Here is a 72,089-nt window from a genome sequence, read left to right as displayed (position 1 = left end):
GAAACCATCCATCATATATCATTACCTTGCCCGAGTCCAAGCCCTAAATCACAACTCAAAGCAATCATACATTCTCAAAGTTTGGACAGCATTTCCCCATAAATGCTTCATTTCCAACCTACAATATATTACCAATCACACATACGGTTAATAAGCAATAAAATATATCCAATTAGGCCACAATATCCCTCAATTAATCCCAAAGTCACACACAATATCATCTCATTCAATAGCCATTCCATAGGCTCAAAGCCATATAAGTACAAAAATCAAGCTAACAACATGTGCGGAAATGAAGTTTAACAAAAGACAGATTTGACGGGTTTTGCGTAACGGACACATCCGAAGCTACGCTTATTGGATTGGAATGTAATTTATACCGTTTCGAAACTAAGACAAAGGGCTACAATTGTGATGAAGACCACTTAGTCCAAATTCCAGTGTAACCTAGTCAAATTCCCAATTCCCAGAACCAAGTTCCAACTAATTGGCTAATTAACCGTACTACCTTTAAATGGCCATATCTCAGGATACCAAAGTCCGTTTAAGGTGTTCTTGGAGGTGTTGAAAATCTAAGACAAAGACCTACAACTTTCATGAAAACCACTCAGTCCAGTTCTCACCCTAACTATGTCAAATTTACCAAAACAACTCCAGATTTTCCAGTTCAAAATTCACTACAGAAATCAACTAGCAGTCCTACTTTATTCACTCATATCTCAGCACACACAACTCCAATTCAGATAATTCCAAAGCCATTTGAAAGCTAAGATACAAGGCTATAATTCTTAAGAAGACATCATCAACTAATTCGGTAATATTCCTGGTAAACTAACCACTTACAGAGGCTGATTTTCATTTTCGGACAGAAACAGGGCAGCAGGGGTATTTCGATCTTTTCACAGGCTACGTTGCTCCAATTGAGCTGAAATTTTGCAGGCAACTATAAAACATCATTCTCTATAACTTTTATGTTTTGTGCTAAGGCTAGTTTGACCTCTAACAAGGTGAAATAGAATTGGGCAGAAGCAGGGCAGGTTATCATCCAAGCTAGAATTTATGCATTCAAGTGCTAATCTTCCACAAAACAACATCTAAAGCAACTAAAAATCACTAATAAGCAATTAATTGAAGTAAAGAAGAGGTTCTTGGCAAAATACCTTATCTCCCTATGAAAGATGGTAGCTTAGGCTTTGTCCTCCAAAAATAACTCCACAAACACCTTGGAAACTACTTGGAAAGTAAGTTTTATGGAGTAGTTTGCAAATTAATCGGTTGAAACTCAAGATTTGGGCAAGAAATTGAAGTGGAAGATGAAGAACTCTCTTGGTTTCTCTCTCACTAATTTCAGCCAAAGGAGACAAGAAAATGAATGAATTTTGGTCAAAAATCTGATTTTAGTAAAGTTACCAATCTTGGTCAAAAGTCCAACTTCTAATAGCATAGTGACACTTGACTCCTTTTAGGGTTTTAAGCTTATCTCTTTGTCTCTCTAATACTAATCCATATAGGTAATTTCTAATTATTTCTTAGCACCTTGTAAAATAATATCACTTAATACAAAACTCCAACAAGTTGCCAAAATATATCGCATTTACCGCACTAGCAGGTCTCACGTCCAAAATACATTTCAAACTCGACGTACACTAACTCATACTAGGAAGATGATTTTAAAACTATACTTACTTGTAAAAATGCATAGAAAATTTAATATTTTCAAGGAAAGTATAAAATATAGTCAAAAAAATAAAATAATGTTGAGAAAATGTGAAAATTTTTGGGTCCTCACAAATTACATTTATATATTTTGGATTACTTGAACAATTACAATCTTTTTCACTTTCTGAACTACTTACATCATTGTAATAATCATCTTCTGAACTACTTACATTTATGTTTTGAATCAATTTTTTAATTGTCCTGTAAATCCTGATACTAATAATGTTGCAATATTTCTTTCTTGAATATTTTTAATCTTATAAGCTAATCTAACCATTCCCATTTCTTGTAAAGTATTTAATACTTCATATTCTGCTTCCATCTATATTCCATTCATAAATTGAATCTCCATCATATTTAGTAGTATAAAATTTTGATTTTTCTTCATATTGAATATCTGGGGGACTAGGTCTTAGATAATAATTTCCAGTGCTTACCATTTGCCAATCTTTTTAAGAAATGTATAAAGAATACCAGATTGTAATGTTTCATTTTGGAAAGAGAGATTTATTACGGGATTACCAAGTTTATTTTCGCAAAGAATAATGGATAATTTATAAAAGGAAATGGGAACAGATGTTATTTCATTTGAAAATATTACTTTTGGACAATTATTTGCTTTTGTGAAAAAAGAAGGTTTAATATTATGTTCAGAATTAAAACTTCAAATTAAGTATGGTTCCAAAACAAAAGAAGTAGAATCATTTTGTGAAGCATTCGGTATAAAAAGAATTAAATCACCATCAGCACATAAAAAGAAAAGTAAAAAAGATAAAAAATACATAAGATATAAAAAATCCAATAAAAATGGAAATTATGAGAAAAACAAAAACAAAAAATTTTATAATAAGAAAATTGTTTGCTATAAATGTGGGAAAGTAGGACATAAAACAAATAAATGTAAATTAAAAGAAAAAATAAATGAAATCTGTGCAGAAGACGAAGAAATAATGAATAAATTAATAAATTATTAATAAATGAAAAAGAACAAAGTACAGAAGATGATTATTACAATGATGCAAGTAGTTCATAAAGAAAGTTTGTTCTCCTAATGAATGGACTTCTCTTTATTCAAAAAAGTCCTTTTCAGTTAGATTCATTCCAGATGAATTTACTTATCAGGATTACAAAATGGCATGGTATCGTACTTATTTTAGTTTGGAATAATTTCATTTTAGATGCTGATACTGCTAATCCATTTTTCTTAACTACTTTTAAAAATGTATTTAGATGTTTAAAATGTTGTTCTAATGATTCTGAAAATATTAACGCATCATCAATATAGACTATACTAAATGAACTATAAGGGTTGTATATATCATTCATTATATTTTAAAATTCTGAAGGTGCATTTTTTAATCGTTTTTTGGGTTAAAGTGGTACATGGTCAAATCGGGATATTGATTGGGTCTTTAACATTCCAAGTTTTACCATCAACTCAGACCGGAGGTTCGGCCAATTCGTAGTTCAACCGATCTATTTAATCAGTTCGGTTTGAGTTTAAGAATATATGGTAACACCCGACCAATTAATATCCCTAGTTTTTACTTAATCTCATTAGTACATCCTCCTTTGTCGCTACGTGAACATAATTAATATTTGTGCTTTTGGTTTTTTATATTATTTTTCCTTTTTTGGTAAGAATTATTCTCTTTCCTTTTTGACTCCCTTGTTTTCGTTACATTTAATCAATATTTTCCTACTCTTTATTCATAAGTAGTTGGATATGAATGAAGCATTTCTTTATTTTTTTTGAATTATTCAACCATTCAAGCCACAATTTTTCTTTTTTACGTACTCGCGAATCACATAATATCTTATAATTCCTTTATCTATTTGTGATTAGAAATTATTTTATACATTTTATACAATTTCTACCATTTTATACATTTTTCTTTCTCTACTCCTATTGTTTGGCTCAATTTAACTATTACTTCTAAATCTTCAACTATTTTTATTAGTTGTTAAATTAGTCATTTGTTTCTTAATGATTTTTTTTGTATTTGATTCCATTCTTTTGCAATTTGACTCCATTCTTTTTGCACCTCATTAGAGACCAAAGCACACCTATATATGCACTTGTTTGGACAATTTCTTTAATAATTTTCCTTTTGAAATTGTTAAAATCATATAAGTCACTTATAAAATTATTTTGCTTTTCCAATTTCTTTTATTGTTTTACCAAATAAAAAATTTCTCTATACATTGTTCTGCTTTTGTTTAAGCTTTTATTCTTCAAGCAAATCAACTACAAGTGTATTTAGGTTCTATTATTGTTTCCTTTGAAGTACAGATTCAAATATCTTTTACTTTTAATTTTTTTCAATATTACATGCGTTCCAAAAAATTTAGAATATCCACCTTCTGAATTAAAATAATTAAATAAAGTATGTAAAAAATAAAAGAAGATAGAAGACTTTATTTTATAATTAGTCAATGACAAATCCATTACATTCTAATGAATAATCCAATCTCCAATTTAGGAAACTAAGGGAAAATATGTTTTCTTTCCTCAATGGGTCTATTTTTATTCACATTACATAGTGTTGATTTGGGCAGCTTTTTTGTTCTTTTTTCTTTTATATTCTTTTCCTTATTAAATTCATCTTTGTAATATTTTTAATTAAACAGTAATTACATACTTATAGATTTCATAATATGCCTCCTCTCATACCCCTAATATACCTCCTCGTCTTATCTTTTTTTATTTGAAACTTTTTACTTACACTAGTTTAAGTGTAAATGAGAGAGTTTAAATTCGAAACTTTTTACTTACACTAATTTCCTCCGAATCACCCAATCCATCCCTTCCATCTTCTCATCTTATCTTATATTTTAACTTGCCACCATAGGTCAATGTTTTTCTTATATTTGGTATCCCAATTTTTACAAAAAAATTGCTATTTTAATTCGTTTGTGTTCAACATTTATTTGAATGTTTACTTTTTGCAATAAAGAAATAGCCATGCAAATGGAATTGTCAATAATTAGTTTTTTTTTAATTTTGTAACCTACCAAAAAAAAAACTTTTCCCTTATCCTCTACTTTTCCAGCAAAAATTTACTTAGAAAATTGTAGAACAAAATTTGTCATTGAGCAATCGATAGACTAATTTGGACGGTCTTCCCTACAATATACATCGTATAGTCATGTAGTTTGTTCGGATTTTGTTTAAACTCATTTTTAACACATAGATTCTATTTGTCTTTCTCTTGTCATTTTTAACATATGGACTTTAAACCAACACGACCACATATCATGGCATTGTAACTAGTTTTTAATTAAATAAAAGGGTAATATCTAAGGATACTATGGTTCAATTAACTTTGTTAAACTAGTATATTTCTAATTTTCTTGCTAAAGAAGTGATATATTTATAGGTAACAATCATTCAAGAGATTAACAAAAATAAATGTTAATCCAAATTATCGAAAATACAGACACGTTGTGACAGCCCCACTTTCCCCTAAGGCGAACCAAAGGGGTTAGCGGACTGCCTGCCCAGCTCTCGCCAGGACTAACGGTGCAGTATAAAGTGATCTATCACGTTTTGAAACTTATAATGCGCGCAAACAAGGCAAAAGGGCAAAATAACCCAAAATAAAAGAAATGAAATCCAGAGTCGGCCATGAATAGTAACCGACCCGTCCGAAACCCAATCATACATTGAAATACATATACAACATAACATTAACCATTTACAAGCCACAATGGCATTTAAAAGTGATACAAAAGTCACTACATATGTGGGTTGCCAAAACAAAAGTGAAAACGGCCCTAATGATACATTTAGGGTCCCATTTTATATACAACACAAAAGAAGCATTCATCTAGTTCATTCGGCAACCATTTAACAAAATTCATTCCAAAAGGGGCACATTCCTGTAAGGAAAACAAAAGAAACGGGGTGAGCTATATGCCCAGTGAGAATACAACCACCATAGCAGCTAAGATCACATAAGCATAACCGTTCAGTTCAAGTATGCAAATAAGAAGTAAATCAAACCAGTGAAAGGATACGGACGGCTCTCAAGAGCCCATTTCCACGTTTACATTCTTGATCCAATCTCATTGACCCTCCGTCAATGTTTAAGAATACCCGACCGTAGACCTCACTTCACTCCATTCCTTCCACCAAACATACCCCAACCGGGCCCGCACTCCAATTCAGTAGCTTTTGGTAATACTCGAGTATACCGGAACCGAGAGTCTCATTACTACAAGGTTCCTCAGTACAGTCCCCGTGGTATGTCACGTATCACGACCAAGCCCTTGCCGGCTCGATCCAAATGACCATCAAACGAGGTTGAGCTCAGTAATACAGTGAGGTCGTTGGACATTGTCCAAACAACACCAAATCAGTTTTCCAGGATTGCAATTCAATAACTCATATAGCCAGTGCAGTATTTCAGTATAACAGTAGACAGTCATGAATGAAATCACAAGGGGGTGAGGGCGATCAAGTACACCCTCACCTCTATCAATTCCAATAGCCAAGTAAGCCTTCAAGGCTTCAAATTCATATATAACAAAGCCACATTGTAACAATTAAGTGAGTAGTATACTCACCAAGCAAGAAAGTGGTGTTTCATACACCGTGGTCACCAAGACGTCGTGAGCTACCGTCACGCCCTAAAACATGTAACACATACAATAAGACTCGAGAACGAGTCACCAAACAATGCTAAACACAACCCCGATAGGGTTTTATATGCATAAATGAACATGATAGCAAATCAGAAATTTAAAAGAGCATTAGTCTTGGCCCCGACTTGAAAAACTGTTTTGCACTCATTATGCGGTAATGGCGTCAATTTCACTACGGTTATCGGATGGGGGTGTAAGACCCACCGTTTCGAAGCTATGAATCAGGGCTACAACAATGTAGAAGGTCACTCAGTCCAGTTCCTAGCTTAACTAGGTCAAAAAATGCCAAATACTATACCAGAATTACCAAAACAGGTTTGCAAAACACAGAAAACTGTAATCGGTATATCTCAGTCCATACAAGTCCAAATGCCGAAATTCCAAAGGCATAAGTTAGATAAGACATCCAGCTACATTTCATCAGAAGACACCAACTCCAAAATCCAAACCAATTCCAGTCAAAATGGCCAATTACTATCGCAGTTTTCGCATTCTGATCAAAGCAGAACAGCTACAGTAATTTCGTCATATCTCACTCTACACTAATCCAAATGACCTGAAATTTTACAGGCACCTCAAACACATCAATACCTACAACTTTCATGTTTTGAGCAAAGTCAAATTCGGCCTCGAACCCTATGATCCAAAACCGGACAGAATTGGGGATTTAAGAACCCTAGCTTTTCAATTTTCACACCAAATCCAAAATTGGTTGCATTTATCCACATTTCACATCCACTAGAGCCATTATAATCCATTGCCAATCATCACAAACAACCACACCATCATAATCCAATTAAACCAGAAAAATCATCATAAAATGGAAAACTTCACCAAATCAATTCAAACCAAGATAAAAACCAGAAATTTCAGCACTCTTATCACTAATAAGCACAACATAAGCATCATTAGGTGTAGTAGGATGTTTCAAGCTTCACTTACCAAAAACCAAGAGAGAGGAAGATGTTGTGCACCTTAGTCCTTCAAACAAAGTTCACCAAACAACTTACTAGCACTAGAAGGAAGAATTTTATGGAGTGAAAACTAAGTTAAGCAAGTGGTTTAGTTGATTTGAGCTAGAAGTTTGCTAGAATGTTGAAGAGTTTTGTCTTTCTTCTTGCTTAGAGAGGGCCGGCCATAAGGAGGAGAAAAATGATGAATTTTGTGCAATTTTTGATATTTAATCCTTTGGTCAAAAAAGTCAAGAAAGTGAATAGTGTTTCTTAAAGTCCAACCAATGAGAAGATGACACTTGTCACCTCATTAAATGCATTCTTATCTTTCTTTTCTCTCTCACATCAATCACTTCACACACCCTACTTATCTCTTAACACCCGATAAATTTTACACAGTATCCGGAATTTAACCTAATTGGCCGAATTTTTCCGAACTTTTCGCACTAGTGGGTCCCACGTCCACTATTTACTCTTAACTTCCTAAAATTTCTCCAATGCTAGAAAAATCATCTTAAAACTATAATTGCTCATAAAATTCACCAGGAAATTATTTCTAAGCCAGAAAATGCAAAAAACATGCAATTAAGGGGACATAAACCCTAGGAAAAATATTAGGGTTTTACGGGTTCTCACACACGTTCTCATGTAAGTCCTTTTCTTTTATTAATTGATTAGAGATTGTAATCTAAATCTAAGTCTAAATCGTTTTCGTGACCAAAAACTCTTGCTTATTTGGCAAAACAAAAACATTCCTGCATGACTAACCTTGAACGCAATGTTTATAGATCATTAGACACAAAGCATTACCACATCAAATAAATATAATTACTTAACAATTCATTGTAATTTTGGGACCACTCCCATTTAAGATGATACATAGTAATAGAAATTAGAATTCTCCACAATGTAATGCAAATTCTAGCGGGAGACGACACGGCCCAACTACTTATCACATTTTTATTTCAATTAGATACTATAATAAACTTACACAATCAATTGAAATTCTCATTACAAATAAAAAACTAAAAGAAAAGACAAATTACAGAGAGTGTAAATGACCTACTGAAAATGAAATGTTTGTTTATGATGGTGGACCTGTTAATCAAATAGAGATCCCCCTAAGTACTAGCAACATGCAATCCCCAATTTTAAGCGGCAAAAAATACATAGGTGGAGGGATGGCTTAGAACCACCCGTCTTTGACTTGGTGGCCACCACCAAAGTATTAAAACTTGGTGGGGTGGGAGGCAAGGTTTGACAAGGGTTCAAACCTTACTTCCCAACTCTTGTCTCCCACCAATTGCCACATTAAGTGGCTTTGTTTAAAAATTTTAGGCGGGTGTGTAGTGCGCTCGTCTAATCCAGTGGTGGTTCAGTCTTTTTCGAGTTACACTTAGACCTCTTTAACTCCGCCTCTTTTTCCTAGTGTAGGATAGAATAGATTTATCATATCTGTAAAAACAAAAAAAAAAAAAAAGAGGGATGACTTAGATCATCTCTCCTTTTATATTTCATTTTTCTTAGAGTTAATTTTCAAGTTGCACCTTGTAACTATATCCCAAATTTTTCTTTGGTTTCTAAATTTTAAAATGAGACATCTTAATTGCTAAAATAAAAAATTCGTCTTATTTTAATATCTAAAATATAAAATTTATCCAACTTTATTCCCTATAGTATAATTTTTGTCCAATTCAAGTATAACTTCTGGTATAGGTGTTTTATATTTAAAATTTGAGGTATTTTTTATTATATAAATCATCTTGAAATTTTGATATACATAAAACTATTGATAAAATTTGATGCCTTGTAAGACCGTTGGTAAGTCCAGGGTAGGATGTTCCAGGCCTAGTGCTCGGTTGTTCCCGGTTAAGTAAAATTTAATTAAATATTAGACATGGCTGCATTCCTTAGACAATTAAAAATAGGATCTAATTCAAATCAAGATAATGTAGTACAAAGTCATGAATATCATATGCCCATAAATAATTCAGATTGGACTATTCCAGAAGAAAAAATAGAACACATTTACAGAATTGGCCCTTTAGATTTTAAAACTGCTCTATCAGTCAAAACACATGAAGAAACAATTTCCATCCAAGAAGAATATCAATCTATTCAACTATTAAATCATAGTACAATTCAAAAATATCTAAGTAAAGGATATCGATATATTCATATAGGTTTGATACAAATTGCAGTAAAATCTTTGTTTCATTTAGGAGTAGATGCTCCAATATATTTAGCATTAAGGGATACTAGACTCAAACGATATAAAACTTCTTTATTATCTATGATTCAAACAAATGTTTGTAATGGACCAATATATTTTAATTGTGCTCCAAATTTTTCAATAGACTTAACAGACCCACACATTCTGAATTCAGTTATATTAGATATTCATCTACAAGGAAATGAATTTGAAAAACATACGAAGAATTTTGCAATAATATATAGATTATATTATAGACCTTTATCTTCACATTTAAATCCAAAGTTTATAATGACTCCAACTCTTAAAGAAAAAATAACTTTATTACAAGTAGATGCAGATAAACCTACAACTTATACTCCAAAAAGACTAAAGTGGAATGAAATAACTATACCTAGTGAATTTGAAATTAAAAATCCACAAATAGCAAGAAATATAGAACAGACTACTGCAGAAGAAATTATAGAAAAATCATATGGAAGTACTTTAATAAGATTTTCATCCTTAAGAGAAATACCAGAATCATCACATTCATGGTTACCAGCTAGACGTTCAAATTATGAGTCAACTGAAGTTAATTTTCCTATGGAAAGTACCTCAAATTTTAAATATAAAACACCTATACCAGAAGTTATAAATCAAAATCAATCAGATTATTCCCCAACTCATTCACAAATGAAAGGAGAAATAAATGTTATAAGTAAACCATACAAAATAAATCATAAATATTTACAAGAAGATTTTGAAGATGAAAAAAACACAGAAAAAAGAATTTGATTTTTTCAATTAGATTCAGAGTATAAAGAAAAATTAATTCTAGAATGGAAAAATGAATTAGAAAAACAAAAGTTTGATTTTCTTTTTTTTACTTGGTTATCATTCTATACTTTAAAATTAGGAATAAATGATATATATAGTACACCCCAAATAAATGTTCAAACTAATTTATATAAAAAATGGAAATTAAAAGATGAACAAATTATAACCTCAATACACCCCCCATTACAAGAAGTAAAAATTAATATAGGACAGGGAGAAATTATAGCCTCACCTTTTAAGAAGGGAAGAGAAGCCGAATCAGCACAAGTAATTCAATAAATTTAGAGGATTTTAAAAAAGTTTATCAACAAAATAACTATACAAATCAAATCCTTCATACAATATCTCAACATATGGAAATATTAAATACTAAGATTGATAAAATAAAGAATCCAGAATTAAAATTCCCAAATGACATTTCAGCACCCCATTTTCAACCTAGAAGCCTGACAAGAGAAAAAGAACAAGATTTAGTACAAAATATTAATAATCAAAAAATAAACAATACAGATAATTTATTAAATAAAATATCTCAAGCGCTACAAAACTTAACCACAGAATCCAAACCTTCAACTCCAAGAATAAATACATTAGACCAAATAATAGAAGAAAACTCAACTGAAGAAATAGAAGATTTATCTGAAAAATCAATAGAATCAGATACAGAAGGAGAAGACATAATTGTACCAATAGAAAACCAATTTGAAGAAGAAATGAAATTCAAATGACAAGTCCCGAGCCTCTATAAATTGAATCAAGATTTCAGAATGAACGCATCGGCGAAAATTATCAGACTAGATATTGAAAAACCCTTGTAAACTCTCAACAACTCTCTCTTATTTTCAACCTACTCCCAACTACTCTCAACCACTCTTGTACTCAAATTATTGTATAATAAGAAGATTCAAGGATTATACATTCATCAAAGCTTCCGTGTGCAACTCAAAGTTTTATTGTAAGTCCAAATCTTTATGCTTATTACAAGTTATTATTGCCTGGGTAGAAGTGGTATCAGAGCCACACCCTCTGGTTGCCAAAAATACTTTTGAGGAAAGATTCTTTGGGTAATTTGATTAAATGTAGAATATAGAGGTACTTCTTGAAATCTGGTTAGAGTAATGTGTTGGGTAAATGGTTTTGTAAAATAAGTATTTTCTGTGGATTTTTCTGGGGTTTCAAAATTCATCAAGAACTCGAGAAGCGACTTCCAATGTCATTAGTTAGAGAATTCAAAGTTAAATGGTGGACAGGATTCAACCAAAAATTCGGAGATCAAGTAAATGTTATCAGATTCCTAACTACCGGAGATAAATTCAAATGGACCAAACCAACATCTACTCCAACAACTTTCATACCCACTACAACAAAGTCTTCACCAACTCCAACCACTACGGTACCAACTCCAACCACTACTCCAATAAAGAAAGAAAAAGAAAAAGACACCGAGATGGTATCCGAGGCAACTTCAAATGACTTTTTGATGGAAAAGATGATGCAAGACCCAAGGCTACTCAAAGAATATTTGGACTATTTGCAAAAGCAGGATAAGAAAGATGAAACCGATAAAATTGACGAGTCGGCAGAATCATCCGAATCAACTTTTGATCCATTCGGAGGACCATGCGGACAAGATCCAAACGACTTTTGAAAAAAGAGGACGATCACTATGTCGGCCATAAATAAAAAGAAGATGAAACTCAAATGAAGAAGAAATGAAATTCAAATGCAAAGTCCCGAGCCTCTATAAATTGAAGGAAGATTGCAGAATGAAGGCATCGGCAGAAAAACTATCAGAGCAAAAATCCCTTTGTATCAAAACCTCTCAACTACTCTTACCTACTCTTACCTACTCCTAACTACTCTCAATCACTCTTGTATTCAAGTTATTGTACAACATTCTCCAAGCAGAATTTTAATAAGAAAGTTCAAAGATTTCTGCATTCAACAAAGCTTCCGTACGCAACTCAAAGTTTGATTGTAAGTCCAAATTTTTATGCTTATTACGAGTTTATATTGCCTGGGTAGAAGTGGTATCAGAGCCACACCCTTCTGTTGGCATATGCACCTTTAAACTTTGTTTTACATTTTCTTTATTGAATTAAGTTTCTATTTAAGTTGGCTAGTTCATGCATTTATGTTTATATATTTCATTAAACTTTACTGAAAGCGTTGGTAAGACTTGATGCCTTGTAAGACCGTTGGTAAGTCCAGGATAGGATGTTCCAGGCCTAGTGCTCGGTTATTCCCGGTTAAGTAAAATTTAATTAAATATTAAACATGGCTGCATTCATTAGACAACTGAAAATAGGATCTAATTCAAGACAAGATAATGTAGTACAAAGTCATGAATATCATATGCCCATAAATAATTCAGATTGGACTATTCCAGCAGAAAAAATAGAACACATTTACAGAATCGGTCCTTTAGATTTTAAAACTGCTCTGTCAGTCAAAACACATGAAGAAACAATTTCTATTCAAGAAGAATATCAATCCATTCAATTATTAAATCACAATACAATTCAAAAATATTTAAGTAAAGGATACCGATATATTCATATAGGTTTGATACAAATTGTAGTAAAACCTTTATTCCATTTAGGAGTCGATGCTCCAATATATCTAGCATTAAGAGATACTAGACTCAAAAGATATAAAACTTCTTTACTATCTATGATTCAAACAAATGTTTGTAATGGACCAATATATTTTAACTGTACTCCAAATTTTTCTACAGACTTAACAGACCCACATATCTTGAATTCTGTCATATTAGATATTCATATGCAAGGAAATGAATTTGAAAAGCATACAAAGAATTTTACAATAATATATAGAATATATTACAGACCTTTATCTTCACATTTAAATCCTAAATTTATAATGACTCCAACTCTAAAAGAAGAAACAACTTTATTACAAGTAGATGCAGATAAACGTACAACTTATACTCCAAAAAGACTAAAGTGAAATGAAATAACTATACCTAGTGAATTTGAAATTAAAAATCCACAAATAGCAAGAAATATAGAACAAACTACGGCAGAAGATATTATAGAAAAATCAGATGGAAGTACTTTAATAAGATTTTCATCATTAAGAGAAAGACCAGAATCATCATATTCATGGTTACCAGCTAGACGTTCAAATTATGAGTCAACTGAAATTAATTTTCCTATGGAAAGCACCTCAAATTTTAAATATAAAACGCCTATACCAGAAGTTATAAATGAAAATCAATCAGATTATTCCCCAACTCATTCACAAATGAAAGGAGAAATAAACGTTATAAGTAAACCATATAAAATAAATCATAAATATTTAAAAGAAGATTTTGAAAATAAAAAAAACACAGAAAAGAGAATTTGGTTTTTCCAATTAGAATCAGAATATAAAGAAAAATTAATATTAGAATGGAAAGAAGAATTAGAAAAGAGAAAATTTGATTTTCCTTTCTTTACCTGGCTATCATTTTATATTTCAAAAATAGGAATAAATGATATTTATAATACTCCACAAATAAATGTTCAAACTAATTTATATAAAAAATGGAAATTAAAAGATGATCAAATATTAACATCAATACACCCCCCATTACAAGAAGTAAAAATTAATATAGGACAGGGAGAAATTATAGCCTCACCTTTTAAAAAGGGAAGAGAAGCAGAATCAAGTATGAATAATTCAATAAATTTAGAGGATCTTAAAAAGGTTTATCAACAAAATAATTATACAAATCAAATCCTACATACAATATCTCAACATATGGAAGTATTAAATACTAAGATAGATACAATAAAGAAACCAGAATTAAAATTCCCAAATGATATCTCAGCACCTCATTTTAAGCCAAGAAGCCTAACAAGAGAAAAAGAACAAGAATTAGTACAAAATATTAATAATCAAAAAATAAATAATACAGATAATTTATTAAATAAAATATCCCAAGCTCTGCAAAACTTAACCACAGAATCCAAACCTTCAACTCCAAAAATAAATACATTAGATACAATAATCGAAGAAAACTCAACTGACGAAATAGAAGAATCTGAAAAATCAGCAGAATCAGGAACAGAATAAGAAGATATGATTTTACCCATAGAAAATCAATTTGAAGAAACAGAAGGAAATCAGATAAATAGAATAAAAAGAAAAAACTATAATAACAACAGAAATAATTGGAAAATGGTAAGTTCAAAAAATTATTATCCTAAACCAAGTCCTTCAGATATTCAATATGAAGAAAGATCAAAATTTAGAACCACTAAATATGATGGAGATTCAATTTATGAATGGAACATAAATGGCAAAACTGAATATGAAGTATTAAATAATCTGCAAGAAATGGGAATGGCTAGATTAGCTTATAAAATTAAAAATATTCAAGAAAGAAATATTGCAACATTATTAGTTTCAGGATTTACTGGACAATTAAAAAATTGGTGGGATAATACTTTAACATTACAAGATAAACTATCAATATTAGATCATACACAAGAAATTGAAGATGATCAAGGAAACATCCAAATACAGTCAGATGCTGCAGAATTTCTAATAGTAACAATAGTCATGTATTTTATAGGAAATTCAAAAGAAGAATTGAATTCTAATAAAACTTTCTTAACAAATTTAAGATGTCCAACATTATCAGACTTTAGATGGTATAAAGATATGTTTTTAACCAATGTATTAAGAAGACCAGATTGTAATGCTTCATTCTGAAAAGAAAGATTTATAACTGGATTACCAAGTTTATTTTCACAAAGAATAATGGATAATTTACAAAAAGAAATGGGAACAGATGTAATTTCATTTGAAAATATTACTTTCGGACAATTATTTGCTTTTGTGAAAAAAGAAGGATTAATGTTATGTTCAGAATTAAGAATACAAATAAAATATGGATCAAAAAGAAAAGAAGTAGGATCATTCTGTGATGCATTTGGAATTAAAAGAATTAAATCACCATCAGCATACAAAAACAAAGTTAAAAAATATTCTAAGAAAATAAGATATAAAAAACCTAAGGAAAATGAACCAACTAAAAAGAGAAAATTTATTAAAAAGAAAATTGTTTGTTATAAATGTGGAAAAATAGGTCATAAAGCAAACAAATGTAAATTAAAAGAAAAAATTACAGAAATCTGTGCAAACGAAGAAGAAATTAAAAACAAAATAACAAATTTATTAATAAACGAAAAAGATCAAAGTTCTGAAGACAATTATTATGATGATATATCTAGTTCAGAAAGTAAAGAAAATTGTAATTGTTCAAATACTCCAAAATATATAAATGTTATAACTAAAAAAGAAGATAAAGAATTTTTATTAGATATAATAGAAAAAATAGAAGATCCAATAGCTAAAAAGGAATATTTAGAAAGATTAAAAAGTCTAATCATTCAAGAAGATAAAATGCCAAAAATAATAGAACCTTTTAGTATTTCGAAATTAATAGATAAATATCCAAATATAAATATAATGAAGAAAGAAACTACTAAAGATCTTCAATCAGAAATTAATAATCTAAAGATACAAGTGAAACAATTACAACAAGAAATTATAGAATTAAAAACAAAAGATTTAGAAATAGAAGCAAAAATAACATTAATAAATAATCAATCCTCAACCTCTAATTCTAAAACAGAAGAAATATCAATATCTAAAAAATCAGTAGAAGAAGATCAATATTTAAATACTATCGAAAGAATGACATTTCAAAAATGGTTTGCTTTAGTAACCATCACAGTAGAAGATTTCAAAGAAACATTTGTAGCTCTAATAGATAGTGGAGCTGATACAAGTTGTATTAAAGAAGGAATAATTCCCACTAAATATTGTGAAATAACAAATGAAAAACTAATGGCAGCAAATGGAGAAGATTTAAAAGTAAAATATAAATTTACAAAAGGATCAATATGTAATAATGAATATTGTATTAGACATAATTTTATAATTGTAAATAATATAAATCATGATGTAATATTAGGAACACCCTTTTTAATTCAAATATCCATTCTCAGTAAGTAATCAAGGAATTTCAGTAAATATCATGGAAAAAATTGTTATCTTTAAGTTCTTAACTCCAATAAGACAAAGGGAATTACAAACATTACAAACATTTTCAATATATAAAACAATAAATACTATTACTAAAGTACAACAACAAATAAGCTATATTAAAGAAGAAAAATCTTATTTAAAAATTGAAGAACAATTAAATGATATTAAAATACAAAAAAGAATAGCAGAAATAGAGGAATTATTACATAAGGAAATTTGTGCAGATATTCCTAATGTTTTTTGGGATAGAAAGCAACATATTATAGAATTACCTTATGAAAAAGATTTTAATGAAAAAAATATTCCAACAAAAGCTAGACCAATACAAATGAATTCTGAGTTACTAGAATTTTGTAAGAAGGAAATAAAAATATTAATAGAAAAAGGATTAATAACGCCTTCGAAATCACCTTGGAGTTGTGCTGCATTTTATGTTATGAATCAAGCTGAAAAAGAAAGAGGAGTTCCAAGATTAGTAATAAATTATAAACCTTTAAATAAAGTTTTACAATGGATTAGATATCATATTCCTAATAAAAAAGATTTGCTTGATAGATTGTTTAATGCAAAAATATTTTCAAAATTTGATTTAAAATCAGGATATTGGCAAATAATAATACACCCAAAAGACAGATATAAAACAGCATTTACAACACCTTTTGGACATTATGAATGGAAAGTTATGTCATTTGGATTAAAAAATGCACCATCAGAATTCCAAAATATAATGAATGATATTTTTAATCCTTATAGTTCATTCAGTATAGTCTATATAGATGATGTATTAATATTTTCAGAATCAATAGAACAACATTTTAAACATTTAAGCATATTTTTAAGAATAATTAAGAAAAATGGATTGGTGGTTTCTGCTCCAAAATGAAATTATTTCAAACAAAAATAAGATTTTTAGGACATAATATATATCAAGGAACAATAAAACCAATTAATAGAGCTTTAGAATTTGCTACTAAATTTCCAGATGAGATAAAAGATAAAAACCAATTACAAAGATTTTTAGGATGTTTAAATTACATAGCAGATTTCTTTCCTAAATTAAGACAAGAATGTTCCATATTATTTAATAGATTAAAGAAAAATCCAAAATCTTGGACAGATGAACATACACAAAAAATAAAATATTTAAAGGAAAAAATAGAATCATTACCATGTTTATGTCTACCTCATCCTAAAGCATTCATGATAGTTGAAACAGATGCATCAGAATTAGGATATGGTGGAATATTAAAACAAAGAATAGATAATAAAAATGAAGAGTTGGTTAGATTTCATTCAGGAACATGGTCTGACCCTCAGAAAAATTATTCAACAATCAAAAAAGAAATTTTATCCATAGTTTTGTGCATATCAAAATTTCAAGATGATTTATATAATAAAAAAATTTTTATTAGAATAGATTGTAAATCTGCAAAAAAAAATTTTACAAAAAGATGTTCAAAATATAATTTCAAAACAAATATTTGCAAGATGGCAAGCTATTTTATCTGTATTTGATTTTGAAATAGAATTTATCAAAGGAGAAAATAATTCTTTACCAGATTTTCTTACTAGAGAATTTCTACAAGGGCATGGATCGTGAATTGATGGCTCAACGAGAAGAACGAGAATATACCAATTATTTAAGAACTCAAAGGGATTCTCCCAAACTTCAAAACAAAGAAAAAGATATCCAATCCAGAGGATATCAATACTTTGCCCAAACCAGCTATGGCAGACAAAGTATTCCAGCCCATCAAATTCCCAAATATGACACCATATACATTCGAAAAAGCCCTTACGCTACTATCACTCCTCAAGAAAGAGCCTTTCTTATTCAAAGAGAGATTCAGAGAAATACCATTCGAATCAAAGTTATGAAAAGAATTGAGAGAAGTGAAGAATTTATTTAATATCACAGAAGACAAAATAAGCAATTATCTGACCAGTTTAAAGATATTGTTTATTAATATTGCAGGATTATGGATTCAAAAGCAGGAAATTCCAGGCCAAAGACTCCTCAAGATTATGAGATGAGTCTTACTCCTGTTACTCAAAACAGATTCCAACTTTTATCAGACTTTCCGGCACTGACTTATAGTCAAGCTGCTTGTACTCCAACTTCCTCTCAAATTAGACCAATTCAACAACTACCAAAATTCCCAGAAAAATTGGCAGAAAAACTATCATAGCAAAAATCCCTTTGTATCAAAACCTCTCAACTACTCTCACCTACTCTTACCTACTCCCAACTACTCTCAACCACTCTTGTATTCAAGTTATTGTACAACATTCTCCAAGCAGAATTTTAATAAGAAAGTTCAAAGATTTCTGCATTCAACAAAGCTTCCGTACGCAACTCAAAGTTTGATTGTAAGTCCAAATCTTTATGCTTATTACGAGTTTATATTGCCTGGGTATCTAAGTAAAGGATATCGATATATTCATATAGATTTGATACAAATTGCAGTAAAATCTTTGTTTCATTTAGGAGTAGATGCTCCAATATATTTAGCATTAAGAGATACTAGACTCAAACGATATAAAACTTCTTTATTATCTATGATTCAAACAAATGTTTGTAATGGACCAATATATTTTAATTGTGCTCCAAATTTTTCAATAGACTTAACAGACCCACACATTCTGAATCCAGTTATATTAGATATTCATCTACAAGGAAATGAATTTGAAAGACATACGAAGAATTTTGCAATAATATATAGATTATATTATAGACCTTTATCTTCACATTTAAATCCAAAGTTTATAATGACTCCAACTCTTAAAGAAAAAACAACTTTATTACAAGTAGATGCAGATAAACCTACAACTTATACTCCAAAAAGACTAAAGTGAATGAAATAACTATACCTAGTGAATTTGAAATTAAAAATCCACAAATAGCAAGAAATATAGAACAGACTACTGCAGAAGATATTATAGAAAAATCAGATGGAAGTACTTTAATAAGATTTTCATCCTTAAGAGAAAGACCAGAATCATCATATTCATGATTACCAACTAGACGTTCAAATTATAAGTCAACTGAAGTTAATTTTCCTATGGAAAGTACCTCAAATTTTAAATATAAAACACCTATACCAGAAGTTATAAATCAAAATCAATCAGATTATTCCCCAACTCATTCACAAATGAAAGGAGAAATAAATGTTATAAGTAAATCATACAAAATAAATCATAAATATTTACAAGAAGATTTTGAAGATGAAGAAAACACAGAAAAAAGAATTTGATTTTTTCAATTAGATTCAGAGTATAAAGAAAAATTAATTCTAGAATGGAAAAATGAATTAGAAAAACAAAAGTTTGATTTTCTTTTTTTTACTTGGTTATCATTCTATACTTTAAAATTAGGAATAAATGATATATATAGTACACCCCAAATAAATGTTCAAACTAATTTATATAAAAAATGGAAGTTAAAAGATGAACAAATTATAACCTCAATACACCCCCCATTACAAGAAGTAAAAATTAATATAGGACAGGGAGAAATTATAGCCTCACCTTTTAAGAAGGGAAGAGAAGCAGAATCAAGCACAAATAATTCAATAAATTTAGAGGATCTTAAAAAAGTTTATCAACAAAATAACTATACAAATTAAATCCTTCATACAATATCTCAACATATAGAAATATTAAATACTAAGATTGATAAAATAAAGATTCCAGAATTAAAATTCCCAAATGACATTTCAGCACCCCATTTTCAACCTAGAAGCCTGACAAGAGAAAAAGAACAAGATTTAGTACAAAATATTAATAGTCAAAAAATAAACAATACAGATAATTTATTAAATAAAATATCTCAAGCGCTACAAAACTTAACCACAGAATCCAAACCTTCAACTCCAAGAATAAATACATTAGACCAAATAATAGAAGAAAACTCAACTGAAGAAATAGAAGATTTATCTGAAAAATCAATAGAATCAGATACAGAAGAAGAAGACATAATTGTACCAATAGAAAACCAATTTGAAGAAGAAATGAAATTCAAATGACAAGTCCCGAGCCTCTATAAATTGAATCAAGATTTCAGAATGAAGGCATCGGCGAAAATTATCAGATTAGATATTGAAAAACCCTTGTAAACTCTCAACAACTCTCTCTTATTTTCAACCTACTCCCAACTACTCTCAACCACTCTTGTACTCAATGTGACAGCCCCACCTCACCCTAAGGCGAACCAAAGGGTTCGGCGGACCGCCTGCCCAACTCTCGCCAGGACTAACGATGCAGACTAGAGCTATCTATTGCGATCCGGAACTTACAAACGAGTGGAAACAAGTTAAAATGGTAAAATAACCCAAAATAAAAAAATGAAATCCGGAGTCGGCCATGAATAGTAACTGACCCGTCAGAACCCAATCGAAAGAGCACGCAAACATTCACATCTGAACTTTAGCGATTACAATCCAAAATGACATACAAAAGTTTTCAAAAGTTGATACATATACACGGTTTGCCAAATCAAAAGAGAAAACGCCCCAAAAGTACACTTAGAGTTTTAATACATGAGCTATACAAAAGATATGTTCCACTAGCTCAATTTGGCAGGCATTTGTCAAATCCAGACCAAAAGTGTTTATTTTCCTGTAAGGAAAACAAAAGGGACAGAAAGGGGTGAGCTTGCGCTCAATGAGGTACCAAACATATAGCAGAAAAATCATGGCATTTCACATTTTACAAATCAGATACACATGCCAGATGTAAAGCAAAGGAACCAATGATTCAAATCAGAAGGATACGGGTGGCTCTCAGGAGCCAAATTTCCAGCGCAGTACTTGATCCAAACTGGTTGACTCTCCGTCAACGTATATAGAACCAAAACGTCCGTAGACCCCTCTTCACACCGAATTCCGTCCACCAAACACCCCCTTTACCGGGCCCGCTCACCGTAACCGAACAGAAATGGTAATACTCGAGTATACCGGAATCAAGGGTCTCAATACCCAAAAATCCCCGAACAGACTACCGTGATTTGTTATCTAATCGTCCAGGCCCTTGCCGGCCCGACTCGAATAACTTAGCCACAGGATTGAGCTCATAGGTCATAGAAATCCGAACAGATGCAGACACAGATACAGATACAGAATAGCATATTCAGATAGCAGATTCAGACGGCAGATTCAGATAGGCACTCAAAATTGGCATATGAACAGACAAGAGAACAAGTGTGATAAAGTACACCCTCGTCTCAAACAAATTAAACAGATTGCAGAGCAGAAATCAAGTTAAACAGCAATGGAGGGGAGTGGTACACTCACCGGTTCAACTTTAAAAGTTTTCACTTCAGATTGGCCTTAATCGCCAAAAACCCTAAAATAATCAAAATAAACCAATTGAAGGTTTCACATCCAAAATCAAGTAAACGGAATGCGCAAGTGAGGCTCGACTACACGTCGTACGCCTTGCCAAATAAATACTAGTGCGAGGGTGGAAAACATGATTTTCTTGGAACAAAAAGATAACATGAAGACCTAGGCGCCAAACAACCCAAAAGCCTTTTATTTCTATCAAGAGGCAAATCCAACTTAAAGAACCAAACGGCCTAGAAAATTGGGCAGCACTTCCCCTGGATTCCTTACTTTTCCAGCCATTAAGACTTCATTATTTCCTCAAATCAGTCCCAACATCTCACACAAAAGTCATCTCATTTCCCAAAAGTCATTCACTAGGCTCAAAGTAAAAGTTAACTAGGAAATGATCGGAATAAAAGTAAGTCTTAAAACATACAAACAAGTACAATAAGACTCGATATCTGATCATAAATCAATGCCAAATATGACCCCAATAGGGTTCCATGAACATATACAAACAGTAGAGAAAACCAGAAAATTCGGAAATGCAATTAGCTTTGGCCTTGAAAAACAGTTTTTGACCTCTTTTTGCGGTAATGGCACCAAATGCCCTATGATTATCGGATGAAGGTGTAAGACCCACCATTTCGAAGCTAAAAGATGGGGCTACAACATCACAGAAGGTCACTCAGTCCAGTTTTGAGTGTAAACAGGTCAAAAATGCAAAATACTACATCAAAAACGTAAAACAGATTCACCAAAACACATTCTAGCGGAAATATCATAACTCAGGCTCTACAAGTCCAAATCCAGAAATTCCAAAACCAGATGAAAGCTAAGAAACAGGGCTAAATTTTTTAAGAAGGCCTCAACAACTAATTCGGAAGCAATCTAGACCAAAACAACCAATAACAGTCACAAATCCCAATTTCGGGTAAAACCAGAACAGCAATAGTAATTTCGACTTATCTCATTCTACACTACTCCGATTGATCTGAAATTTTGTAGGCACCTATAAAATATCATTCTCCACAACTTTCATGTTTTGAGCTAAGGCCAATTTGGCCTCTAACTATGAGATATAAATTCGGGCAGAATGAAGAATCAAGAACCCTAATTTTCCAATTTTTGGTTTTATTTAGTAATTGGTAAAAGGTTGAATAGTAAGTCAATTGTAGGATTTAATCTTCAAGTGACACATGTCAAGACACTTGTCCCTTTCATTAATGTCATGCCTAACCTTTTTGTCTTTCTCACACCTATGCACTTGGCACCTCTAAATATCTAATAACACCCGATAAATTAAACCCAGTATCCAAAACTTAACCGAACAGGCCGAATTTTTCCGAACTTTTCGCACTAGTGGGTCCCACGTCCGATATACACTCTTAATTTCTCAAAAACTAACCGATACTAGAAAAATCATTTTAAAAATTATATTTACTCATAAAATTTATCTAGAAAATTTTCCGGATACAAAAAGTGCAGAAAACAAACCATTGAAAATAAGAAAACCTGGAAATATAATAAAACCTAGAAAATGGAAAAATTACGGGTTCTCACACTCAAATTATTGTATAATAAGAAGATTCAAGGATTATACATTCATCAAAGTTTCCGTGTGCAACTCAAAGTTTTATTGTAAGTCCAAATTTTTATGCTTATTACAAGTTATTATTGCCTGGGTAGAAGTGGTATCAGAGCCACACCCTTTTATTTGCATACGCATATTTAAAACTTTGTTTTTACATTTTCTTTACTGAATTAAGTTTCTATTTAAATTGGCTAGTTCATGCATTTATGTTTAAATATTTCATTACACTTTTACTGAAATCGTTGGTAAGACTTGATGCCTTGTATGACCGTTGGTAAGTCCAGGGTAGGATGTTCCTAATATTACATCACAATTTATATTTTTTACAATTATAAAATTATGTCTAATACAATATTCATTGTTGCATATTGATCCTTTTGTAAATTTATATTTTACTTGTAAATTTTCTCCATTTGCTGCCATTAATGTTTCTTTTGTTTTTTCACAATATTTAGTAGGAATTATTCCTTCTTTAATACAGCTCGTATCAGCTCCACTGTCTATTAGAGCTACATATGTTTCTTTGAAATCTTCTACTGTTATGGTTATTGAAGCATACCATTTTTGAAATGTCATTCTTTCTATAGTATTTAAGTATTGAACTTCATCTGTTGGTCTTTCTGATATATTTATTTCTTTTGTTTTAGAATTGGAAGTTGAAGCTTGATTTTCTGTTAATGTTAATTTTGCTTCTATTTCTAAATCTTTTGTTTTTAATTCTATTATTTCTTGTTGTAATTGTTTTACTTGTATTTTTAAACTATTAATTTCTGTTTGAAGATCTTTAGTAGTTTCTTACTTCATTATATTTATATTTGGATATTTATCTATTAATTTCGAAATACTAAAAGGTTCTATTATTTTTGGCATTTTGTCTTCTTGAATAATTAAGCTTTTTAGTCTTTCCAAATAAAACTATAATTAAAAACTTCAAACTAAAGTCATCAAAAGATGAAATAAGTTCAATTCCATTGGAAATTGACAATGGCGGAGACATGAAAAAGAAACAAAGAAAATTGACAATTTAAGTTATTTCGAAAATCCTAAGCAACAACTAAACAAGAGCTGGGAAATTTGAGCATATAACATCTCGAGTGATAACCAATGCAATCTTGATTTTGAGCTCCAAGACTCCAAATGATCAAGTAGTATAGTATAGCATAAACTGAAAAGCATGAAACTTTTGCACTAAAAACCAAAGCCAACAGATGAGATAACTTATTTATGGCTTGGTTCCTAAGCTTAAATGACACCACAAATACAGCAATAATAAAAAATCAACTTTAATGTGCTCAAACTTCAAAGCTTGTGACGTCTGTGCAATCACTTAGTTGAAATTTTAGCTCAAAACACTATACAACGGAAAAGGAATAAGCAAAAGCACAAAAACACATAAAATCCGACATTTTAAAAGCAAAAAAAAAATAATCCATGGAATTAATGTTTGGAACCTTTTTTACGGCATGCAGTGCAGCTCCATGACCACTAACGCCAGCGCCAATAATGATGAGATCGTAATCAAAGGATTTGGGAGGGCTTCCATTATCATCCGAAGATGCAGAAACCTTCGTTGGACTCGCCTACGCTTTTCTCGGAAAAATTAGCCTCTTTGCTCGAATAAACTGGCCGCGCTTCAGCTGCGAGGGAACTGAAAACCCAGAGATTTCTAATATTTCACCTGCAAGATCTAAGCAGAAGAAAATAAAAAACATACTACGGGTAGGAAAGCAGATTTCTAATATTTCACCTACAAACTCAAAAGCATACTCAACAAGAAAATAAAAAACAGCAGATCTCTGGGTTTATAAATACTTCTGACTTTCGCTGCTTTTGGATGAAGATTTTACTACAGCTTTCTTTGTTTGCTCAAAGAAGGAGATGAAAAAATAGTATTTCAGACCTCTGGGTTATTAATCGAAAGATTAACAAATCTTAGCAGGAAAAATGTCTTTCTTTCTTGAATAAAGGAAACTGTAAAACTTTGAGGAAATATTGGAGCTTACCAGTTAAGATGATTTCTGTGTCTCATGCGTTTAGTAGCTTCATATCCAGACCAATTCTAACAAGGGAAAAAAATCAATTAGAATCATATAATTGAAAAAAGAGGAAAGAGAAGAAAGGAAAAAGGGGGGAGGGGGGAAACGGGAAGGAAAAACAGAGAAAAAAGGACCAAATAAAAACAACAAAAAGGAACAAAGAAAAGAAAAGAAAAGAAAAATGGAAGGGGAGAGGAGAGGAGCTCTGGAGAGCAACGAAGCGGCGGACATGAATGAGGGGAAAGAAAACAAGGGAAGCCCTAAAACAAAATTTTTGGCACGCGAGTCCCACGTGATTGACAACCAAATTCCAGCCAATAAAACCCAGCCACGTCAGCAAAACAACAACCACCCTTAACAATCCTATTCGCGCTTTTACTATATAGGTTGATTAGATACTATAATAAACTTACACAATCAATTGAAATTCTCATTACAAATAAAAAACTAAAAGAAAAGACAAATTACAGAGAGTGTAAATGACCTACTGAAAATGAAATGTTTGTTTATGATGGTGGACCTGCTAATCAAATAGAGATCCCCCTAAGTACTAGCAACATGCAATCCCCAATTTTAAGCGGCAAAAAATACATAGGTGGAGGGATGGCTTAGAACCACCCGTCTTTGACTTGGTGGCCATCACCAAAGTATTAAAACTTGGTGGGGTGGGAGGCAAGGTTTGACAAGGGTTCAAACCTTACTTCCCAACTCTTGTCTCCCACCAATTGCCACATTAAGTGGTTTTGTTTAAAAATTTTAGGCGGGTGTGTAGTGCGCTCGTCTAATCCGGTGGTGGTTCAGTCTTTTTTGAGTTACACTTAGACCTCTTCAACTCCGCCTCCTTTTCCTAGTGTAGGATAGAATAGATTTATCATCTTTGTGAAAAAAAAAAAGAGGGATGACTTAGATCATCTCTCCTTTTATATTTCATTTTTCTTAGAGTTAATTTTCAAGTTGCACCTTGTAACTATATCCCAAATTTTTCTTTGGTTTCTAAATTTTAAAATGAGACATCTTAATTGCTAAAATAAAAAATTCGTCTTATTTTAATATCTAAAATATAAAATTTATCCAACTTTATTCCATATAGTATAATTTTTGTCCAATTCAAGTATAACATGTCTCAGGGTGCGTTTGATAAAATTAAATTTTAAAAATTAAAATCTAAAATCTGAGGTGTGAAATCATTAAATTACTAAATGGTTAAATATTAAGGCCTTGTTTGATAACCCAATTCAGCATTTAAATTTAATAGATTCAGATCTTAATATATTCAGACGTATTTGATAACCAAAAATTGAATGTCTAAATTAATTAAATGGTACTGAATTTTCTGGGCAAAATTTGTTCGCAAAAATAAGTGATCAGTTGTTCATTTATCACTGAATGTGAAATACACTCAAATGTATTTGATTTAATACTTAACAATTTAATAATTTAATGGATTTAGATTTCATATTGAGTGAAGAGTGAAATCTGAAATCTAAATAATTTAATGATTTAATGGATTTAAATTTCATATTGAGTGAAGTGTGAAATCTGAAATTTAAATCTATTAAATTATTAAATTGGTCAATATGAAATTTAAATCCATTAAATTGTTAAGTATTAAATCAAATACATTTGAATGTATATCACATTAAGTGATAAGTGAATAACTTATCACTTATTTTTGGAGCAAGTTTTGCTTTGTTTAGGAGAATCAGTAGCACTTAATTAATTCATATGTTTTATTTTTTGTTTTCGAACGTATTTGAATATGTTAAAATTTGAACCCATTAAATTTAAATACTTTTTAAGTGTTGAATTGAATTATTAAATAGAACTTCACTTTCGTCAAACTATATTCCCTAAATTATATTTGATTTAAGTATAAGACGTGCCTTAGATTTGTCAATAAATTTATTTAAGTAAAATAAATTTTATATTTTAATAACTAAATTATAATATTTTAATGTTTAAAATTTGTTTTGGCTGACAACTATCTAGGGGGAGTCAGGGAGTTTAAAAGACACTTGTACAGAGGTGAACCAAACAAATGGAGAAGCACACTAATGTTTCTTATTGAGATGCATTAGATAGGATTTGATATCGACCGATCCCAAGAGAGAGACAAAGTTTTGAAGGGTTCTTCTTGACCATTTAACCAAGACCCAATTGTCATTTGAAAGTTTAAATTCTGAGAAAAAAAGAGAAAATTGGATTGTAGTTGATGGACGCGAAGTGAAACAAACCTTTTTTCTTTCCACTACATCTGCCTAAACACCTCAATGCCACCTCACGCTTATGCCATCTGTACTACTCTCTATGACTTCTCTTTTTACACCCTATGCGCTACAAGAATATCGGATTCTTTGAGGCCTAATTCAGTCATTTCACTTCTAGTTCGGCCTGTCCACACCCTGTACGAATCTAGTAAAGGAAAAAAGAAAAAAAAGGGGGAAAAAAGTTTCTAGTATCCAATCACTTTCATTGCATGCCCCGTAACGGAAGGAAAACAAATAAATAAATAAATAAAGGGAAGAAAAAAGAAAAGGAAAAAGTGATCAGAGTCTTTTACAAAACAACAAAAACCCCATTAATTGCTTCATTCAGTAGACTCTACAGTACAGACTACAGTACAACACACTAAACAACTCTCCCTGAAAAACTTCTCAAATTGCTCTCAACACTTCTGCTCTTCCTCTCCTTCCTCTCTACATTGTTAGGGTAATCTTTTCCTCCATTTTGGACTATTTTTTCGTGATTTAATTTGGTAATTATTTCTGGGTTCTCTTCTCAAGCGGTCAATACTAGCCTGACGTTACAATTTAGACATGTGTACGCCTTTTTCGTGTGCATTTGTGTGTGTTTCTGTGTTTTTTTTTAATATTTTTTCCTGTTATTGTGTTGCATTTTTGGCTTGTTAGTCTAAATGGGTTGTTAGGGTTGTTTGGGGAGGAGAGGTGTTTTGTTTGTTCATCTGTTTTTTTTTTCCTTATTTTATTTTCCATGCAGTAATTTGTTCGGGGGGTTAGGGGGCTTTCAACAACTGTTTATGGGTTTTTCATTTTCATGTTAAAACTGGGGTTTTGGTGTTTGTTTTTTAATTTTGGCTGGGTTTTGGGATTTTGCTTGTAGGATTTGTTTACATTTCTTTGGCCAACATTGGGCTGTGTTTGGTTGGTTGGATACTGGAAAAAATTTAGAATTTCTGTTGATGCATTTCGTATTAGCATGCGGTTTTTGCTGGAAACTTAGGCCTGTGTTTTTAGAAGAGAGAACGTGCGGAAACTTAGTCCCGTGTTGTTCGTATTTCAAAGGCTTGTTTTAATTATTTTGTAATTGTATGTACTTCAGTCTCGGTCATTGCTACTCCTTCCTTATTTTCCCCTATGGAGATTTTTTTTAATTATTTTATTTTATTGTTATTTTTTTTTGAGAAAGATAAGGGGGCTTTTGACTGCTTTCTGTGTTGCTTGGGAGTTCCTGATTCTAATTGAATGGTGTGAAGACATACTTTGGCATTTGCTTTACCAAGGTAAATTGATCCTAACCTGTGTCCCCATTTTATTGCACAAATTTTTTTTGATGTTTGGTTATGTTTTTAATTTGACAAATAAATTGATATTCTTTGAGTGGAAAGAACAATTATGATGGATTTTCCTTCCCTGCCACCTTTAAATATGTTTTGCATAGTCTAATTATCTCTGTCGAACCATTTTTTGCATGTTCTGGTGTTGATCTTCACATGATTTTTCTTGTGCCATTGGTACGAGTCTCACTTGCTGTTTCTTTTGCTAATTTTTCTATATATTGATTATAGTTGATAAATTAATAGGTTTCTATGTAATGTTTAATCGGTGAAGGACTATCTACATGCATTTTGATTTTGAGCATTTTGAAGAAGGTATCTTTGACTGATAGGACTTTAGTCAACTTTCTCAGTGATCTTTTGTTTGGTTGCTCCACAGACAGTAGATATGGCCACTGAGAATACTGAATAGGAAAGAACTGAAGATTTTCATTACAAAATTCCCATTACTCTGAACAAGAAAAAATTGGAATTCTCCTTCTGTTGAGCCTAATCTTGTAATAGCCACTGTATGCTTTTTCTTAAATTTGGTGATTTTTCACAGACATGAGCCATATCAATGAGAGAAATGTTGAAACATTCCAGCAAATGAGCTGAATCTGTATAGATATGAAAGTCTTCCGCGATGGTTTTCTTTTATTTGGTTGTATTGCTGTAGATGGAATTGTAGATTTAAAACAAAATTATATTTGCCTTTTCAATTCTACTGGAATTGGAGGCTCTGAAAATCAGCAGTATGCCTTTCAAATAGTTTCCAGACTAAGTTTTTCTTTGTATGATGCTTTTCTGGGAAATTAGAAGTGGCTTTTTTTGGTGTTTGATGTTATCAAAAAATCGAGTAAAGCTGCAATGATGCAAATTTTGGATTTGTTCTGGTTTATTTGGCAGTTATACGCGTCAAATCATTGTTGAGGTTCATTGACCGATACATCATTTCTTCATTGTTCAAAATGTTTGTCTTTAGCAGGTGTTTATTTCGGTCTCTCATTTTCTCAGGTGTGCTTTAAAATAGATGGAAGAAAGCCCAACCTCGACTTCATTTGGTGGGAAAATAACCAGAATTTCATTTAGTTTAGCAACTCAGCAAGAAATTGTAAGTCATGAAGGCTGTGTTTTTTGTTTTGGATGGAATATTTTTCTCCATGTACTCCACTTGCTGAAAGAAGATTGCTACAATGAGTCTGCTTTCTTAAGTTTGTGACTATCCTGTTGAACTTGAACAGAGGATCTTGATGGCCAAATATGATTGTAGCATGTTGGACTAGATATCTTCCCCTATCTAACACTCCCCCCCACCCCCCTGGCACGTGTGCAGAGAAAAGAAGAATAATATTTCATTTCTTCATCTTTTTTGCTAGTGCAAATCATCTATCAGTGACTGTGCCATAACGCATGCTAGCCAGCTTTCAAATCCTTTTCTTGGGTTGCCACTTGAAGCTGGAAAATGTGAATCCTGTGGTGCTTCTGAGCCTGGGCAGTGTGAAGGCATGCACTATTTTACCTTCTGGGCTGTTAATTGTCATATTGTATAATTTTGAAAGACCCTCCATTTCTTATTCATTTTCAATTGTTTGCTTTCAGGTCATTTTGGCTACATTGAGCTACCAATTCCTATATATCATCCTGATCATGTTCGTGAGTTGAAGAGATTGTTGAGCTTGCTGTGCTTGAAGTGCTTGAAGATTAGAAACAGGAAGGTATCACATCATTGTTCAAATTTGAAGAACTATATTATTAATTGCTTTAAGGTCAACATAAAGCATTCATTTTGAAAGGAAGGACTTGCTTTATATAGTGTGGCATAACATCCATATGCACCTCCATGTCAAGAGATTGACTATTATATAATTCTAATACCTGTTAATAACACCCTAAGAATCTAGTTTCAATACTAAGTCCCCCAAAATTAGTACCTTCTCATTGTTGCATTGCATCCTAATGTCTGCTGTTTGTTTTAGTTTCCTTACTTCCTTTTGTTTCTCTTTTTAATGTCAGTAAAAAGAGTAAATGATGTTGCAACTTAATCACAGCTTAAGAGGCTTCTATGTTTTTCTTTTATTGGTATACTTATGCGATGAATATTTGCATCTGATTTGATGGGAGTTTCCTTTGATGTGTTTTATCTTACTTGGTTAGTACATACAGTTTCAGGTCAAGAATGTTGGTGTCCTGGAAAGGATGTTATCCTCATGTTGTGAGGTAAGCATCCATTGCTATTTTGCGATTTCCTTTTCTTTACCTCCTGCAAAAACAGTTATATCCATGCCCTGCTGTTAATACAGTTTGTCACATTTGTTTGTCTAGTTATCTCCATGTATCAATGTATTTTCTTTGAAGTTGGACTAACAGGAAGCTTTGTTGAATTGATAATCTCAATTAAGAAAAAGTAATTTGATTTGAAATTAGGATGAAACTGAATATTGAGAGGTCCATTGCTGACCCTTAGTGCAGTATATATTTGGTTATACCAGGAGCTTTTAGTTGTCCTTAATTGAAACTGACACCTTTAGATTTTTTTACTTCAAAAGATGTGTGTATTATTTGATATGTGTGATTTGTTCTCTTCTTTTCCGTCCTGTAGGAGGCTTCGCAAGTGGCAATAAATGAGGCTAGAAATCCAGATGGTGCATTATACCTGGAACTGAAAGTACCATCGAAAATAAGACTGCAAGGAAATGTTTGGAGTTTCTTGGAAAAGTATGGATATCGTTATGATAAGAACCCTCGACCATTGCTTGCTTCTGAGGTTTGGCTTCTGTAAAGCTTCATGTTTAGCTTGTCATTGTTATGCTGCCTTGCTTGTCCTGCCTTAATCTGTCAAATACAGGGTGTGCATAGTTGCACTATTTATTTGGAGTATGAGCAACTACTTATAAAGAGAGTTAATCTTCTATTTTGGTGATTCATTCTTTTATTAATCGATTCATTCCGTGCATATCTAGTTTTTAGTAATTACCGTCAACTATATCTTTTGTCTCCTATGCAAAAAATTTTTCGAATTTTACCAAACGCATGATTTTGATACTATGAGACTATAATCAGTCATTACCTATGCCAACTATAATGCTTCTTACATAAAGTATGGTTGCACTGCAGCATTTAGGAGGTCAAAGTTAGCTTGTTTGGACTTCATTGTGATTGTTTTCTTGGAAGAAAATAATTTCCTTGGACCTTTTCCCATATAAGGTTTAGAATTTATGTGCATAAAAATAGAGTAAGTCATGTACAAATGTGAATTATTTGGAGAGACAAGTGCATGATTGTGTTGTGGAATGCGTCACAAAAATGATGGTGACTGGATCAACATCTGGATGCATAGGACCATGCTTATCAGAAGCCCAAATATGGCCTTTCTGGTATCCATGGGTAGAGATGGAGAAATTGGACAGATGGAAACATTTGGCGCAACCACAGGGTTTTAATAGGGCAAATGATTCTATTTTTCCCTTGTATTTATGTTATCTGTGGCAGCTTGTCTACTAGCCGGAAGCCCGTTCATGAAGATCTATCCCTCGAATGACAGTTTTTCCACTGTGTTTGAGCTGAGTTGATCTTGTTTTGTGGACTCCCAGAACATGTTTTGGGTGTGTTGGAGAGATTTTTCAAAATAGGAGAATGAGAATAGCAACCTGAATTTGTTGATCTACTCTATGCTTCAGCAAATGCCTCAGAGTTAGGCCAAATTCAAAAACACCTTACATCTTATCTCGATATTTATAGTGTTGAAGATCTAAAGGCAGTTTTTCTGCTTTAGTTGGCCTAGAAATGGTAATTGATCATTTGAAACCAAATGTTTCAGTCGTAGTTACTGGTCAAGGATTTGTGCATCCCTTGCCTGTGTTGCGGAGGCTGCTAGTGCAGGCTGAGTCTATTGCAGAGGTTTAGGGAATTCATGAATTATTTTTTGGAAACTTTAGATATGATTGCTGTAAAAAGCGACAGCTGATGCACAGTATTCCTGGAAGAGCCTAAAAGGAATATATTGATAAAGCAATGAGAGGCATAAAGTGAAATGCAAGTTAACCAAGACATGCAAAAAGACTGAAATAAATTGAAAAACTGCCTTTCACTGTTAAAGTCTTAAGAAGTTTACTAGCCACATACAGGGAATTAGTATAACAACAAGTCATGGAGGTCAACTGGAGCAGGCTACATTGGTAGTTGATGCTGTTATGAGGCTGAGGCTGACCTGATGAACCATGTTATTTGCTTCCCAAATTATATGACAGAACCACCTTTTTAAATGCAAGTTAACCAAGACATGCAAAAAGACTGAAATAATTTGAAAAACTGCCTTTCGCTGATAAAGTCTCAAGAAGTTTACGAGCCACATACAGGGAAGTAGTATAACAATAAGTCATGGAGGTCAACTGGAGTAGGCTACATTGGTAGTTGATGCTGTATGCTGCAGAGGCTGACCTGATGAACAATGTTATTTGCATCCCAAATTTTATAATGGAGCCACCTTTTGAACTTAGAGGAGGATGTTTAACTTCTAGCACAATATGAAACCTAACTTACTTCGTCTTGACTTTCACCTCAATCCATATGATGCATAACAGTCCATGGAGGCCTTGGAGATTACCTTGATACTAAACAGATTTCTTTTACTTTTTGCCTGGTATAGATCTGTAGTTCATGCTTTGATTGCTCAACACAAATGTCTGTCAGTCTTTTCCCACATTTTGCCTTTATTCTTTTTGGTTTTCAATCTTCTTTGCTTTGTAGCCTAACTTTGTAACCAGTGAAACTCAGTTAGCCAAATGGTTTAAAGTTCTGATGGTATAGCAGTATCTGAGGCTTCAGAAAAGAAATGCTTGAACACCTTTGCATGTTGTATATTGTACCTTAGTAATAGCATCGTGCAATGTTGAACATGAAAATTTTACCATGCTTCTGCCTTATTTTTGCTAAGTTAAACTTTGTGTTCTTATTGTTGTCATTGTATTTATTTTTGCTTTTTTTGTCTTGAGCAAACTGTTCTGCTATTTTCTTATTTGCAACAAGGTTATGGCTATGCTTAGAAGATTATCTTCAGACACAAAAAAGAAGCTTTCAGCTAAAGGATACTTTCCACAAGATGGATACATTCTTCAGTACTTGCCCGTTCCTCCAAACTGTTTGTCTGTGCCTGACATTTCTGATGGAACTAACGTTATGTCTAAGGTTAGCAATTCATGTTTCATCACTATTTGAATATTCATTATTGATAATTTTGTGTTGAGTAAATGAATTAAGTTTGCTATTGCAGGATCATTCATTGTCTTTGCTGAAAAGAGCGCTGAAACAAATAGAGGTCATAAAAAATTCAAGGTCTGGGATGCCCAATTTTGAGTCTCATCAGATTGAAGCTAATGATTTACAGATTTCTGTTGCGCAATATTTTGAGTTCCGTGGCACTGGAAAGGTATAATTTAGCTTTTTGGGAATAAGAGTAGAAAGGGTATTGGGGCCGGGAAGGCTGTTTGGCAGTTCAATCTATTTTACTTGTTACGTGCACCATCTACTTTCCTTTTATCTGGACATGTTTTGGTTTATTTGAACAATATAGGTTTTTCGCTTTAGTGGGTATCTTTAGATGGGAACGTAAAACTTGGCAAGAAACTTTGATGTTGTTTTTTATTTTTTTCCAAAAATATTTTGTTTGTGATTTTGATGTGTTTTTAGCTGTTTGGCAATTTTTGTTCATATCTGGGTTCTTTATTCTATTTTAATTTATTGTTTGTTAGGCTTCTCGTGATGTTGACCCTCGTTTTGGAGTCAGCAAAGAGTCCAATACTTCATCTACTAAAGCATGGTTAGAGAAAATGAAAACCTTATTCATCAGGAAGGGTTCAGGGTTTTCATCCCGTAGTGTTATAACTGGGGACCCATATAAAGGGGTGAATGAAATTGGTTTACCATTCGAAATAGCTCAGAGAATCACCTTTGAAGAGAGAGTCAGTCAGCACAACATGAACTACCTACAGAAATTGGTTGATGAAAAGTTGTGCTTAACATATAGGGATGGGATGTCTACCTATTCCCTAAGAGAAGGTTCGAAGGGTCATACTTTTTTAAGACCAGGTCAAGTTGTACACAGAAGGATTATGGATGGGGATATGGTTTTCATAAATAGGCCACCAACAACCCACAAGCATTCCTTGCAAGCGCTGTCAGTATATATTCATGATGACCACACCGTGAAAATCAATCCCCTTATATGTGGTCCCCTTAGTGCTGATTTTGATGGTGACTGTATCCATCTATTTTATCCCCAGTCCCTTGCAGCAAGATCTGAGGTCTTAGAGTTATTTTCTGTTGAAAAACAGTTGCTTAGCTCTCACACTGGAAACTTCAACTTGCAGTTGGCAACTGATTCCTTGTTATCTCTGAAGTTAATGTTCAAAAAGTATTTCTTTGATAGAGTAGCTGCTGAGCAATTAGCAATGTTTGTTCCAGCTGCATTGCCTATGCCTGCTGTAGTCAAGTATCGTAGTTCTGGTCCTTTTTGGACAGTTTTGCAGTTGTTACAGACTGCATTACCTGCTTCCTTTGAGTGTAGTGGAGAAAGATACTTGACTTACAGTAGCGAATTGGTCAAACTTGATTTTAATAGGGATCTATTGCAGTCTACTTTTATTGATGTTATTACATCTATTTTCTTCTCAAAAGGTCCTAAGGAGGTGTTAAGATTCTTCAATTTTTTGACACCCTTGTTGATGGAAAATCTGTATTCCGAGGGGTTTAGTGTGTGTTTGGAGGATTTTTATATCCCAAAGGCTATTATTGAGGGTGTCCAGCAAAGTCTTCAAGATGTTTCACCCTTGCTATATCATATGCGCTCAACTCAAAGTGAATCAATAAAATTACAGCTTGAAAATTTCTTGCGTGGTGTAAAATCTCCTGTTTCAAATTTTGTTCTTAAATCATCTGCAATGGGGTATCTGATTGACTCTAAAAGTGAGTCAGCTCTGAATAAGGTAGTCCAGCAAATTGGATTTTTGGGGATACAGATATCAGACAAGGGGAAATTTTATTCCAGCACATTGGTAAATGACCTGGCACAGCTCTTTAAGAAAAAGTATCCTTCTAGTGGTCACTATCCTTCTGAAGAATACGGTCTAGTTCGGAGCTGTCTCTTTTATGGACTGGACCCATATCAAGAGATGGTTCATTCAATCTCTAGTAGGGAAGTTATTGTTCGTTCAACCAGAGGATTAACAGAACCAGGAACACTTTTCAAGAACCTTATGGCAATCCTTCGTGATGTCATCATTTGTTATGATGGCACGGTCAGAAATATGTGCAGCAATTCAATCATCCAGTTTGAGTATGGAATGAACCACGGGATTTCCTTCCAAAGTGAGTTTGGTGCTGGTGAACCTGTTGGAGTATTGGCTGCAACTGCCATGTCCAATCCTGCATACAAAGCAGTCTTAGATTCTTCTCCAAGTAGTAACTCTGCTTGGGAGATGATGAAGGTGATTTTTATTTCTCAAATGCCGTTTCCATGCTCATTGGCTTTGAATTTCAGCTTTGTTTGTTTCAGATTCCTTGACGATATACTTGTCTGCTTTTCTGTACTTAGGAGATATTGCTCTGTGGAGTCAACTTCAAAAATGAGGTTTCTGACCGCCGCGTGATACTTTATCTGAATGATTGTGGTTGTGGGAGAAAATATTGCAGAGAAAATGCTGCATATGTTGTCAAAAATCAGTTGAGGAAAGTCAGTCTCAAGGATGTTGCATTTGAACTCTTGATAGAGTAAGCCTCCATTATTGCCTTTTTTTTCCTTTGTCACCATTATTTATTTTCCCTGTGGGGACATTAAGTTGCCAGTGGAATATAATTTTGATTTTTTTAGCAATGAATCATTGATAGAATGCACAACTTTTCTATATACACACACACACACACACACATGCATCTCAAACCATGTGCTTTGAAGTTCATGAGTTAGGTGGTCTGTAGTTGATTTTTGGACACTAGTATCATTTCTTTTCTTGGCATCTCATCTGTGTATTTCAGTATTCTATAAAAGGAAAATGTGAGCATTATGTAGCGTATAATTAAGTTACACAGGCATCCTGGTCCTGACCACAAATTAATTGTGAATATTTTGATGGGAAAGGACAACCAGTTTCCTATTAAATGTAGCAAAAAAAAAAAAAACATCATATTGTCTTTTCTCCTCTGGCTCTCTCCAAACTGGTTTGTCCACCATCTTCTTCTTGTTTCTCCTCTTTCTACCCAATAGTACCCCCCATTCTTATCTTTTTATGGCTAATCTGACGTGTTTCCAATAAAAAGTCTTTCATTTCTTCTTCTTCTTCTTTTCTTTTGTGGCGAAATATAGATTTACAGCAAAAAAGAGGCAGAAAGACTAACTAACTGAAGATGTGGAAGAAGAGCTTCAATATAATATTTCAAGTGTAAAAAATCTTTGGTAGTTTGGAGGAAACAATGGGGGTAATTGCAACCAAGAATGAAAATAAAAAATTGCTTGAAGAAGCAGATATGGAAGGGGGAGGCAGTAGATGGGGGCAGGTGAGGGATGAAAGAAATGGGAAAAAGAGTAAAAGAGTGGGGGTTCTGGGAGTGGGAAATCTGAATCATGAGTATTTATCTCCCAGGAATGAGAGGGTGAGTTTTAGGAGAGTGGCCAGCTAGTGGTGGAGTTAGTGGGGTAGTGAGGGTGGGGTTATAGGGGAAGAGGGAAGGTGGGAGAGAGGTGGTGAAGGCACAGAGTCATTGAAATAGAGGTGGGATGGAGATTGGAGATGGGGCTTTTTTGTAAGTTTGGATTAACTAAAGGAGTTTTCCAGAAATTAGTAATATTAGTAATTTAGCGAGTAAATCAGTTGCCACAGACATCTGTACTGTCTATGACCTTACCGCTGCTCGGTGTATAGTGAATATCTTTTGGGAATTTTATTGGTTATGATTCTCAATCCTTGTCCAAACACATAGGTCAAGTATTATTTTAGTTAAGTTTGTCCATCAAACTTGTCTTGTCCTGCTGCATAGATAAAGTGAATCAGGACATGTTAGCTGTTCAAGATTTTAGGCTGCTAAATCTAGAAAACTGATTCTTTAGAGGTGATTTCAGGCTATTGATGTCATTTACTAGTTTCATAAATGTTTTCCTGATTGGGCTAAAGTAGTTTACTTCTTTGAAAGGCTGAATAGGGGCTGGTGCTTCCTTTTCTATATTTTGAAGCCAATTGAACTGTAGGCATAAGTTGTTTGTGTATGCAGTTTGTTGCACTTACATTATCACCTCTTTTATGTTGATTTCATTAGTAAAAGATTGTTTCCATAAATTCTGTACCATTGACTTTTATTGCACTGTTTCCAAATGGTAGTATCCTGGATACGTTCTTGGTAATTTTTTTTTTTTTTGGTTGAAAAAGCAGCATTAGTCTCCGAGGAGTTTATGGAAATTTTTCATGTGTTAGTTTTCATTGACGCCATCTTTTGTTATTTACAGGTATAGACAACAATATTCAGTGTATGAGAGCTCTGAAACTGATACTGGCCTTGTAGGTCATATTCATCTCAATGAGGTCTGTGTATCTCTTTTGAGGATGTTTCAACTTTTGTTTTCTTTAGGTTTTGGGTTATTTTGTTTGTGCTTCTGTTCTTTGCTGATTGTAGTGATCTAATGCCCTGATAGGCAATGATGAAAAGTTCAAATATTACCATGAATGAGATTCTATCTAAATGTGAAGAAAGAATCATTTCCTACCAGAAGAGGAAAAAAGTTGGTTTTAAGTTCAAGGGAGTTCTTTTAGGAGTCAGGTTAGTCTATACATTGGGCATGGTACTGCAGTTAGTCAATTTCTCAATATTGTGATTGCTTTCTATCTGAATTTTGTGTCCGGATTCTTCTGCTTACACTTTCCAGGTTTCTCCTACCTTGCCTGACTTGTTTATCTAATAACATTTGATGTCATGGCAGTACACTTTTAGAACTTGGAAAGGAAAGATTCTCTACGTGTAATAACATGTCTTACTTGTTTGCAGTGATGATTGTTCTTTTCGGCAGTCTTCTGCAAGAAAGTTGGCAGAGACTCCATGCTTGAAGTTTATCTCTCGAGATGCAAGTGACTATCAATTAGAGCAAAGATCTCATGTTCTTGCTGAAACAATTTGCCCAGCTTTGTTAGAAACTGTAATTAAAGGTAGTTATTATTACTTTTTCAGATCCTTACGATGCAATTCGTCTGTTTGGTTAGTTCCAACTTTGGTTAAATTAGTCATTCTTGAGAAGATGTTTGAAACTTGACTTGTGTCTAGAAAGTTGAATCACATCAATATGGTGGACTCCGGGATTCCCTAAACTTACTGAAATGTTGGAGCAGAGGCATAAAATGTGATAAGGGGTTGGAAAAAGGGGGAGGAGCCCAAAAACTATGCACACCAAGCATTTATAAGTTGTGTTAAGACTCACCCCTTGTGCAGCCTGAATCCTGGAGGAGAAAATGAAGCCAATAAGTCTCCTACTGCTAACCTGCAAAAATTCTGCAAGACCTGATTCTTTGGCTTGGTTTACATTTAATTTTGGATTTTGGTTTATTTTGAGCTTGCATCATTATTGTGATGGAAAGCCTATCACTGTGGTACCAATATGAAAATAGGTCAGATTGCTTTTGGTGCTTGATGAATAGATTGCTTCATGCAGAAAAATAGCCATATTAAATTGTCTGCTGGCTCAAAGCTTATAGGCATCTTATTTTGTTTCAGCGAATACCGGCCAATTTTATGTGCCTTGAAGGTGTGATAATGCTGATTGATTCAGTATTCCTGAGGGTTTTTATTGTTTCGTATTTACCAGGATTTGGCTTCATAGCCAAATGAAAAAGAGATGAGGCAGGAGCGTCAAGAGTGGATTCTGTATGTTTAACTCACCCACGTTAAGATCCTGAGTAAAAAAATTTGAAATTTTGCTTGCTGCAACAGCATAGTCATGTTAGGCAATTATTTTGGCTACAATGCCTGTCTTTAACTTCTGTACTTTTTGATAGACATCAGTATCAATAATGCTTGTATAGTAAAAATTAGAGAAAAAGAGTGAGAATGTTCTGCTCTTTGAGGCATTTTTTCGAGTCAGTATAAGCAATGTAAACTTTGAGATCAAAGAATGTCCCCATTCTCAATCCTTGGTGGTAAGAATTGGGTGATATGCAGCACAAAAGGGAAAGCGGCTTACATCTAGTAAGGACTGGCTATTTATTTAATTCCATGAGGATGAATAACTGGTTATTTGATGATGTTTCTATTGACCCTCATGAGTATTGTTTGGTATTTTACTTGCTGATTTTCGCTGTAGTACTCATAAGTTTTCTTGCATTTGAGTCCTGAAACCAAACATCTCTCATTTCTGAGGTTAATTGGTACGACTGTATGTTGGATTGCTTGTTTCTGTTGAAATAGGCAGGTTGATAGATAATCACTGGCCTATGATTTACTGTCTTGCTCTTGCTAATAGAGTAATGACTCTGGATCTGTAAGCATCTCATCATTTTGAACAGTCGGGAGGGTGTTGAATAGACAATTCTTTCTGGTGTCTTGTTGGATGGCTTGTTTCTGTTGAAATAGGTAGGTTGATAGAAAATCACTGGCCTATGATTTACTGTCTTGCTCTTGGTAATAGAGTAATGACTCTGGATCTGCAAGCATCTTATCATGTTGAACAGTCAGGAGGGTGTTGAATAGACAATTCTTTCTGGTGTCTCGCAAGAAGGCATAGCAATTTCTTTTACCGTTTGTGTTTTTCAGAAAACAAGTGCAAAGAAAAGGTATTGTGTTGGACCTGGGAGTTTGTACATTCTTGCTCAGGGATTTGAAGCCTTGGTAGAGGATCTTTTGTTTAGGACCCAGACTGGCTAGTTTACTGGCTATCTCCACTGTAGTTGAGGAACTGTTAAGCTTCAGATAACTGCTAATTTGATATGCTGGTAGTCTTTGGCTTAGATACAGTAATTTGAAATTGAAGACGTTTGAATGGAGGAATAATTAATGGTTGTCCCCCAGTTTCTTTTTTTTTTTCTTTTTTCGAGAAACAGACTTTGAGATGTAGAGAACGTTCTGAAATTAGGAAAGTAGCGGAGGAGGATAAGAGAATAGTGAACTTAGGGCCACACATGAGAATGATACACAGAATCAAGGGAGGAATATTAGATTGTTGTGCTTACACTGATCTGCAGGAACACAGTTTGTTATGTAGAGAGTTCTGAAATTCAGCGAAGAAAGGGAGAGAACTTAAGGTCTGCACACAAGCGCCACAGAGAATGAACTACATTTCTTAAAATATCTCTATACTTCTGAGTAGATCTCAGGCATAGCACTTGGACATTAAAAAGTACTTGATATATACATGTAAAATGTTGGGGGGCAAATATCTGACAGCATCTTGCTGTCTGAAGTGCAGTATTATAGCTAGCTCTGGTCTATTATAAGACCTTGAAATTCAATTTTATTACAGAACCTAACTAGTGAATCTTTTGGACAAGCTACTATATTGGCTTAAAATCTACTCGAGTACATGAAGTATACCTAATTATGAAGTCATAGATCAGCTCCATATAGGAATTTCCAACTGGCCGCATTTGTTTTAGAATTCAGCTTCCCCCTTCTCTTGTTAAATGTTAGAAATCTTGTGCTTTCTACTGCTTCAGATCTTCTGCAGCCTCCCAAGTACCAATATTTTCTTCTTTTTATGTTTGTTGTGCACATTTCTGTTATTTTAGTGTTAGACTGCATGATCTGTGTCTCTATTTTGTTGCCAACTTTGAAAATAAATTTAAATGTGATACAGGGTATCCCCATACAAGGGTTGCAGGTACTGTTCAGATCTTGTTTGACCCCAGATATGCTCATATATTGCAGGTGATCCAAGGGTTTCAACTGTTAATATAATCTGGATTAGCCCTGATACATCAACTTGGATTAGTAGCCAATGCAAGAGCCAAAGGGGTGAACTGGCTTTGGATGTTGTTCTTGAGAAGGATGCGGTGAAGCAGACTGGTGATGCTTGGAGGGTTGTGATGGATGCCTGTCTTCCTGTCACCCAGTTGATAGATACAAACCGCTCTATTCCATATGCCATCAAGCAAGTCCAAGAATTGCTTGGAATTTCTTGTGCATTTGAGCAAGCTGTTCGGGTACTATGAGGATTCCGTCATTTTAATCTATTTTGTGAACTCTTATGAAATATTATATAAATGGATGTGAAACATGCCTCTTTGTTTAAAAGTAATGCTGGAAAACTTGAACACGTGACAACTAATGGTGCAGTGGATTTACTTGTGTGATTGTGTTTGAGTACGAGGAAAAAGAACTATTAATGTCTTGTAATGTTAAAATTGGTACTTCTTGTTTTCAAATTAAATGTAAGCTCTTATACATCGTGAAGAGTCTTCTGATTTCATTCATGATTGTTTTTTTGTTGGGTATATTCCCATTGTGAGATTGAGCTTGTGCTTGTAGGATATTAGAATTGAAGGAATCTCCATTTCTTCGATGGAGCTTCGGTGTTTCAACCTCACATGTTTTTTATCTGCATACTATTGTCAAAAAGTGTCATACTTCTACATGTGTATGCTTCCAGAATTTGATCAGCATAAGATCTGCTTCATGAACTAAATTTGGATTGTAAGACTTTTGAAAGGAATTAAAAAAAAAAAAGAGGTTTTGCATGAATATCCACCTGATTGATTGACGTATGTTGCAGTCCTAACTCATCCAAATGCTGAAATAGACAAATAAGAGAGCTTGTTTTGACATTTTTATGGGCTGAAGACATACTGGCTTTTTAATGTTTATTTGCATGTATGTAACGGCTAGTTGTATGCCATGATCTTGCACATTTTCCATGGTAATCGACTTAAATCAATTTGAGATGGATGAGACGCTTCAATCACTCTTACTGTGATTTATTTGCTTCATTCTGTTGTTGATGCATTACCTTCTTGCTTTAAGAAATCAAATATGTGAAGGTATAGTCAACTACTAAAGTTCTATAGCTTAGGGTACTAACCTTTTGGTTAGCGTTTTATTCTTTTTGGTATTTCTAAACCTTTTGGTTTATTTACAGCGCCTATCAACATCAGTAATGCTGGTTACAAAAGGTGTTCTCAAGGACCATCTTGTGTTACTGGCTAACAGTATGACATGTGCTGGTAACTTAATTGGCTTCAATATTGGAGGTATAAAAGCTTTGTCACGATCGCTAGATGTGCAAGTGCCTTTTACAGAAGCAACATTATCTGTAAGAACTTACCTTTTATGCAGACGATTTTTCTTTTCTATACTTTTATCCTTCTTTGTTTCATTTAAAACTTTTCCAGGCTCCAAGGAAGTGTTTTGAGAGAGCTGCTGAAAAGTGCCATGTTGACTCTTTGTCAAGTGTCGTAGGGTCTTGCTCCTGGGGTAAACATGTAGCTGTTGGTACAGGATCACCATTCGATATTCTTTTGGACACGAAAAAGGTTTGTCAACTGCTAATTTTTCCTGTTCTATGAAGTGTTTTAAAAGGTTCTTTAACTGTGTTTTCAATGAGTAATATTTCTAAAAGTTAGGTACCAGTAGGCTAAAATATTGATGTTTCTCTCTTCCTTTTGGTTAGTCAAAACGAAAGGGAAATCTTGTTTAAAATATATTGAACACCAACAGTGTTTTTATTATCTGCTTGAGATGCTAATTGCTGTCTATGCGTTCACCTATGAGTACATAGGTTGAACTCAACCAACCAGCTGGTATCGATGTGTATGATTTCCTTCAGTTGGTCAGAGGCAGCTCTGGCGGAGATGAAACAAACACCACTTGTCTTGGAGCAGAAATTGAGAATCTGGACTTGGAAGATGAAGCTATGACTTTTGACTTGTCTCCTGTTCGCGACTCTGATCAGCCAACTTTTGAAGATAGACATGAGCTTGAAAACAATTTAGCAAATCCAAGGTCCAAGGAGAGCATCCAGAGAGAATTGGGTTGGGAGAGGGATTCACCTCAAACTGCTGAACTAGGTGGTGGTTGGGAAAAGGCAAGCAAAGCCCAAAATACCAGTGCCAACGTGCTAGTGTCAGATTCTGCTTGGGCTAGTTGGGGTGGTGGTACAGTAGGCAAGGAGGACAACTTCTCCACGATGGCAAAAGAAGATTCACGCAGCTTTACTGACTGGAATTCTACACAACCTGGTAGTTTGAAGCAGTCAGGATCATCATCTGCGTGGGGGGAAATGGTTGATAATGAAAGGGATTCACCCCGTAGCAGCTGGGAGCAGGCAGCTGATAAATCTGGAAATGTTTGGACCGGCAAAAAAGTCTCAGATTCGGCTTGGTCCAGTTGGGGTAGTAGTTCAGTCGATAAGGAGGCCAGGTTCTCTAACGGCGTCCAAAAAAATTCTCCGAAGTATGGTGAGTGGGGTGCGAAGGAACCTCGAAGTACTGGCAAGCAATCAGAATCTTCGCCTGCCTGGAAGAAAATTGATTCTCTGGGGAATTTACCTTTAACTGCCAAAGCCAGTGGAGGTTGGGATCAGAAATTTGACAAGGACCAAAGGCATGCGGCCCAAACAACAGCACTGGATCCTGGTTGGTCCAGTTGGAATAATTGTGAACCAGTTGAAAGAGATAGCTTTTCTAAGAGGGTTCAAGAAAGATCTTCCAGTGATGGTGAATGGGGCAAAAAATCTCAAGATACTGCCAAGCAGTCGGGATCTTCATTTGGTTGGGGGAAGAAGTTTGAGGCTGGGAGTAATTCACCTTTAACTACAAACGGGAGTGCTTCATGTGGTAGTGGAGGTTGGGAGCTGGCACTTGACAAAGCCCAAAGGCTTGTTTCCCAAGCAACAGTTAGTGATCCTACTTGGTCCAGTTGGGGATCTGGTGAAACAAACAAGGAAGAGATAATATTAAACAGTGGGCAAGGAGATACTTCCAATGATCATAAATGGGGTGCAAAGGAATCTGAAAGCACAGGGAAGCTGTTAGGATTTTCATCTGGTTGGGGGACAAAGGTGTCTTCTAATGAGAATAAGACAGATGAAAACAAGGACCCAGTTACAGTCACTACAGAAAATTATAGTGATTGGTCCAAGATGAACACTGATGCAGTTCAAGGTGAACGTAGCTTGCCTACAAATTCTGAAGAAGGTTCTTGGAGATCTGGTGGAGCAGTTGGAATTGACACTGATGGAGAGAGGAACAAATCTACTGGCACACACGCGTGGGAGAATAAGAAAGATGCACATTCTCAGAGGGGTCCACGGAAATGGTTTAAAGGGAATGGAAATGTAAGTTCTCGAGGTTGGGGTTCACCCAGTAACGGAGATTGGAGAAACCAAAGAAATCGTCCTGCTAAGGCTGTTGACAATGTTGGTGCAAGTGGAACTTTCACATTAACAAAGCAGCGGCTGGATTCTTTCACAGCAGAGGAACAGGACATTCTTTCGGATTTCGAACAGATGATGCAGAACATCAGGCGAATAATCCATCAGACTGGGTAAGCTGCTATGATTTTTGGACAAAATAATCAGTTGAGGATTTTATATACTGTTACTTTCTGGAAACTAAAAAATTATGAATGAAAAATGATGCCCAATTAAGGAGATGAGTTGTTACTGAGGTTGACCATTATACACTGGAAAATTCTGTAATCAGTTTTCTAATATTTGACATACAAAAAGTAGCTTTAAGAGTGGTGTATGAATTTCCAGGATTAAGAAAGGTTGTTTTTGTATAAAGGTAAGTGCTCAAAAAGTGTGCAACATTTTGTTCATGTATGCCTATGTGCTATACATCCTTTATTTAGTTTTATTCAAGTTCCATGATTTGCAAACTACATTCCCCTATCTTGCAAATAAGTAATCTAAAAAAGTTTTAATTTCTATGCTAATTTCTAGTTTTATTGCTTGATTGTGAAAACGTTTGACATATTGCTGTAACCCTAAAATTTTGGTTGAAGGTACAATGATGGTGATCCTCTATCTGCTGATGATCAGTCATATGTTGTAGATAATGTCCTCAATTATCATCCAGAGAAAGTATTGAAGATTGGTGCTGGAATCAAATATATAATGGTATGCCCTAAGATCCTGAATCAGTTGCATAACATAGATCATTGTGGGATCATTTATCATGTATTACGTGCTTTAAACATAAGAGTCAACTTATTTTTTGGAGTGTTCTGTGCCATTTCTTTTGACTTTTTTAAGGGTGTAATTTGTGGTTCTTTAGCTTTTCTCTAACCTGAAGCTTATAGTAATAAGCTGTCTATAGGCTAATTGGGCTGGTTCTTTTGTAAGCTTCTAATCTTAAAAGTTTCAGTGGATATGCAAACATGATTTTTGGTGGACCATTTCCAACTAAGGCATTTATTGGATTTATGTTTTGCCTTATTTATCTTTGTTAATTTATTTATCCTATCTATGATACTTGAAGTTAAGTGTAGCCCGGGCTGTCAGTTGTCATCCTTGAGTTCTTTCTTGAGCATGCAGGACAGATTTAAGCTAAAGAGAGAATACAAAAAGTTGCGAGTCTTCAAAAATAGTGAAGTTGATTACGGTCCTCCTGGGAGCCTAGTTCCAGGAAACGATGGATGCTGTAGACAAAATGTGGAGTCTCAAATAATAAGTCAGAAATAAATACATTGAGGATGATGAATACATGATATATTAATAACTGTCCATCACCTATGACTCTTGTTTCCCTGGCGAAGAAAAACAATTTAGTTTTAACTAAAGTTAAGGTCGACAATACTAGCTCTGTTACACAACTAATGAACTGGATTTTCACAATGATCTCTAAGCTATTTCAATGCCATAATTCATTGTTACCCGAGAATAGGGGACTTCCATATCTTTGTGCTTTTAGGATATTGTTTTGGATATCACAGGCTTTACCATGCTAAATACTTATTAAGCAAGTTTCACATATTCTGGTGTTATCATTTTGACAAGGGAAAATGGTTCAGGTTGAAAATTTTCAAGAGTAGGACAAACTCATACTGTAGTAATTTGGCACTGGCACAGTATATTATTGACTTATAATTAAAATAATGATGATAGAGAGTCCAAGGACGGGGAAATAGCAAAGAAGAGAAATGGTACCACCTGCAAACTTTATAGGAAATCAGATCTTTTTAGGTCATTTTATTTGTTTCCCTTTGTATATCAGTAGAATTTTGGTTTCTTCTGTATAAAAGATGAATAATGATGCTGCGGTAGATGAACTTTGCATGCAAACTTTGAACACTGAATACAGAACTTCTTCATGACCAAAAATGGTCAATTGTAAGATCACACATTGGGTTTACAAGGAACTGCACCTGGTAACAAGATCTAACCCTTAAAAATTTGGCTTAAAACAACTCAATTGCTAGGATCTGAAAAAATAGATTTCTTTAGATTGTAGAAAAGCGCTCACCTTCAGAAAAGGTTTTCAGAAGGCATACAACATGAAGTATGCATGGTTTTTCTTGGCCTAAAGCCAATCTGGGCATAGAATTGGACCTTGGATCTGTCCAATGGTCCCTTGGGTTTTGGCCATATATAGTGGAATGAGCCACTATTCTTATACTTACCTTGAAGGGACAGGCTGCGGGGAACTTCAGATGCTTCTCTGTATCTCTTGAACATTTTGGGATATTACAAATTGGAGCTCCACCTACTTTTGAATAACATCTGGCCCCTTGTGACAAGTATGAAAATATTCAAGCTCTTGCTCTGAGTCCTCCTTAAGAAGCTTTGATTGGTAGGCAATAAAGTTCACGACCATGGTTCGCCATCGCAGGTCGCGGTCGCGGTCGCGTCGTGGTCTTGGTTGTTCCACATTTATCACGGCATATCGATTGAATATCGGGTGATACGCATATTATAGCATATGCAAGTTTTCAAAAATTTTGAAAAAATTACTAAAATTAGAAAATACGAAAAAAGACAATTTTAAAAAATATCTAAGTCGACTCCAAGTGACTCGGATATATCGGTCGATATCCTGCATCATGGATTCGAATCGGGCTAATATCAGCCGAGTTAGACCGAGTGATTCGGGGATCCGTATCGTACGGTCCCCTCCGTTCCGGTTATGACTCGGTCGATACGTATTGGTATCGGCCGATATTGCGAACCATGTTCATGACAGACCTTATAAAACTACTTGATGAGTTTTGAGGTTCTAGTTATATGAATGTTTTGTTGCATTGGAACATTTTCTATGTATCATTTTTCCTTGGAAAAACTGTGATGCTAAATTGTTACTATCATCTCTCTCTCTCTCTCTCTCTCCATAACGATTTTACCATAGAGGTTGAATATCAAGGGACATTGATGTTTATTTTTGTTTGGATACTATAGGTGAATACAAGGATGTTGTTCTTATCACCTATTTCATCAACTGATATTTCATCAAGTTATTCGATGAATTATAGTCGTTTGTGACCTGCAATTGCTGCATGTATCTGCATGCGATTTTCTTATTTATTCTCGTGCTATCATTGGAAATCCATCACTAGCCAAATGTTTTGGCAGTCTTAGGTTTGCACTGGTGCTAACCTCTGAATTTTTAACAGGTTTCTAAGCACGCAAGCTTTCAGGAGAGTAGGTGTTTTTATGTTGTCTCTACTGATGACCACAAGCAAGATTTTTCATATCGTAAAAGCCTGGAGAACTTTGCCAGGAAAAAGTATCCTGACAAGGCTGATGCTTTCCTGGCAAAGTATTTCAGCAGAAAGCCTCCCCGTCCTGGTTGGAGCAGAGACCATGCTTCTACTCCAGATGAAGCTGGAAGTCGGCAAGAACAGTAGTTCCTTTTTCCAGCTAACATCCTCCTAGTGACAGGAAGTTTGCTGCTCATTTTCCTCTAGAGCAGTCATTAATTAGTGTTTATCTTTGCTATTCCATCGAATCTGATATCCAACCTAGGAAAACTTTTGCTTCTTTATTGGCACTTCAGTTGTACAGTTGTACAGGCATCTAACTTAAATCAGGACTTGTGGTTGCTGGAAAGTCACTGTATCCACAGGGAAGTCTAGCTGTACATCCTTCTGCTGGGCAAAAGCCATTATCGGTTAATTAAAATCCTATCTTCTTCAGAATCATATTTTATGTATCAATATCGTTTGCAATTTGCATTTGCTTTTTACAGTGGATTGTTGATTTAATTTTGCTGGGCTTGATGGCATTTATGTAGAGTATGGCTGAGAGGACAAGATTTTCATCATGCTTTTTGGATAAAGGGTTTGACAGTACGGAAAACAGAACCTCTTTGCTTTGCTCAGTTGTTCTGGTCTCGTTTATTACCGTCTCGGTTAGCCTCAACTAAACAAAATCGTGGATTGGCTTGCGTCAAATTTTCTCTAATAAGGGTGCGTTTGATTCTAGAGAATTAGAATTGGAATTCTATGAATTGGAATTTCAAGTCATTCCAATTCTTGCGTTTGGAAAATGCATAGAATTGATACAGAATTTATTTGGAATTTCAAATTCTTTGTTTGCATGAGAGAAGAATTCATTAGGAATTAGAATTGTTTTCATGAAAAAACATTTGCTTACATATAATTTTTCTTTTTTTCATTTTTCTATATAATAATTTCTTTTTTCTTACATTTAGCTAATTTTTACTAAAGATTTAAAAGAAAAAACCAATTTATGCCTTTGATAATTTATTTTTTCCCACTCTCATATTAATTTCTTTGGTGAACATTTCCTTTAACATGTTTTGATCCATTATCCCTTTTTTTGTGAAGAAATATATCCCCATCTCAAATGTGGTATGTCAACTGTGTTTTGATATATTATAATAAAGCAAATTTCTTTCTTACTTCTAATACTTACACAAAATTCAAAAAAAATTTAGAGAGTTAGAACTTTCCCTGTGGCGCATGGAGCTAGCATGTATCAGATGGCAAAGACAATTGTACATAGGAATTGTTCAATTTGTGCAACATCCAATGTCGCTCGAGGGATGCACCAGAAACCATGTACCATAACCTATTCATCTGTAATTTATTAACTTGCAAGTTCGTTAGTTGCAACTACTACAAGTTCCAAGTCTCCATTTCACTCCCCATACTTCAAATTTTCTGCAATGTGTCACAATAGTCAAAAATTACTGATTACTCCAACACCAATGTGCTTAAGATTTAATTATGTGTAAAACCTCAACAGCAAAAATACCTAAAATACACATTCAGCGAGTGCAAAAACATAGAAATTACAGCAACTCAAGACTCCCAGATGCTCTTCCCCCAGTGACCTAAAAATACAACCGAATGAAAATGCTGAAGGCCAGCATCAAAATTTGGAAGCAAAATTTAAATGCCAACACAAGTATCATTTTCTGACTTGCATGTCCAATCAGAATAGATAAATAACACTTCTTAACCAATCTCTAATATGATGTGAAATGTGCTCAACAAGCATCTGGATAGCATGAAAAAAAATAAAAAAACAGCAGCATTGATCACCACATAGGTTCATGCAGCTCAAGGACAAGTCAGGTCATCAACATAGGCTGCTATGTTAATCTCAATACCTAAAATGCTAGTTCATCACACAAAAGATCCAATGTCCCATTCTTATCATCTCAAAAATTAGACAGAAAATAGCTGAAATATTTCCTAGAATCTTTCTATAATCTTGTTTTGATCCATTATATGAAAAACAAAAAACTCATCAGAATTTAAAAAGTCATGTGGATACACGATGGAGTAGTAACAGCTTCTGCTTTCTCTACTTGGCTTCCAGCAATATGCTCAACTTCTTCTCCCAACAGAAACAACTTCAAATGGAGGTTACCAAATAAAATCAATTACCAATGTGCATCAATAGCCAATCCTTTTTTAAGTCATCTCGGAGACCAAAAAAAGTGTCATACTTTGTCCTGTCATTCATAAGTAAATCGATACCCTTTAACAATTGAAATCTATCCAATTCAATTTCAGATAACTCATCTTCCACCATTTTAGTTGTAACTTTTGAACATTCTGAATTTAAGTACTTATCCAGTGAATCTGCCATTCGTCCCAACACCTGGTAAAGTGCTTGAGAGCTTGTTAGTTTCCTCTTTGTACCACGATCATTTGTTGAAGATGACGATTTTGATTTTGACCACTGTCGAGCTAGCAATGCATTCATAACTTCATCTTCTAAAGAACGTGAATCAGTCTCAAATGATTCCTCTACATTAGCAAACTATTCAACTTCAGTATCAACATTACCCTCAAAAGCAGTTTGGGCGCCCTCTCCATTTGCACGATCTTGTGAAAACAATGTACATATATCCTCCCAATTTTCAACCACTATTTTTTTTTCTATAAAGAACAATTTTTGGATTCTCACTTACTCGAGCATTCCATACATCCTCATCACAAACATCAATTCTACCTCTAGAGTAGTCCCATATTATCGCAGACCCAGAGTTATATGACTGGAGCAGTGGGTATAGGATGTCATAGTGTTTCTCCCATATCTTGAAACGAGATATAATATTAGCCTTTGTCACAGATATATTGAGCTTATCGAATAAAGCATTCATTACAGCGGTGTAGGCTGCCGTCTTCCATGCACATTTACCATCCAATTTGTTTCCTTGGTTCATTTGGTCAATAAAACAAGTGTCCATTACACGATCCATTTCAGGAGTCCAAGTGAAATACCCTTTGCCTTTCCCTTTTGACTGAGATGTTGCTTCAGATGCCATATCTGAGGCAAATATGCACCAGAAAACATCACAATGTCATGTTCTTAAGAACATATTTAATAGCTACTGCATTATAGAACTAAAAATGAAAGGCAAATATACACCTGAAAAATTCATACATATGTTAAATGAATTGACATTAAGCAGCATTGCTGACAACAACTCTTTTCCATTAGCTACCCAGAATTGGAATGTTTTGATTTCAGATGTCATAAATGCCAACAGATATGGGGGAAAGACATAGTGTTGCTGATCAAAGATGGTACCACATCAAGCAAGAGTGATGTGGAAGACATCCTTGTGAACCAAAAGGGGAACTAAACATTAGTCAAACACGAAAGAAAGTACACAACACTGTATTGTCTAACGGCTACTTTAGTTCCTATCAAGGAGTACTAAATAGCTTGAACTTAACTATTCAACTTAAACCTCAGAAGTGTGTGGTAATAAGTCCAAAGCTGATGTACATACATAGTCAAAAAGATATAAGTATTATTAAAAGAAAAATACATCTTAAAAAACCATTTTAAGGAAGACATACGAGATTAGCCCTTTAACTAACTGAATTAACTGAATTCAAACCCACTCTAGTCACAATAGAACAAATTAGTGAGAGGAAGCAGAAACAAAAGCAGGCCTTCAATCATTAAGAAATGCATAACTTGACCAGAAAGGTTAAAATATCAATTATCAAGATAACTAACAGCAATCTGCAGTAAGCAAAAAATAAGCCCATGGTCAAAAAACTTCAGAAGGTTTTCACCTCAAGCGAATTTCCTCCTTTACAGATTCTTTGGCATCATCTGCAGTAGTAAAAACGAAAAGCAGCTTGGATCTCACAGTATTCAGAACATGGATTCGAGTAGGAAGGAAGGAGCAGGAAAATGATAAAAAGTGTAGTACTCACTATATATTCTGATATATGAAGCTATAAAATGGAGTTTGTGAGAACCCGTAAAAACCCTAATTATTTTCCTAGGGTTTTAGTTCCCTTAATTGCATAATTTTTGCATTTCTGGCTTGGAAATATTATCTGGGTGGATTTTATGAGCAATTATAATTTTTAGATGATTTTTCTAGCATTGGTGAGTTTTTAGAAAATTAAGAATATATATTGGACGTGGGACCCACTAGTGCGAAAAGTTCGGAAAAATTCGGCCAATACGGTTAAATTTCGGATACTGTGTAAAATTTATCGGGTGCTAAGAGATAAGTAGAGTGTGTGAAATGATTGATGTGAGAGAGAAAAGAAGGATAGGAATGCATTAATGAGAGTGACAAGTGTCACTTTCTCATTGGGTGAATTTTAAGATTTACTATTCACAATTTTGACTTTTTGACCAAAGGATTAAATATCCAAAAATTGCCCAAAAATCACCATTTTTCACTCTTGGATGGCCGGCCCTCTTGTGCTAAGAAAGGAAGAAAACCTCTTCAATTTTCAAGTCCCAACTAGCTCAAATCACCCAAAATACTTGCTTCCATCTATTTCTACTCCATAAAATCTCTTTAGTTGATGTTAGTGAGTGTTGTAGTGAAGCTTGTTTGAAGGTTTAAGGTGTCCAACATCCTCCTTGTGAGAACCCAGAGAAAAAAAAAAAAATTATTTATTTATTTATTATTTTATTCCTGTGCACCGTTTTCTTGTATTTTCTTTATTATATTACTTTTATTAACATTTTATCAGTAAATATAGTTTTTAAATCATTTTTCTAGTATAAGGTAGTTCGTGAGAAATTTGGAACGTATTTTGGACGTGGGACCCGCTAGTGCATTTAGTGAGAGAAATTCGGCCGATTCGGTTAAATTTTGCATAAAGGGATTTTATTACTAGGTGTTAGGAGATGATTAGAGGTTACCTAAATGAATTAACCTTGGAGGGATAAGAGGATAACTCTAAGTGAAAACAAGGTGCCACGTGTCCAAATGTGGTTGGACCAACCATACCTAACTTTGCCTAACTTTCTTTGTCTTCACTTAAAAGTCAAAATTGGACCAAATCATCTTCATTCTTCAGCTCCTCATGGCCGAACCTCTCTAGCCAACAAAGGAAAGAAACCTTCAACCTTCTATCTTCAAATCTTGCTCCAATCTTGAGAATCAACCGATTATTTCTTGAATTAGTCCATAAAATCATCTTGCTACGGGTGTTTGAAGAACTTGGTGGTGTTATTTTGGAAGAAAACTCTCTAAGCTTCAACCTTTCTTGAAGATCTAAGGTATATTGCTTGGAACTCATCTTTTGTTTCTAATTTTGGCCAAATGGTGCCTTATAGTAGCTATATACGTGATTGTACGGAAGATTTGGTGGATTGGAGTGAAGTTTCCCAATTTTCTGATTTTTCTTGGAATTTTCTGGTTTCATATGATGGATATGATTGGGTTTGATTTGGTGGTTCCAAATGGTGTTTTATAGCTCACTTGTGCGTTAATTGTAGTTAATTGCGGAAATTGCCGCTTGTGCGAAAAATTTCAGATTTAGGGTTTCAATTGGGGCTTTGCTATGGTTGATTGTTGAGCTTCTAATTGGCTATTATTGAGGGGTATTGTGACCCTAATGAAGTATATTGAATGCCTTATGAATTGTTTGGGTGCTTGTGGTTGTGTTGGATGGTTTTTATTGGTGTCTTGTAGGTTGGAAAAGCTGAAATTTTAGGGGAAATGCTGTCCGAGTGTCTAGGGCATTGGATCCTTGTGAGTTGGGTTGAGATTGACTAGAAATGAATAATTTTAGGGTTGTTTCTACTTTTAACCCTAAATATTATGTATTTTTCATTTCCAAGCTATATTTGGGTTTTACCTTAATAGTTCCTATTAAAAGGTATTCGACTCGTGTTTGAGTCTTAATTGTACTTTCTTGATTATTATAGGGCGTGCCGGTGATCCGAGGCTCACGTCGGGCGAAAACTTGTGAAATTTCTTTGTTTGACTTGGTGAGTGTACTACTCACATATTTGTTATTCCGTGGCTTTCTTGTACTTGAATTCTGTGTTTTGGACTAGTTGTGATGATTGTTTGGACTAGGTGAGGCGAGGGTGTACTTTACCACTCTCGTACTCTCTGGCCTACTTGTTTGGTTATGATATAACTTGAATACTCTTGACTGTATTTGATTTGGTGTCGCTTGGATGCCGATCCTTAATGTAACTCTGGATCTGTACTGTTTACTTTGAGCTCTACCTCATTGGAAGTCAATGGACTCGAGCCAGTAAGGACTTGGTCGGGGACATTTGACAAGCCATGGGGACTGTATTTGAGAATCTTTGGGTATGAGACCCTAGATTCCGGTTTACTCGAGTAATACCAATTCTGTACTGTGTGGTGTTCGGGCCCGGTAAGGGGAAAGTGAGGTGGACGGATAATTGGAGTAAAGAGGGGTCTACGGTCATGATTACCTGGTATACATTGACGGAGAGTCAATGAGATGAGATCAAGTATGGCAAAAGAGGAAAAGGGCTCCTGAGAGCCATCCGTATCCTTTTATTCCTTACACTTGGGTGTTATTGCTTTTACTTACTTGACGAACGTATTTGGACTGAATGCTCTTGAGTTTATGTGATCTTGGTATATGTACGTGATAGTACCTCATTGGGCGAAAGCTCACTTCGTTAAATTTTGTTTTCCTTACAGGGAATTGTCTTTTGAACTTTTGACTTTGAAGCATGAGTTGAGTAGAGCTAGTTGAGAGATTTTGTATAGCTCCTCAATAGTTGGAACCTTTGTTTGTACTTGGATTTAAATGCTTTCTTTTGGCTTGTAACCATACAAATGAGGTTTGTAATAGGGTGTATTCCTATCCAATGGATCGTACTTGGCTTGTATATACTCTTTTCAGTGATTGTTGGAAATTTCTTGTAATCCATGGGATCTTGGCGGATTGTGACGTGGCGGTCACTATTCGCTTCACGTTTTGACTTTTGTTTTCCGTTTCTTATTTATTGGGTTGTTTAAGCGCGCCAATATTTTCCCGAACGACTTGAGTTAGTGTTTGACCGTTTTAGTAGTCCTGGCGAGAGCTGGGCAGGCAGTCCGCTAACTCCTTTGGTACGGCTTAGGGGAAGGTGGGGCTGTCACACTCCTCTCTCTTGTTTCTTGGTAAGTGAAGCTTGAACACCCTCTTACACCTTATGAAGCCTAAGTTATGCTTATTAGTGATTAAAGTGTTGAAATTTCTGGTTTTTATCTTGGTTTGAAGTGATTTGGTGAAGTTTTCCATTTTATTGATGATTTTCTGGTTTCATATGATCTTGATGGTGTGGTTGTTTTTGATGGTTGGTAATAAGGGGCTTTGGCTCTAGTAGGTGCATATGATAGAAAATTGCAATCAATTTTGGATTTGGAAGAATTTCTGGAAAATTAGGGTTCTTGGTTGAACATTCTGTCCGAAATTTTAGGTCATAGATAGAGGCCGAATTGGACTTTGCTCAAAACATGAAAGTTGTAGGTATTGATGATTTTGAAGTGCCTGAAAAATTTCAGGGCATTTGGAGTAGTGTAGAGTGAGTTATGCCGTTTTTACTGTTGCTGTTCTGGGTGAACAGAATGTGCGAACTGCGATAGTAATTGTCTGTTTTGACTGGAATTGGTTTGGATTTTGGAGTTGGTGTCTTCTGATGAAATGTAGATGAATGTCTTAGCTAACATATGCCTTTGGAATTTCGGCATTTGGACTTGTATGGACTGAGATATACCGATTACCGTTTTCTGTGTTTTGCAAACCTGTTTTGGGAATTCTGGGTTAGTATTTGGCATATTTGACCTAGTTGTGTTAGGAACTGGATTGAGTGGACTTCTACATTGTTGTAGCTCTGTTTCATAGCTTCGAAACGGTGGGTCTTTCACCCCCATCCGATAACCATAGTGAAAGTGGTGTCATTACCGCATTATGAGGTCAAATACGTTTTTTTTTGTTAAGGCCTAAGTTAAAGCCATTTCTTAATTTCTGGTTACGTATGATGCTTATATATGCATATGAAACCTTATTGGGGTTGTGGTTGGCATTGGTTTATGACTCGTTATCGAGTCTCTTTTAGGGCTTGCTTTCATTTCGGTTGTTTCCTAGTTAACTTTTGTACTTGTACCACTTTGAGCTTAGTGAACGGCTTTTGGGAAATGAGATGAATTTTGTGTGAGATGTTGGGACTGATTTGAGGATATAATGAAGCCTTAATGGCTGGAAAAGTAAGAAATTTAGGGGAAGTGCTGCCCGATTTTCTAGGCCGTTTGATTCCTTTAAGTTGGATTTGCCTTTTGGTAGAATGAAAGGCTTTTGGGTTGTTTGCGCCTAAGTCTTCATGCTACCTTTTCGTTTCCAAGGGAATCATGTTTTTGCATTCTTGCATTAGTATTTATTTGGCAAGGCGTACGACGTATAGTCGAGCCTCACATGTGCATTCTGTTTACTCGATTCTGGAAGTAAAACCTTCAATTGGTTTATTTTGATTATTTTAGGGTTTCTTGGCGATTAAGGCCAATCTGAAGTGAAAACTTTTGAAGTTGAGCCGGTGAGTGTACCACTCCCCTCCATTGCTGTTTAACTTGATTTCTGCACTGTAATTTGTTTAATTTGTTTGAGACGAGGGTGTACTTTATCACACTCGTTCTCTTGTCTGTCCATATGCCAATTTTGAGTGCCTATCTGAATCTGCTATTCTGTATCTGTATCTGAATATGTTATCTGTGTCTGCATCTGTTCGGATTTCTATGACCTATGAGCTCAATCCTGTGGCTAAGTTATTCGAGTCGGGCCGGCAAGGGCCTGGACGATTAGATAACGAACCACGGTAGTCTGTTCGGGGATTTTTGGGTATTAAGACCCTTGATTCCGGTATACTCGAGTATTACCATTTCTGTTCGGTTACGGTGAGCGGGCCCGGTAAAGGGGTGTTTGGTGGACGGAATTCGGAGTAAAGAGGGGTCTACGGACGCATTGGTTCTATATACGTTGACGGAGAGTCAACCGGTTTGGATCAAGTACTGCGCTGGAAATTTGGCTCCTGAGAGCCACCCGTATCCTTCTGATTTGAATCATTGGTTTCTGTGCTTTACATCTGACATGTGTATCTGATTTGTTAAATGTGAAATGCCATGATTTTAATGCTATTTGTTTGGTACCTCATTGAGCGCAAGCTCACCCCTTTCCGTTCCTTTTGTTTTCCTTACAGGAAAATAAACCCTTTTGGTCTGGATTTGACAAATGGCTGCCAAATTGAGCTAGATGAACATATCTTTTGTATAGCCCATGTATTAAAACCCTAAGTGTACTTTTGGGGCGTTTTCTCTTTTGGATTTGGCAAACCGTGTATATGTATTAACTTTTGAAAGCTTTTGTATGTCATTTTGATTTGTAAACGCTAAAGTTCAGTTGTGTATGTTTGTTAGCTTTTCGGTTGGGTTCTGACGGGTCGGTTGCTATTCATGGCCGGCTCCGGATTTCTTTCATTTTATCTTGGGTTGTTTTACTATTTTGATTTGTTTACGCTCGTTTGTAAGTTCCGGATCGCTATAGATAGCTCTAATTTTATCCGTAGTCCTGGCGAGAGCTGGGCAGGCAGTCCGCTAACCCCTTTGGTTCGCCTTAGGGGAAAGTGGGGCTGTTACAGAGTTAAACAAGAACAATGGGAAATAGAAGAAGGCAGAGAAAATTACATCACTAAATGAAAGGCTTCCAGAATTAAAGCTTTTGTTCAAGACGTATCTGTATCAAAATACGATTTAGAGGTGGAAGGATCCTTGCTGAAGGAATATTGTGGCAGATTTTGTCGAAATCCTCTCCTTGAACCCTGTTCTGAAATTCTTCGCGGATTGCCAACACTTTTTTGAGTGGTTCAATGAACCTCAATCCCTCGGGCCGGAATCATGGTTAATCTTTGACAGTAGTGAATCTCAAGACTAGAAAGATTTAGCCATAATGGCTCCTTTCTCCACCGCCCACTTCTCTAATACGAAAATATTAGGGTTGCAGGTGGATATGATGGTGGAGAGCAGAGCACTAGCGGCTGAGGAAAAATGGTGAGTTAGATAGGAAGAGAGGAGCGCCAATATCCTTGACCCGATTTTAATTTTTGACCCATACTAGATCCGCGTGGACCCGTTTAGTTTAGCTGTGGAATTAGAATTAGAATTCTTTTGATTTGGTAAAGAATTTAATTCATGGAATTGGACTCCTATAGAATCCAAACAATGGAATTAGAATTAGGGCCCCAATTCCAATTCTAAACCTCAATTCCATAGGAACCAAACATACCCTAAAATTTGTTTTGCAGTAGCGGCAAAAGTTATCAGGTTTATTAATGGGTTAATGGCACGATGCACACCTGAACTATTTGCAAATTAAACTTTCCACTCTAAACTTTAATTCCACAATCGACCACCTCGTATTTTTATTTTTTTCTTTGCATGACTAAAATCGTTAAATCCAATGGAAGCAAAAAGTGATGCAGTCGTTTTGCCTTTTGTGACCACCCCACTTCTCCCTAGGGCGTACCAAAGGGGTTAGCGGATCGCCTGCCCAACTCTCGTCAGGACTCACTCACTCGAAACTCGAAAAAATGACTTACATACATAGCAAATAAGTAACACAACAAGTTCAAACTTAATATATACATTGATGTTCAGATCCAGCTACAAGGCTTATACACGCCCAAATACATTAACGTGTTTACAATCCAAGTCCAAACGACCCTATTCGGGTGCTAGCGCGAGTACAATTCAAAATTTGCAACTAGACTACTCTGTACAAGTCTCACGCCTCGCTCGTACCCCCTACTAAGGAAAACAAATGGAACGGGGTAAGCTATATGCTTAGTGAATAATTGGGGTAAAATGTAACAACACGTTCAAATAAACATATAAATCCCAATATTTCACATCAATACAGAAATGTAACATCATAATGGTAGGATATGGGTGGCTTCAAAGCCAATTCAATTCCCCGAGTTTGAACGCTTGTTGACACTCCGTCAACCAAAGTACTCATAGACCGTAGACTCCACTTAACTTTCCCCGTTCACCTTATCAACCCCTGCTGGCCAGTCAACAGCACACAGCAGCTCGAGCGAAACAAAATAGCTTAACTTTCATCAAAGATTTAACAAAGAACTAAATCCCAAGGTTAGTATGGAACTACCTTCGACCAAACCTCGGTTGGCTCGAATTGTTCGTCTATCCTTGGAACCGGGTTGGAACCAAGCCCTGAGATATCCGATCTCTCAATAGATGATATCTCTCAATAAAGTACACAACAAAGTACTTACCCCAAACAACACACAGCAAAAGGGGTTCAATTCAAGTCGTGTAATCACCCCATCAGCACTCAGCAAAAGGGTGATACGCAACATAAGGCATGTATTCTCACATATGAAATCAAACAAATGATGGGTTTAGGCCGAGTGAGATAAAATACACCCTCGTCTAAGTACCCATTTAACATATACAAAGCACTTTGACAATTTCACATCAATAAACAACCCAATTACTCACTTGATACAGCTTGACACGAAAAATGATACAATTCACTGAGCTTGACCGTCACCGTCAAAAGCCTCACAATCTGTATTGACAGATTATATACACACATAAGTGAAACGGCCATACAATAACAGTTTATAACTTAAACGATCGAAAATGGTCAACAATAATAAAAAACGATCAAAACGACATTAAGGCCAAAAGAATGTCGAAATTGGCCGAAACGGCCGGAATGGTAACAAAATAACAAAAATAGTTCTAAACAGTCCAAAACGGCAAAAACAGTTGAGAAATGCACATACGCATGTGCGAAAATGAAAACGGTCGCGCGTCCGCACCCAAAGGCCCAAACGGACATTTCACAGGTTTGACACCTTTTACAGTTTTAATTACAACAGAAGTTGTGGTTTTCGGTTTAAGGTGTACGAGATATCGTTTCGAACCTAAGACAAAGGCCTACAACTTTGATGAAAACCACTTAGTCCAGTTCATAATGTATCCAGGTCAAAATTTCAAATTATAGAACCAGAATCTCACATTCGGGCTAGTTAACCGTACTATGTGTAACCGACAATAACTCAGGCTACCGAAGTCCGATTAAGGTGTTTTTAGGGCCGTTGGAAAGCTAAGACATAGCACTATGACTCCTGTGTTTTGGCCAAATGCTAATTCAGTACGGATCAGGGTGAACAGATGCGGTCAGATTGGTAAAATGTCAAAACTGTCCACAGAGCTCTACCTATGGCAGTCAGGGGTATTTTTGTCTTTTCATGAGCTACGGTGCTCGGGTTGGGCTGAAATTTGCAAAAAACTATAAAATATCATTCCCTACAACTTTCATGTTTTGTGCTAAGCCTAATTCGGTCTCCATCATGGTCGAACAGGACCGGGCAGAACAGGGTATCTTCAAAACTGAAAACTGGAATTCATGCAGTCCAATGCTAATTTTCTTATTTCTGGCTTGATTCACTACCTCAACTTCCTATACAAGATTATAACCATCATATACCATCTAACCAACAAGAAACACAGTTGAAAACCTCAACCCTAACACAAGAACATGCACCATATCCATCATAACAGAAATTTAAAGCATCAAAACTGGAAATTTGTATCACTTGCTGGCATTTTCTCAAACCACCATAGAAATCACCAAATCTTCCATACAAATCCACAAAAGTGATATATAAACTATCATTAACCCTTATTAGCATATTACAACATCAAAATCCATATTTCTACTCAATTGTTACAAGTTTTTACAAGAGTTCAAGGCTGCTTTACCTTCCAAAGGTTGGTTCACAAGGTTGCACTTCAAGAACCAAGTTCCTTAGCTTTCTTTTGCTCTAACTCCCAAGCTTGTTGGATGGGTTGCACACAACCAGAATTTTTTCTCTTGTTCTTCCTCTTGTTTCTCTCGATTTTTCCTTTCTTTTTTTCTCCCAAGAGCTGGCCGAAACTTACCTTGTTTCTTTGGCTTTGGTCTTGCTAAGTAGATTAATACTAAGTCCCTTGGTCAAAATCCACTACCTTTTTTTATTAGCCAATCAAAATTAAGCTTAGGAATCTCATGGAACCTTTAGGAAGTCTAGTAACTTGTGATTAACCAAAAGTCACACTATGGCCCAATTAAATTCACAATCCTACCAATTTACTCCACAATTTAAACTATGGCCCAAATAAATTCACAATCCTACCAATTTACTCCATAATTTACATACTTGATATATTTCAAAAACCTAATTACACCTCAATTACTCTACTAATCACCCAATCACTATAATGACCTATAAAAACATACTTCATCACACATGAACAAAGTTACACAATAAACTTTGAAATACACACACAATTAGGGGTTTTTTTAAAACAAAACAAAAGAAATAAATCGAAATTTTAAAAGAATGAGGGAAAAAGTATTGTCCTAAAATTCGGGATATCACACCTTTAATTAGGCTACCAACATTGCGTTATTACACTTCCCACCATTGGATTCTACGAACAATAGAGGTATAAATGATTTGAATTTAATTAAGTATCTCATGGATTTGCTCGGTCAAAACTAGAATTTAAATTCATGTTGATCAAGTTTAAACTTAAGTTCAACCAATACAAATAGCTTGACGAACTCGAGTTCAAGCTTAATATATGATGTTTGAAAGCTTGTCAAGCTTAATCGAACTTCACACATACACATACATATAAATTTTTAATTTTTAAGTTTATTAGTGTGAATTGTCTATTTTGTCCATTATTCAAAAATATATAAAATATAAATTTATATCGTTTAAACTCAATTAAATTGGATTGAGTATGAATTGAGCTCGATTGGACTTGATTTGATTGAGTTGGATTTAAGTTCGAGTAAGACTGAACGAAATCAGGTTTGAGCTCAAAATTTTCAATTCAAATTGAGTTTGACTAGTGTATTGATTGCAACCCCACCGAAAGTTGCTCAAAAAGCACCAATTTTGAGTTGTACTAAAAATTTTTTAATGTCCAAAAACTATATCCTTAAATTCAAAGAATTACTTTCATTAAACACATTAAAAGTACTTTTATCCTTCAAAAGTGCTTTTTTAGCAAAAGCACCATAATCCCAAATGGGTCTTTAGTATAGTTTCTTAACTTGCAATTAGTGGTGACAATTAATTCCTGAGTTGCAATGGCCTATCCATGTACAAAGAGTCCTTAGATGGGATGGATTGAAAGGATTTGAGCTTGGTTTTAATTGGGATTAGTTCAAAAAATTCTCAACAATAAATGAGAATATCCGGGGACTTAAGTGGATATTTGGGGACTCAAGTGGGAAGTGCTGAATAGTCAACCATTAGTATTGTTTCTTAAGTTACAACTACAAGTAGTGGTGGCAATTGATTCGAAATTTCAACGGGCTACTCACGCTCGGAGAGACTTTTCAAAGATGCGCTTAAAGAATTGAGTTTGATTCTTAATTTTGATTAGTCCCAAAAAACAACAAATAGAAATATTTGGATATTACTTGGGATCCCATTGGAATCCCTAACCAGATCTTTATTATTTTAATTGCTTTTTTTTCCACTTTAGGTCCACAGTCCACCGTCACCGATCCTACATCATTTCCCCATAAGATATAAAAATGAAAACGAAAGAGAGACATTAAGTATCTTCTTGGAGTCCGCTTAATTACTATCAGAAAAATTTTTTCACAGTATTGGAACATCCAAATGTTGAGAAACAAAATTTGTATTCGTTCCTTTTCTAACATATTATATGGTCTTATTATTTATCAAAGATTTGAAATTTCATATTTTTCACACATTTAAGAATTCTCATCAAAATATTTCTTTCAATTTTTCCACAACGTTTTGTTTTAATGTATTAAAAGTTTTTTTTAATTCAACATTGACTCAAAAAACCTTCATTTTGAACATTATTTGTAATAAAAATTAAAAGTGAGAAAAGAATTATGCCAATAAGTGGAAATTATACTTCAGAAGTATAATAGAAATTATTTGTTTGATAGGAATGAGGATTTTTTTAAAATTTCTTTTTGAAAGTTAGAAAGATTTTTTTTTCAGTGTAAGTAGGAGATCTCGAATTTGACTTACAATCCCTCCGCCCATACCACTCAACTCATCTCCCCACCCACTCTCACCCCCCAAAAAATTTGGAAAGGGTTATTTTACGATGAAGAATGCAACCCATGGACTTAAAATTTGTCTGTCATCGCTTCACAACTATTTCGTTGATTGTGGTAGTTATCCTAAGAGATGAACAACACCCACAACGACATATGATCTTTCCTTTGGTTCTCGTAGCATTGTCCTTTCATTATGAACAACAACTCTACGTTAATGTTTTGAGATTAATTAGACAAGGAAAATAATGAATGAAATTCAGTAAATAATATTTATTTTGCAAAATGGTTGCATGATAATTAAAAGGAAAATAGAATTTTTACAAAAAACAAAGAAATAAATGAAAAAAACAAAGCAATAAAAAAGAACCTTAATTGGAGCATTCCGAACACAAGAAATAAACGGGTTTAAAAAAATTTAAAAAGAAGTAAACTGAAATTTGTTGGGTGTATGAACGGTATTAAAATTGGACTAACCCATGTTAATCCCACCCATATTAATCTCATAATTCATCTGTGACTACTTAAGTATATGCCCATATTTTTGAGTCTTGTTTGAATCCCACCTATTAGCCATCGAAAGTTTACAAGATTTGGGATTGGACTCTGTGAGTGGTGCGGACTGACTCATTACTCCTGTTGCAATACCCTAGAGACATTAGCAAATCGCCTCCTCACATGAGGTCTATTTGAGATGTTATTTAGTAAGAATTTGTAGATTATATTGAACTTCCATCCTTTCCCTTCCTCCCAATACTCCGCCACCTTTTTCATTCTTTCTTCCTTAGAAATTTCAATAGTCCTTTAGGCTACTATCTCCTACCCATTTATCTATCTAGAAACTGATAAGCTGTCCGTTCCCTAGTCTCCATTTTGTTTCTGAGGCTATCAACTCACTCCCTAACCTAATGCTCCTCCATACTTGGGACTCCCCTACCTTCTTCGGTAGTATAATTTCTTCTTCTTTGATTTTGTACTTTGATTGTAGTACCCTTGCCCAAAGTTCATCCTTGCTCTTGTAGTATCTCCAACTCAACTTGGCAAGTGAACTTTATTTGCCACTTTAATTCTTCTTATTCCCAAACCTCCAAATATCCTGTGCTATGCAACTTTGTCCCAACCCAAATGGTGCATTCTCTTGCCACCCTCGGAATCACCCCAGAGGAACCCCTGATGTATTTTTTTTATTTTCTCAGCCACTGAGTTGGGGAGTTTAACGATCTGCATCATATAATTCGGGATAGTAGCTAGAACCGACTTGATAAGTGTGACCCTGACTACATAGGCTAAACATTTTTTCTTCCCTCTTGCCAACCTTGCATGAATTTTATCTAGTATCTCTGCATAAGTGGCTCACGTCTCCCTCTCATGTAAGATTGGCACACCCAAGTACTTTCCAAGATTAGTCGTTAAGGAAACATTCATCATTTTACTTATTCTCTTGGCCAACTCTTTGGGAGTATTCCCATAGCAGAAAAGCTTTGATTTCAACATAACTTTTCGGTCTGATATTGCACAGAACTTCTCCAACACCTTCCTGATTACCATTGCTTGTTCCTTCAATGCTTCTGCGAAAAAGATCAAGTCGTCAGCAACATAAGGTGAGAAATACTTAGTCCATTTCTTGCTGCCCTCACTGGTTTCCATTCTTCTTGTTGAACTATTTTAACTATTAGGTGGCTTTGCCTCTCCATACACAGGACAAATAGATAGGTTGAGAGGGGATCTCCTTATCTAAGCCTTCTTTTGGGAGTAATTGTCGGGGTCCTCTCTCCATTTCACAAGATTTCTGTTCTATTTACCTCCACATAACTCTTGATCAATTTCCTTACTTCTTCTGGTAATCCTACATCTTTCAGTGTGTTTTGAAGGAATTTCTAGCTTATCCAATCATATGCTTTCTCTAAATCTACTTTGACGATCATCACTCTTGATTTCCCCTTCCTTCTTTTAGTCGAATAAACTATCTCCTGTAGAACTATCACATTGTCCGAGGGCTGTCGTCTTGGGATGAAGCTACATTGCTTCTGGACAACTAGTTGCATCATTAATGGTCTGATCCTTTGAACTAGAATTTTGGTGATCACCTTATATGAAACATTACATAGGTATAAAGTGAGTCACTCTCTCGGGGTTCTCAACTTTAGGAATGAGAGATATTGTGGTTCCATTCACTTGTGGCGTAACTGCCTTATCGGTGAAGGCATCTTTGACAAATTTAACAATGTTCTCATTAATGATCTCCCATCCTTTCTAGAACATAAAGGCACTAATTATGTCAGGGGCAGGTGCTTTTGTGTCCTTGATACTAAATAGGGCTTGTTTGACTTCTTTTGGACATACCTGTGTGACCACTGATCTCAAATCTCTTTCCTCCACTTTTGGAAATTTGATCGAGCAACTATAATCAGTTGTGGTATCCCCTTCTATATAGAAGAAGTCTTAATAAAACTCAAACCACCATGTTCTTGAGTACTTCCTAATCTTGTTGCCACTTTCCCTGCTCATCCTTCAAGCATTCCACACAATTTCTCCTTCTTCTTATCATTGTTGATGTGTGAAAGTAACGTGTATTCCTCTTCCCATAATTCATCCAATTCACTCTTGATTTTTGGAACCATAAAAGCTCTTCTAGTTCCATAATCTGAATATACTCCTTAACAGGGTCCACCTCTAGGTTCTCCAAGAAGGGGTTATATTTGATTGCCAATGACTTTTGTATGCCTTCGATCCTTGCTAAACATCACTTTTTCCTTTGAAATATGTTCCCAAAAACCTTCTGATCCAATGTTGAGCATTTTCCTAGAGTTGGTTGTATTCTCCCATATCTTCTTATCTGACTCTCATAGAGACTTAAACATATCCCAGAAGCTTGGATGAGCAATCCAAGCCATCGATGTACAAAACTACCTTAGCCTTCCCCCGTTACTAACTCTATACAGAGTTACCAATAGTAGGTGGTGTTTAGAGTGGGTGCGTGGAAGGTGGCGAATACGGGTTTCAGGGAAGTGAATCCTCTATCGTTCATTACAGATTTTCTATCCAATCTCCTTTTTACATTGGCTCCTCCTTTACAAAAATTTGACTAGGTTAAGCTCGGTCCAGAGAACCCCAAGTCAATGAGGTGGCATCTATTCACAAACTCTTGTAAAGCATGGTTACTTTGTTTCCTTTAGGGGGTCCACCCATTTTTTCTTTGCTTGACGTTATTTCGTTGAAATCACCTACTACAAGCCAAGGCAAGTTGATGATTCTCCTATCCTCACTAGGTGGTTCCAAAGTTGCAATCTGGTTTGGTCGGTTGGTGATGCATAAATTGTTGAAAGCAGCCAAGTGCCTTCCTTTCCCTTCACTAGAACAATCATTACCTGATTGTCCTTAGTTATGACATCTAGACTTATTTCCTTATGATCCCGAAACATTCATATACTACCAGAAAAACCTTGCGCCTCCATACACCGATTCCTATTGTACCTGGATTTGTTCAAAATTGCCTATGCATTAGTGCTTGGTCCTGGTCTCCATTAGTATAAGGATACTCAAGATTTTGGCTCCTTAACCTTTTTAGCATATCTTTTAACCTGGGTGAAGTAGGAGCAGGAGGACTTATTGGAGATGAGATTGAAAAATAGAAACAAGGATTTTGTATAAATCTAAGCAAAACCACGAATGTGACCGCGGAGTTATGGGGTATGATAATTGGGCTGGAAAGAGCATGGGAAGCAGGATATAGAAAGGTGATTCTTGAATCAGATTCACTGACTAGCATCCTACTGGTGTGAGAAGGCAACAACAATAGTTCTCACTTCAATCTTATCAAGCAGATTAGAAAATGGAGGGACAAGGATTGTGATTGTAAGATCCATCATGTTTGGAGGGAAGGAAATGCATGTGTGGATTGTTTGGCCAAACTTAGCCTAAAGTGCAACCCGGTAGTGCAGTATTACGAGGAACCTCCAGAAATAGTAGGAAGCTTTTGACTAATGATGTAATAGGGATGGCAACCCCCCGTTTAGTTCCAGCTTAAATGGCCTTCGACCCTCCATAGAAACAAAAAAAAAAGCATTGATTGTAGCTTATTGAATCTTTAATATACAAACATCTGTTAAATGTATTATTTCATTGGTGGAAGGGAATAATGAGGATGTCAAGTTGACAGGGACATTTGTTAGTAAATTTGTGACTATTTCTCCTTGATTTTTGACCTAATATTGTATTAATTGGTAAATTCTACCCATATTTGGTAAATGGTGTTAATTGAAGGAATATGGAGCAAAAAGAAGTTAAAGGGTGATTTTCTAGAAGATTTCTATGTAGTTAGGCATGGGCGTGTTTGAAGGAAGACTGGAAAACTCGGGATTTTCTTGCGCATAGAAGTTTCCTAATTCAAGTTGAATTTCAAGCTGACGTTTTGTTGAAGATTGGACAGATTTCTTCCCTTTTTAGATAGAGTATTCAATTAGCAAATAATAGACATTATCTTTGGAGGATTTCCTTTCCAATAGGGATTATTCCTTATCTCAATAGTTATAAATTAGGAGATTTCTTAGGAACAAGAGGACAACTGGTTCTTAACTTTTTTTTTTTTTTTTTTTTCCATTTTCTAGCAAAAAACGTATACATCATTTTCTCTCTTTCTTTGTGAGAGTGACGGCTTTACAATTTTTCTATCTTTTGCGTTGGAATTTTTCTCCATGATGAACAACTAATTTTCTCTTGTAACCAAAGGTCAACTTGAAGATGTGGTTCCCAAAAATCTGAAAAAATATATACATCATTTTCTCTCTTTCTTTGTGGGAGTGACGGCTTTACAATTTTTCTATTTTTTGCATTGGAATTTTTCTCCATGATGAACAACTAATTTTCTCTTCTAGCCAAAGGTTAACTTGAAGACATGGTTCCTAAACATTTGTGAGATCGAATTGATTTTTAATTGTTTCTTTTAGATCATTGGTATTTGTACCATTTTTTATTTAATTTCTAATGATTCTTTTGTTATTTGAATGTCAAGGGCCTGATATTCGAATTAATCAAATAATCTATTACCATATTAACCAATTAAATACGTAATTGTTTAATTGGTTGGTACTAGTGATAACTAGTATAATTGGTTTCAAATTAAGAAAACATATGATATAAATTAAACAAACCCTCGTAGCATGTTTGTTGGTTATGATTGGGCTTTTCTAGTTTTTAATGCAATTAAAAAATTAAATCCTACGATTGTATTTAGCGTTATTTCTTGATTAGAGAAATAGTTAATGATCGTACCTTGACTATCGATAAAATAGGAAAAAGCTAGCTGTCTGAACTTATTAATGGCTATAACCAATCTATTAATTAGTAATTGAATTATTCTTGCATCAATAGTTGGTTGTGTGAATTGTATTTGGAAAGTTGTATATTTGGTTAGAGTCCTATCTATTGTTGATTTAATTCCTGTTTATTTCCGTGAATTGGTTTTATAATTAGTTAATTAGGTATTTTGAAAATTTCCAGAAACTCCCTCCATAAATTTCACTCTAAAAAGAAGCAAGTTTCTCCTCAATCCTTGTGGAGACGACCCTATTCACTGCTATATACAAAATTCATATTTTCTTGAGTACGGCTTTTATTATTGCATAGATTCGATACTTGTCAGAAGCAGAATATAGGATTACTATATATAGCCAAATCAAGAAAACAAAAAACTTTTTATTTCCTTCAATCCAAAGCAAAATATGAAAATTATCTTTAATCAAACTCCACGGTCATAGTACTAACCGGTCAACCACACATTATGATTTCCATTATGCAGAATAGAAAGAAGGGTTTTTAAGTACACATATTAAATTCTAGGAGACAGAAGAACTTTTTCAATCATCTTATCCGGATTGAAGTAGGAACATCCACCAAGTTTTATTGCTTCTTCAGCTTTGTTCTTCAACTCTAATACCCTTTTCTTAATTTCCTTGTCCTTTTCTCCCTCCATTAACTCTCTACTACATTCTCCACCTCTATTCTGTTGACATTCCTATCTATCTCCAAGCCAACATCCCAGTAACTAAAAGTTACATAGGCAATTAGTCAGTTAATCAGCGAAAAACGGCCAGCAAATCATTAGTACTCCAGCAGACAAACTTTCAAGAATAGAATTCCACACGCAGTGTATTAAAAATATACCGACTGATGGAAGATTGAGTACAACTTCTTGATTACACCAAGTAGATAACATCCCTCTTTTGATGTGAATCCCGTCAATGGACGACACCCATATACGATCAGCCCAGGATCTGTAGACACCAAATTTTTTAAAAATATGGTCATGTGTCAGAAAATTTCCCTATATGCTGCATTTTGAATGATTATAAGTGTGGATGAAATCGAATGCAAGTGTGGCATTAGAAAAATGGCAAACACAAGAGATGTGATTGGATTATTCAGGGTCGTGAGGAACTATGACATGAAACACGTTGTGTTCCTGGAGATATATTCTACTTAATCCAATTGAGGAGATCACTGTCCGGTGAACTTATGCAGTCATGATAGGAGTTGAGGTTGAGATTGCATAGCATAATTGTTGAAATTTCTCGTTTTACCCTTCTAAATTTAGCATATTTACAATTGGAGAATCAATATCAACTCGGGTCTTCTATTATTATGGACATGGGCCTTTGGAGTTTATTGTCAGGCCCAAATACAAATTGAGTGGCCTATTGGATCAAGAAGTTGGAAACATTTTGTACATGGGCCAGTGGAGCCTACTATTATGTCCAATTACATTTTGAGTGATCCAATGGATCCAAAAGTTAAGAACATTTTGTACATGGGTCTAGGTGGTCTAGTGTCAAGTCCAGGTATGTTTTGAGTGGCCTATTAGATCAAGAAATTAAAAACATGTTGTACATGGACCTCTGGGCCTGCTGTTAGGCCTAGTTGCACTTTGAGTGGCCCATTAGATTTGCTCCGCAGAAATATTATAGCTCACATTGCTCTGGAGGCCCAGTTGGAAAGTCAATGGACCAAGATCAGATCCAGTGTCTAATCTATCGTGCTGAAACCCAAACCTAATATCATATGTAACTACAAAAATCGGAGCCAAAGAATTGTCTGGCCCAATTAGGAACTGAGGTGTAGTGGACTTGATCGTTGCTGATGTGGATCGACAAAGTGCAGGCTGCTTGGGGGAATAGTTGCAATGGCACAAGTCTATATCTTTCTCGGTGAACTAATCGAAGAATATGTACAACCTTGATGGCCGGAATTCAATCTTGTCTGGTACGTTAGCGGTGGCCAACTTCATGTAGGTATTGATCTTGTTAAAATTGATCTTTGTTTTGATGTTGCAATCTTCCAACTTGTACTTAACTACCCATGGACACCTCTCATCGTTATTGGGATCCAAGTTCTTCAAGGACCAAGGAGTCTTGAGTCGGATCCGTACCCATATTTTATTAAGGTGTAGCCTTCTCCGAAGATTGTAATTTGTCAAAATTGATACCGATCAAATAGTCAATGTGATCTGAAATGTGGTGAAATGGAGGGGATCTTTCTTGACCTCCTTAAAAATAACATCCTTGTTCTATTAAGGTTGAGAACATAGTGCCCCTTGTCGCATCCATTGCAGTATAGCAAGTAGCAGCCACAGATGAACCTAATTCCCTTATTGTACATTGATTTTTGAACAAGTGGTGTTTGATCCTCATTTCTGGTGGTGAATAAGAGCTCTTCAAGGAAGTAGAGTATTGCATTCTATTTAGTCAAGTTGAGGAGATCATCGCGATTCGGTGCACTTAAATAGTCATGAGAGGAGGAGTTGTGACCAGGATTGTTTAGCACGATTGTTAGAAATCCCCATTTAACCTTCTAGATTTGACATATTTACAATTGGAGGATCAATCTCGACTTGGTCCTTCTATTATTATGGACATGGGCTTTTGGGGTCTAATGTCAGACCAATTTATAATTTGATTGGTCTACTGGATCAATTGATTGAAAATATTTTGTACATAGGTTTATGGGGTCTTGTGCAAGGCCAATTATAATTTAATTGACCCATTGAATCAAGAAGTTGGGAATATTTGTACATGGGCCTAGGGGTTAGGGATCAGACCTAATTACGTTTTGATTGACCTATTAGATTAATCAATTGGGAACATTATTGGTTTTAGGGAAATTGGGTCTATATGGCTCGGGTGGATTTTAGAATATTCTATCCAGATTGTTGGACATCTTGCCATAGTAAATGATGAATAACTGAGAATCGCCTTTCTTGATGACATCCAGTGCCACTTCCTTATCATTTTTTACAAGCGCAGCTGCATATACTTCCTCTAATTTGTCAACTGAGAATGTATTTCGACCATTTAGTCGAAAGTTACCCTATTCGATGAAATTTT

General features: G+C 34.7%; 1 protein-coding gene and 2 long non-coding RNA genes across 6 annotated transcripts in view; 1 reads left to right on the top strand and 2 right to left on the bottom strand.

Annotated features, from left to right (window-relative positions):
- Positions 1–19,967: 19,967 nt before the first annotated feature.
- LOC113737826 (uncharacterized) lies at positions 19,968–25,617 on the bottom strand. Of its 4 annotated transcripts, none has more exons than XR_011839473.1 (4): positions 25,335–25,617; positions 24,783–25,018; positions 21,705–21,756; positions 19,968–20,156 (listed from the first exon to the last, which is right to left on the bottom strand). It is a non-coding gene; the product is annotated as an uncharacterized lncRNA (long non-coding RNA). The 4 variants fall into 4 exon arrangements; XR_011839471.1 differs by lacking the exon at positions 19,968–20,156 and adding an exon at positions 20,812–21,030; XR_011839472.1 differs by lacking the exon at positions 21,705–21,756 and having other exon boundaries at positions 25,335–25,615.
- A 2,318-nt stretch (positions 25,618–27,935) lies between these two features.
- On the top strand, positions 27,936–49,020 carry LOC113723442 (DNA-directed RNA polymerase V subunit 1). Its single transcript, XM_072075951.1, has 20 exons — positions 27,936–28,076; positions 28,794–28,887; positions 29,938–30,034; positions 30,300–30,426; positions 30,523–30,638; positions 31,087–31,140; positions 31,523–31,687; positions 33,949–34,107; positions 34,193–34,348; positions 34,671–36,404; positions 36,512–36,687; positions 38,414–38,489; positions 38,600–38,724; positions 38,950–39,107; positions 41,815–42,089; positions 43,022–43,195; positions 43,275–43,415; positions 43,661–45,426; positions 45,889–46,003; positions 48,493–49,020. The coding sequence occupies exons 3-20, from the start codon at positions 29,954–29,956 to the stop codon at positions 48,724–48,726; spliced, it is 5,832 nt and encodes a 1,943-aa protein (XP_071932052.1). The 5' UTR covers positions 27,936–28,076; positions 28,794–28,887; positions 29,938–29,953; the 3' UTR covers positions 48,727–49,020.
- A 20,365-nt stretch (positions 49,021–69,385) lies between these two features.
- LOC140035341 (uncharacterized) overlaps positions 69,386–72,089 on the bottom strand; it is a 6,281-nt gene continuing 3,577 nt past the window's right edge. Inside the window, exon 2 of the long non-coding RNA XR_011839470.1 lies at positions 69,386–69,983. This is a non-coding gene — a long non-coding RNA (uncharacterized lncRNA). The remainder of the gene's footprint in view (positions 69,984–72,089) is intronic.

Source organism: Coffea arabica, chromosome 2c, assembly GCF_036785885.1.
Source record: "Coffea arabica cultivar ET-39 chromosome 2c, Coffea Arabica ET-39 HiFi, whole genome shotgun sequence".
NCBI classification, from domain to species: domain Eukaryota; kingdom Viridiplantae; phylum Streptophyta; class Magnoliopsida; order Gentianales; family Rubiaceae; genus Coffea; species Coffea arabica.
This window is presented reverse-complemented; position numbering and strand designations above follow the sequence as displayed.

What these genes read in the sequence shown, in the direction of transcription:
- LOC113723442 (XM_072075951.1), top strand. Translation starts at nt 29,954, where the DNA reads ATGGAAGAAAGCCCAACCTCGACTTCATTTGGTGGGAAAATAACCAGA. An exon ending in GACCATTGCTTGCTTCTGAG is followed by an intron (nt 31,688 to 33,948) that starts GTTTGGCTTCTG and finishes ATTTGCAACAAG; the next exon opens with GTTATGGCTATGCTTAGAAG. An exon ending in GCATTTGAACTCTTGATAGA is followed by an intron (nt 36,688 to 38,413) that starts GTAAGCCTCCAT and finishes TGTTATTTACAG; the next exon opens with GTATAGACAACAATATTCAG.